The 72,089-nt window shown below is 30.8% G+C and overlaps 6 protein-coding genes across 9 annotated transcripts; 4 read left to right on the forward strand and 2 right to left on the reverse strand.

Moving 5' to 3' along the window:
* The first annotated feature begins 6,873 nt into the window (after nucleotides 1-6,873).
* On the forward strand, nucleotides 6,874-8,502 carry LOC129313913 (proline-rich receptor-like protein kinase PERK3). Its single transcript, XM_054957305.1, has 4 exons — nucleotides 6,874-7,306; nucleotides 7,425-7,573; nucleotides 8,231-8,446; nucleotides 8,488-8,502. The coding sequence occupies exons 1-4, from the start codon at nucleotides 6,874-6,876 to the stop codon at nucleotides 8,500-8,502; spliced, it is 813 nt and encodes a 270-aa protein (XP_054813280.1).
* A 13,629-nt stretch (nucleotides 8,503-22,131) lies between these two features.
* Nucleotides 22,132-27,883, reverse strand: LOC129313755 (uncharacterized). Its single transcript, XM_054957121.1, is given in 6 exon segments — nucleotides 22,132-22,436; nucleotides 22,535-23,086; nucleotides 23,301-23,467; nucleotides 23,470-23,908; nucleotides 23,911-24,380; nucleotides 27,708-27,883. Coding segments are annotated over 5 exon segments (1,620 nt in total). The 5' UTR covers nucleotides 24,271-24,380; nucleotides 27,708-27,883; the 3' UTR covers nucleotides 22,132-22,334.
* Nucleotides 27,884-42,881: 14,998 nt separating this feature from the next.
* Nucleotides 42,882-47,338, forward strand: LOC129312977 (uncharacterized). 2 transcript variants are annotated; one of them, XM_054955783.1, is made up of 7 exons: nucleotides 42,882-43,098; nucleotides 43,184-43,399; nucleotides 43,530-43,577; nucleotides 44,115-44,281; nucleotides 46,076-46,157; nucleotides 46,272-46,340; nucleotides 46,957-47,338. In XM_054955783.1, the coding sequence occupies exons 1-7, from the start codon at nucleotides 42,958-42,960 to the stop codon at nucleotides 47,125-47,127; spliced, it is 894 nt and encodes a 297-aa protein (XP_054811758.1). In that variant the 5' UTR covers nucleotides 42,882-42,957; the 3' UTR covers nucleotides 47,128-47,338. The 2 variants fall into 2 exon arrangements, with proteins under 2 accessions (XP_054811758.1, XP_054811759.1); XM_054955784.1 differs by lacking the exon at nucleotides 43,530-43,577 and having other exon boundaries at nucleotides 42,885-43,098.
* Nucleotides 47,339-50,431: 3,093 nt separating this feature from the next.
* Nucleotides 50,432-59,768, forward strand: LOC129314330 (protein VASCULATURE COMPLEXITY AND CONNECTIVITY). 2 transcript variants are annotated; one of them, XM_054957743.1, is made up of 3 exons: nucleotides 50,432-50,734; nucleotides 51,882-52,084; nucleotides 59,150-59,768. In XM_054957743.1, the coding sequence occupies exons 1-3, from the start codon at nucleotides 50,639-50,641 to the stop codon at nucleotides 59,478-59,480; spliced, it is 630 nt and encodes a 209-aa protein (XP_054813718.1). In that variant the 5' UTR covers nucleotides 50,432-50,638; the 3' UTR covers nucleotides 59,481-59,768. The 2 variants fall into 2 exon arrangements, with proteins under 2 accessions (XP_054813718.1, XP_054813719.1); XM_054957744.1 differs by lacking the exon at nucleotides 50,432-50,734 and adding an exon at nucleotides 50,854-51,135.
* A 4,752-nt stretch (nucleotides 59,769-64,520) lies between these two features.
* Nucleotides 64,521-68,051, forward strand: LOC129313725 (uncharacterized). Of its 2 annotated transcripts, none has more exons than XM_054957068.1 (6): nucleotides 64,521-64,729; nucleotides 65,198-65,714; nucleotides 65,818-66,117; nucleotides 66,213-66,398; nucleotides 66,527-67,632; nucleotides 67,785-68,051. In XM_054957068.1, exons 1-6 carry the CDS (start codon nucleotides 64,616-64,618, stop codon nucleotides 67,866-67,868), a joined length of 2,307 nt encoding a protein of 768 aa, XP_054813043.1. In that variant the 5' UTR covers nucleotides 64,521-64,615; the 3' UTR covers nucleotides 67,869-68,051. The 2 variants fall into 2 exon arrangements, with proteins under 2 accessions (XP_054813043.1, XP_054813044.1); XM_054957069.1 differs by having other exon boundaries at nucleotides 66,225-66,398.
* A 1,369-nt stretch (nucleotides 68,052-69,420) lies between these two features.
* Nucleotides 69,421-70,614, reverse strand: LOC129313914 (F-box protein At5g65850-like). The gene has a single exon (XM_054957307.1). The coding sequence runs from the start codon at nucleotides 70,612-70,614 to the stop codon at nucleotides 69,421-69,423; it is 1,194 nt and encodes a 397-aa protein (XP_054813282.1).
* Nucleotides 70,615-72,089: the final 1,475 nt, after the last annotated feature.

The following is a 72,089-nucleotide window of genomic DNA, read 5'->3' on the forward strand; positions in this document are numbered from 1 at the left end:
TTTTCCAATTTTCCATTATTTTAGTACTTTGTTGCATTATCTTATTTTATTTTTTACTATATTTTTATTGGAATCAGTATTCACACACATTATTCATGGCTCATGAACAATACAATTGTTATAAAATTTAGATAAAACACAATTATTGGTCCCTTAGTTTCATCTAGTTTTGCTTTTAATCTTTGTAGTTTTTTTAGTGTTTTCAGTTCCTAACACTATGTTTGAAAGATTTTTTTAGGAGGAATGGAATGGAGTGGAGTAGGATGAGTAAAAAACATAAGTTATTGTTTATGAGTTTTTTTTTTAAAAGAAGGGCCTTTAAAGCCTTCCTTTGCCTAGCTCAATTTTTTTGTCCCCAAATTGGGGGTCAAGGATAAAATGACATAATATAATTATCTTATTTAGAAAATTATTCCAACCTCTTGTTCTATAAAAAAATTTCATCTATTATTTTCATTCTTCAGTTATTTCTCTCGTCTCCAACTATAGTCGCACATGTGCAAGGTTGGATTGGGTATCACCCCTACTCGGTGCCCATCCTGACATGTAGTAGGTATCAGATTGGCTTGATTGACCGAAAATATTTTTATCAGTATTTTGAAAGTATGTAAAAAAAAGTTTTCCTTGAAAAAAATGTTATTATTATTTAAAATATATTCTTCATAAAAAATAATATTAGAATTAAAATTTAATTTTTTAAAACTTCAAATGAACAACATTTGCCAATTATTTTTATATAATAATAAGTTAAAAATAAATTTTAAATTTTAAAAGAGATTTAAAAAATTGTAATGATGAAAAATGTGTAAAAAATCATAAAAATAATATAATTCATGATGACTTTTAATAAAAAATAGTTTTATAAGATAAATATTATTCACCAAAAATAAAAAAACTTGCACATGTCTGGATAGGGTAGGGTTTGACCCTTGCTGATGCCCAACCTGATGTGCCTGAATGCTTCGAGTAGGGCTAGATGATGAGCATTTGAGCATAGAATATAGCCTTATCTTTCGCCATATCTCTCTCTCCTGCTATCTCTCTATCTCTCCCCCTCTTTTCAACACTACAACTTGCTATGTTTAATTTTCTCTTGTGCAATAGACATGTTTGCTCGAGCAGCTTTGTTACTTGTTTTTTCTTTTATTCTTAATTCTCAGGTATCTTGTTTAATCATTAATCTTAATTACTATTTTTTTTGTTGGACAGATATCATAATTATTTAATAGGTGTTATTTTTTTAAAATTTAGCCATATGAGTAATATTAGAAGAAAAAGTTTTAATCCATTTAATTCCATCCATTTTATGATGACTTTCAAACAATGAAAAATTTTGTTCTATTCCGCTTCGCTCCGTTCCATTCCATTAATGACCATTCCTTTTCATTCAATCTTAAACTCCCAAATGCATTTAAAGTTTCAGCAAAATTGGATGATGTTTGTCCTTCAAGTCCCTAATGATGTTAAAATACAAGGATTATAAAGACTGAAAACAAATTATAGCAATTAAAACAAAAAATCCATAAAACAATAGGAATCAAGGATTGTGTTTTTTACTAAAATATTATATATATATATATATATATATATTATATTATATTAATTGATCACTTGGATCCGATCGACTAGGATTCAAACACAGATCCTTCTGACTTGGAGCCAACTCTAGTGTGTCCAAGCCAAAGCTCATTGGTTTGTTTGATCACGCTCATTTTAATCAGATTCAAAGATCAGACAATCAAAGATGTGAATAACAAGCGTTACAAATCAGATAAACGTGAATTTTGAATATCAATCACTATGTGACATTGCTAGTTAATTTTCTATGTTCTGAATCTCTTCCTGGTTTGCCTTTTGCTCTTCAGTGGGATACAAGATCAGGATACATGACAGTCTATTTATTGCAGCAAACCTAAATATTGTTCAAGAGGAATTATCCAAAATAAGGGAAGACTATAATAATAGTTCAGAAATCGAGAAACTCTCTGACTATTGTAAAACAACAAAGGTCAGTATTAACATGCATGCATGATATGCTTTTACTTCAGAAATAACGTAATTAGAGTACTATATAGATTATTGAAGCACACTAACAACATCATTAATAATATGATATAATCTATTGATTGATTTGTTGTATCACTTTAGTGCTAGTTCACTTTGTTCATATTTCACCCTTCCCCAGGCATTGAAAAGTTTTTGACACGGCCTTTCAAGGATAAAAATTCTATGCTGTATACATAGTGAAGTGATTATAATACTGTTTTCCAAGCACCTGAAGAGGGTCTTTAATTAATTACCATTAAAGGTCCGTCTGTTACTCTAAAAAAGAAAGTGTAATGGATTAAATAAGAAATTAGGATTAAAGGGAATTTTTGTTTCTTAACTATTTGTTTGGTATTCAAAATTTTTATGTGATGTAATTTTTCCTTTCAATATTTGAACATGGTACATTAAATACTATATTGTTAAAAAAGTTGACTTTAATTATTAATTAACTTAAAAATGGTAGAAAAGCCCCCCAAAGTTATAGAAAGAACTCATAAATTGCACAAGTATCCTATAAAAAAATAATATTAATAGGTTTCCTAATTACATATAAATAACAGAATATAAAATATTATTTCTTACCTACATAAAACACTAAAATATGGTTTTGACCAACCATTATTTTAGGAACTTAATTGGTATTAAATTTCTTATGAGATACTTATTGATATTTTATGTGTTTTTTTTTATAATTCTTTTGCCAACTAACAGTCAAAGTTAATTTTTGAATAATTGATGCTCAATGCACCATTTTCAAATACAAAGTTTATGTGATGTAATTTTTCCTTCAATATTTGAACATGGTGTTTTGAATATTATATTGTTAAAAAGTTTAACTTTAATTATTAATTAACTTAAAAATTGTACAAAAGACCCCCAAAGTTATGGAAAGAACTCATAAATTGCACAAGTATCCTATAAAAAAATTGATATTAATAGGTTTCTAAATACATATAAATACAGAATATAAATATTATTTCTTACCTACATAAAATACCAAAATATGGTTTTGACCAACCATTATTTTAGGAACTTAATGGTATTAAATTCTTATGAGGTACCTATTTGCAATTTTAGTGTTTTTTTTTGTAATTTTTCTATCAACTAACAGTCAAAGTTAGTTTTTTAAATAATATGGTGCTCAATGCGTCATTTTCAAATGTTAAAAGATAAAATGTATTATATAAAGTTTAGGATACCACAATGACTCTAGTTAATGGATTTCAATTGGGAAACTGATAAAAATTTGTTGGAATTAATCAAGCCCATATACTAGCTAATAGTATACAAGAAGTTTAAGCTTGCAAGTGTAAATGTAAAACTTTCTTCAATTTATTTTCCTTAAATAAAATTACTCATGGAAATTCTTCTTGGCAATGATAATTCTCAGCTGAATTCCACATTCATGTGGTTGCAAGCCCATTCATAAAGGTTGCTTCTGATGCTGCCATAAGTTTAGGGGCAACGTGGTTTGATCGTTGATAGGTTTGTTTATAACTCCCTAATTTACTGCCTCAATCTACAGATTGTTAATTTAATTTATAGAACCTAAGATAAGCCTTGTCTTCTCTAGATAAATCTTTGCATGTTATGAAAAGTATACAAAATAGACAACACAAAAATAACACTTCCTCTTCTTGTCCTTTTTTTTTTCTATAAAAAAGAAATACAAAACAAAACAAAAAAACTAAAACAGAACCAACAACACAGAGAGCATACTTTACGAGTTTTCTCTTAACCCCATTAGTACGTGTTTAAATATTCTCAAATCTTAATAAGCCTATAAAGTCATCTTGAATAATAAAAATAAATAAATTAGGATGTTACAAGTAGTTTATCTTTATAATTTCTATCTTTTCATTTATTTTTTTCATCCTGTTTAACCAAAGAAGCAGACCGAGATAGCATGATTAAACAATATTATTATTGCAATAACAATGTATTTAAAGTCCTCATCATGACAAAAAAAAAATTGTCAGATAGAAAAAACTACTATGTCCATATGATACCATAGGCAAACCTAATTTAAGACTATATCTTTTATGGAGACTTGGTACAAATTCTATAATCGTTATGATGCAGAAATTTGAAGAAAGATCATAGAAAGAAATTGGATCAGTTACCTTGTGGCATGCTTAGAATAAGAAGCAAACTGTTGAGAAGTTGTGGGATCCAGAAGAAGTAACAGAGAATTCCACAATACTTTATTCCTCAGATCAGCTATAAAATCATTCCTGGAAACCCAGATGAAGAAATTTCACCAAAGAGTAAGCACTGTATTATACGTGGTGTAAAATTTACTATAACACATGAAAAAACTGGCACATGGGAAATGCTTGGTTTTGAAATAATTTCTCTTTGAATTACAACTTAAGTTGCCGTGGCTTTATATATACGACAACTTTTTTGAGAACACCTAATACAAATGGGTTAAAGAGTATTTTATCCCTTAACTATGCTATTCGTTCAAGAATATCTAATATCTTAAACTTACATGTGGTGCAATTTTTTCTTCAACATCTGAAAATGGTGCACTTGGCACGTTATCATTAAAAAAGTTAACTTTAATTATTAGTTGACCGAAAATTACAAAAAAAACAAAAATAAAATAAAAATAAAAATATACAAAAAATGACCCATAAAATTGCAAATAAGACACTATAAAAAATTAATATTGATTAAATCTATAAAATAATAGTTAGTCAAAATCATACTTCGACTTTTTATGTGAGTAAGAAATAATATTTATATCCTATTATTTTATATAACTTAGATGACTTAATTTATATTAATTTTTTATAATTTTTGAGGTCCTTTTTTGTATGTTATCTTAATTTATATTAATTTTCTTATAATGTATTATGTGTAATTTTATGGGTCAATTTCTAGAATTTTGAGGTCCTTTTTGTATTTTATCTGTCAACTAATAGTCAAAGTTAAGTTCTTTAACGAGAGTGTCTAGTTCATCATTTTCAAATGTTGAAGAGAAAAATTATGCCGTATGTAAATTCAAGATACCAAACGTTTGTGAGCGAATAGTAATTAAAGGGTAAAAATGCCCTTTATACTTATACAAATTAAACCTAACAATATGCTTTATCTAAAAACTTACAAGTCATGTTGTTACTTGATATCAATAGCTTTTCTTAACTAGTGTATAGAGTTCTAGTTCAAATCACACGATTCTTTATTATTGAGATCATAAGCAGTGCAACCAAAATATTTTGAGTTTTAACGAACATGTTTTTAAGCACCTCCAGGACATCTTTACTTTAGAGAGAAATGCATTTAAGTGATGACTTTCTTACTCTTCCATAGTATTCCTTCCATTTTAAAGTATAAGATAATTTGAAATAAGATTATACATATCAATAAACAATGACACTTTACTAACTTACTTTTTCAAAATACAACAACAACAACAACAAGCCTTTATCCCACTAGGTGGGGTCGGCTACATGGATTGCAAGACTTACTTTTTCAAAATAAAAATATAAATTTTCAAAGATATTGACACAATTAATTATTACGCTACAATATTATTTCATTTATTTCTTTTTGAAATTGAAAAAAATATCATTAATAAAACCTTAATTTTTCAAAATGTGTTATATTTTGGGACAAAAAAAATTCCTCCAACATTATCTTACAATTTGGGACCAAGAAAGCATCAGTATAAATTGTTTAGCTTCATTTCTTTTAAAAAAATAAATTATATTTCTTGCAGAAACTGAAACGTATTAGTTCGTCTCAAAATTCACCAAACATCACTAGCCACAAAATGTAAGATACAACTATAAATCCAAAACTTTGATAAGATCAGATATCTGTCTATACATATACATATAAGTTTATGTTCTGCATCAAGTATAGTACCTAGCAGATCGAAATACTCAATAACTGCCGTCTCAAGCTACTCCCTTCTTTGTTCTTTTTCTTGTTTCTTTCTCAAAAATGTTTCTCCATTTATATTTTCTTTCTTCCTTTCTTTCATTTTCAAACTTCTCTCTTCACAAGCTTGTTTCATTTTCAATGTCTCTTCTAGTCTTCCATTACACCACAATCACTAAAGAGTAGGGATTCAAGATTCACCTTATAGATTATTAATTTTTACTTTTTGAATTGACTCTCTTTAATCAATTATAATAACAATATATTACTTCTAAATTAAAATATCATAATATATTCTCTTAAATTATTAATTTATTTTTAATTAGCGTTGATTTGCTTCCCCGATCCCTTATATATTAATTTATGTTTATTTCTTTAGATTTAGATTCTCTTTTCATCTCTTAGTTCATCAAGATCAACCCAAAAAATTGATTAAATGGTAGTCAATTATAGAAATCAACATGAAGATCAGCAATATATATATATATATATATAATTTAAAAAAGTTAACATACATTCATAATTAAATAAATTCTCTAAAGTCAAAACAAAAGATTAAAAGCCTAGTTCCCCAATTGAGCTATATCCGCACCCCATCTAAGTAATTTAGAAACACAAAATCAAATTAACAACATAGTTTTAAAATCCTCAATCATAATAAAAGATCATAAGAAATTAAAAGTAGAGAAAAAAATTAAATATCAAATTTAAAACTCACTATTAATTAATCTTTCTCTCTACCTTCCCGATATGTTCTTCCACGAAATTTAAATATGTCATAGAAAATTCTTGAAGATAACTATTATTGCATCAAAAGCAGGGCGCAGATCATCCCTAAGTGAACGAACGTCAAGTGGAACATCAAGTTCAAGCATTCTTCAGTTAATTACAGATAAAGAACAAGTTCAAAACATAGAACAAAAATTAGCGCAGATGTTTTACGTCTCCGACCACTTTGAACGGCAAAGAGGTGAAAATGAAATATCTGAGAAGGAGATAGAACTTAGAAATCCACTTTGTTCAGTATGTAAAAACAAACGACCAGTTGAAGTTGGATTATGGAAGAAAGACTTCAGTTACAAAGAACTGTGCAAAGCTACTCAGGGATTCTCCCAAAAGAACTTTATATCAGAGGGTGGATTTGGAGCTGTGTACAAAGCAGACCTAAGTGGAATGAGAATTGCTGTTAAGAAACTCAATAATGAAAGTGCCCAAGGAGAGAAAGAATTCAAATCTGAAGTCAATTTACTCTGCAAAGCAACACATGACAATGTGGTTCTCCTACTAGGCTCCTGCTCTGAAGGAAAGCATAGGCTTCTTGTTTATGAATATGTTTGTGATGGCTCACTTGACCAACATATATCACGTAAGTAGTGTAATGCATCATTATGGAGATGATCAATAAATATATATATGTACATTCTCATGCTATATGCATATTGTTAATTAATAACAGCAAATTCTCTTATAATAATTTGTTGTAGGACACTCTCGATCTCCGCTTAATTGGGAAGAAAGGATCAAAGTTGCTATTGGAGTTGCGAAGGGATTACTATATTTGCATAAGAATAACATTATACACAGAGATGTGAGAGCAAACAATATCCTTATCACACATGATCGTCAAGCTCTGGTAAGAAAATGTGTGTGCAATTTTTGAGTTTATTAAAAGATAAATGAGCAAATTGCATTAGCCCCTAACCTATTAGTAGTCTAGGAGCGTTTGGGATCTCTAAACTTAATTTTTGTGCATTTTTTCCTTGAACTTTTGAAAACAGGGCATTTTGACTCCTGTCATTAATAAAAGTTAATTTTGATAAATAGTTAATTAAAAAATAACTTTAAAAATTATAAAAAAACCAAAAAATTAAAAATTAAAGATAATGACCAAGGAAATTTATTGGTCATTCTCCATAATTTGTTAAGTCATTTTCTATCATTAACTGATCAAATAACTGTCAAAATTAACTTTTATTAATGGTAGGAATTGGATTATACTATTTTAAAAAAAAACGTTGCACAATAATAAATCTAGAGCCCTAATTGCACAATAAATAAATTTAGATCCCTAAATACTCTTAAACCTAATAGTTTAGAGACCAATTTTCTCAATTACCTTTTATTAAGCATAATCTAGGTATGCTTTTTTGTTTTTAATCATCACATGATGCTAATTATATTGAAAAACATAGCAAGGTATCTATCTAATCTGTAATGACTGAATCGCATCATGGTATTGGATGAGAAAACTAAATTACCTACATTTTAAATTTTCTAATGGAATTTTTAGTTGGGAGACTTTGGATTGGCAAGAAATCAACATGAAGACTCAATACATTCGACAGAGGTTATTGCAAGTTTCGGGTATTTGGCACCTGAATATGCAGAATATGGGAAAGTTTCAGCTAAGATTGATGTATATTCTTTTGGGGTGGTTCTGCTAGAGCTCATAACTGGAATGAGAGTTACAGACAAAAGACTTAGAGGGAAAAGTCTTGTCGGATGGGTAACAATTCTAATTGCCTTGTTCTTTATTTTCTGTTTTAGGATTATGCTAGCTAGTTCTTCCAAATTAGTATAATATTACAGGATATATAATTGCTTATTGGTATTTAAACTTAGGTAAAATGACAATTTGACTTTTAAACTATAGGTCTAGGACCCCTAAATATTTAAAATTGTAGCAATCTCTCTCCTATCGTTAATTTTAACTGTTAGTTAACCTTATTAGCAAGAAAAAGACCCAAAAATAACAGAAAATAAATATTATATATTATTAAAATAAATATAATAGTTTCTTGGTATTTATTGTAATTTGGGAAACTTAATCGATATTAATTTTTTTATATAGTACTTATTTATAATTTTTGGATCATTTTCTATCATTTTGGGTTCTTTTTTATAATTTTTGAGTGAGGTCTTTTTGTAATTTTTTTAGTCAACGAATGATCAAAGTTAATGACAAGATGGGAGGTTGCCATGATTTTAAATGTTTATAGGTGAAAATGCGCCAAATTAAAAATGACTTTCGGATCCCAAATACTCCTAAACCTATAGTTTTAAGGCCAAATTATCATCTTACATAACTATGTAATGATATCTTCCAATGAGAGGAAAGACTAGTTAGGATTCATCTTATTACATATCCTTACATATGTACTACTCTAGTCCTATTTATAACATATTTTCAACATGTTTTACCATAATTAAGGAAAACTTTAAAACTTATTAACTCTATTTAAAAATTTAATAATTTCTCACCTTTGTCTCTATTAAATATACATACTTTAACAATGTATTTTTTCTCTCCAATATTTAATGGAGGTCAAATAAGAAAATTTGTAATGAAAATTTAATAAGGTAACTTATAAATAAAACAAAAAAAAATTCTCTCTTACCCTACAAATAGGACTAGAGAGAGTACATATTATATATGTTTCTTAGATTTATTTAACTTCTAATTATAACAACTTATTTAAGTTTTCTTACAGGCAAGACCGCTACTAAGAAATAGGGCATATCACGAGCTAATTGATAAAAGGATCATCGACTGTTGTGATTGTCACCAACTAGTTTGGATGGTTCAGACTGCAGAAAAATGTCTAACTAGGGATCCTCGGAAAAGATTAACTATGACTGCAGTAAGTTGGCATCCCTTGGCCTTAAGTCCTTTTACTCAATATTATATATACTCCTACACAAACAAAAGATTAGAATTTATCATCGTGATAATAGAAAATTTAATTAAGCTTAATTTACTTCAAGAAATTGTTAGAAGCTGAGTTATCCTAAAATATTTGGATTAAGGGCATGTGTCTTTCTCTAATGTCTTACACAATGCCTTTCTAACTTCATTTTTTTTTAGATCATTGACTTTTACATAAAATAAGAGACATTTTGATATTGTAAAATCCTAAAACAGTAGGATTTTATTTTTTTATGATTTTTTGAAGGAAAAAAATCAAAATTTCACTCTTTTTATTCTTCAAAAATACAAAACCTTGTTGTTTTGTGAGTTCAAGATATCAAAATGTCTCTACTTTTGTAAAAAAAAAATATGATCAAAAAAGAAAAACAAAGTTTGGAATAGTCAGGGCATTACAAAAAACATTAGATAAAGGCACATTAGAACCTACAATAATTCCAAAACAGATGCATGAACCGTTAATTACCTTGAAATATCAGCCTTGTATCCATAAAAGACGATATTAGATCCATTAAACTAAGGCACTATAGCGTTAATTCATCAAAATATACCATGTTCTATCTGTTAGTCTTACACTCTTACTGCTTAGTTATTACAATGATGAATTTGGAAAGCTTCTTAGGTTTATTATATAGGGAAAATTGTATTCAAGGACCTATGAAAAATGTTATTCATAAATAAAGATTGATAAAAAATTAGCATTCAAGAAAAAACAAGTCCATGTTCTCATGTTAACAACAATTCATTCCTTATTGATCTTTTTTTGTGAATACCATTCTTCATAGGTCTGTGGATGCGATTTGCCATATTATACAAGGAAAGAGATATGCAAGGTTTAAGGTTTATTGTGTTGCTTAGTGTGTTGTGTGTGTGTCACCAAAGATCATTGATAAATAAATATATATATATATATATATATATCTCACCAAAGATCAACATATAAGACCCTTCATTGGATCCAACTATTTTTCCCCCCGAAACTTCTCATGTTATATATATTTCTGTAACTGGATATATACAAGCAACTTCCCTTATTGGCTCATTTAACTCATCGACTTTTTGAAAATTGCATACTTTGATATCAGGACATATATATTGCTACTGGCTAGATCAGACAAAAGTAGTTTACAGAATTGTAAGGCAAGCAAAATATATAGAATATCAAGCATGATTTGGTTTTCCTTATTTCTTGATATATATTAACATCAAACTATATATAAATAGCAAGACCAAGTATTGATGCTCATGATGCTATAATAGGTGCTAAATGCTTTAAGTTTTATTGTGGAATGCAACACATGTATGTCATCAAGCTCTGATGAATCAGAAGGCGACGACGAGGAAGGTTGCCTTTGAATTAGGTAACAAGTTAGAAAGTCTGAGCACAAACATAATTTTATATTATCATGATTCACTTCAAAGGCTTCTTTAATTTATTATGATTGCATGCGGGGAAACAAAAGTATCATCTATATATAAGTTTCAAACCTCTAAAACATTATTGCATGCCTGTTTAAATTATACTGTAGTTACTAGAAACTTTCGGTTTCATCATGTGGATTTAAAATTTTCAGGTGAAGTCTCGGGTGGGGAAATAGGGAAGCAAGCTGATGAGGTTTGAGGAAGTCTGATTGTAATGCCTCAAATCATCTCTTTATTTTGAATGTGTTGTGTATTATTGATAGTCTAAGAACCCCACTTCATTTCATACTTTAATTTACTGGTTTATAAATGTTATGTATTTATTTTGACTGGGAGTGCTCGTAGAAAAAGCCATGGACCTTAGGTTGTTGCATGACTGGTATTGGTTGATGAGATGAAATGGAATTATTTATGTATGAGTTGGGTTAATTGGATATCCAATGTTTATATATGATTTAGAAACTAATTTCTGAAAATCAGGTTTAAATCTTTTCTACCATGTTAAAAGTTTTTACCAGTTTCACTTTTTATTACCATCATAGTTTTGGTTTAAAACGATTTTAAAAGTTGGCTTACACCTTAGAGTTCTGTTTATCATAAGTGAGTACGATGTTTTGGGTGTTGGATTCTTCCTCCCCCTCATCCTTAGGTTGTGATGGTGTCAATTCGTGCATTGACACCATAATCTAGACCTTGAGGTCTGGTGTCATTCTTCTTATTATCTTTCGATCTTATTCATGCTGGCTAGATCTTTTATTCTTCCGGTGCCCATACTGACTCTTGAGAAGCTTATATCACTGACCTTACAAGCTTTTGGCATCTTGCTAGCTCCACGTATGCATTGATTTGTGGGTGGATCTCTAAGTATTTTGGTTCTTAGATCATTGGCTCTTGGGAAGCTCAGATCACTAGCTCTACGAGTATGCTAATATATGGGTGAATCTCTTACGCTACTAGAACCTATGTAGTTCTCTCATAATACCCAACAATTAAAATGTTCATCTTCAATATGTCAAATTTGTGGTAGTGCTATTGCTACAAATGCACATGTCGTACCGAGCTTGTCATTTTTTGTTGGCATTATTTTTTGTTAGAGGAATTTTTCCTCGAACAGCAATGAGTTCTTAGGATCCTTTTTCACAATTTTGACAAATGTAAATTCTCGAAAATAAAGAAAATGAAGAAATAGAGATGGCGCATAATACAAGAACAGCAGAACAGAAGTATGTAGACATAGTACGGTTGGTGTTCTAAAATAAATAACAAAAATTGTAAGATAGGAAAACAAAAGATAAACACTGAGGCTGTGAGATAGTTTTACCAAATGTTATTGCTACATTGGATGCTAGAAGCTGATGCTCTCTGTGAATGGTTGTTGCTCGATCAAGAGGAACTTGACAGGACTTTTAGAAGGAGGTATTTATATATTGTTTGATGTTGAAGGTGTTGAAGAAGCTCTCAAGGGGGGTCATGCTTCCATTTTTATTGGCATATAGTGACAGTTTTCTCTTGACTCAATATTTAATTTTAAGCAATTTTATCCAAATTTTTATCATTTTTTACCATTTGCCTGAAGTGGCGCATGAGTGGCTTTTCTCTTGTTAACCTCATTCCTTCTGGAAGTATAAGGTTGGGCCTAAATAAAATTAGATATTAATCCAAATAATAATTATAATTTGCTATACTGATTTTTTTTTTACCTGAAAATTCTTTATACAGGTGATTCTTATATCTCTTTCATGATTGGAATTCATGTACATTTTATGCATGAATTCCTTTTTTTTTTTTTTGGTTCTCTATGTATGAATTCTATTTACGTTAAAGAAAATATTTTGTTTAATGCCGCTATTAATGGTTTTCATACCTTTCACACATGCTCTTTCTTCTAATAAATTTGACATTTTCATTGATTCTCTTGTCTGAGAAAAATGAACTAGAATTCATTGTCCCCTTGATTCTGCATTAACAAGGTGAAGATCATTTCTGATTGTGCATATATGCTTTCTTTATTAATTATATATTACGTAACTTTGATGCATTTTGATAGCATTAATTTTTTTACTTCCAAGGGATTCATATAATTTCCTTAATAGAAATCACTAGTTGATTTTTATCCAAAAAAAAAAAGAAAAAAGAAATCACTAGTTGATCATTCGCACACCGATCATCATGTGGAATGAATAATTTATGTCAATGAAACACGTACGTGCGTATTTATCTAACAAAATCTGCAGATATCCAATCATTAAAATCATTGTTAATGCAGAAGATATGTTTCCGAAATTAGTTCATATTGATTAATTGGAGATTTTCAATGAAACACGTAAGTAGTTATCCAAACCTACACAACGTTGAATTAGGATCATGTCCTCGTTATTTTTCTCCTTCTATGTTCCTCTTACCATCCCCACCCTTGAGTTAAAAATTCAACGGTTAAGATTTAATATGTTCTAAAATTATTATAATAAAATATAAATAAATAAATTTAAAACTGGTAAAATTATTTGACTTGAGCAGTTTACAACTCTAGGTACTAACAATAGACTATAATTATATTAAAATAAATAAATAAATTTGATTAAATCTCAACCATTGAATTTTTAATCCATGTGGACAAGAAGAGGGAAAAAAAGAATGAGGAGACAGTTCGGATCGCATAACATATATCCTTGTTAGGTCATTTCTATATAAAATCCATGGAACTTCAAACTTCTAACGAAAAACGCTTTTCATCTTCCACCTAACCCTAATAACCAACATTCTCAGTATTCTCTCGTGATAATGGGTATGCCCTCAAAGAATATCACAACAAACATCCTCATTCTTCTTCTGTTATTTCGTGTCTCGTCGTCGTCGTCGTCGTCGTCGTCGTCATCTCTAGAAGCCATCAATGGCGGCTTTAGCGTTGAACTGGTTCAGTGGCGAGGTCCCATAATGAAGATGAAGTCACCATCTTCATCATTATCAAAAATTGCTCAAGCACCTGTAAATGGGTATCTGGGTCAGCATCTCATAAAGATATCATTAGGGACACCACCAAAGGACATATATGGCATAGCAGACACAGGAAGTGACCTTATATGGACTCAATGTGTTCCCTGCAATGGCTGCTACAAACAAATCAACCCCATGTTCGATCCTCAAACCTCGTCAACTTACAAAACTGTCTCCTGCTCATCGTCTCAGTGTCTCATGCTTGACCCAGTTTCACGTGGTTGTGATCAAAAAGTGTGCAATTACACTTACGCTTATGCAGATTCATCAGAAACTCAGGGCTTTTTATCACAGGAAACACTCACCTTGCAGTCAACCAAAGGACAAGATCATCCGGTAGTGTCCTTTAACAACGTTGTTTTTGGTTGTGGACATAATGACATAGGAACTTTCAATGATCATGAGATGGGTATTGTAGGGCTAGGTGGAGGATCATTGTCTCTTATTTCTCAAATGGGTTCTTCATTTGGAATGAAGAAGATCTTTTCACAGTGTTTGGTTCCCTTTCACACTGACACAAGAATCTCAAGCAAAATGAGTTTTGGCGATGGAAGTCAAGTTTCAGGAAATAATGTTGTTTTAATGCTTTAGTGTCTAAACAAGACATTAAAACACCATACTTTGTTACACTAAATGGAATTAGTGTGGAGGGAACATTCCTTCCCTTTAATGGTAACAATTCTCAAGCCTCAAAAGGTAACATGCTTCTTGATTCAGGCACACCTCCAACTATCTTGCCTCAAGATTTTTATGACAGATTGGTTTTTGAGGTTAGGAAGCAAGTAGTTTCATTGAAACCTATTGAGGACGATCCAGAATTAGGAAACCAACTTTGTTATAGAACAAAGACTAATCTTAATGGGCCAAAATTGACGGCTCATTTTGAAGGTGGAGATATTGTGTTAAGCCCAATACATACCTTTATCCCGCCAAAAGATGGGGTTTTTGCTTCGCACTGACAAATACTAGTAGTGATGTTGGAATTTATGGTAATTTTGTGCAAGCAAATTACTTAATTGGGTTTGATCTCGAAGCTCAAGTTCTCTCTTTCAAGCCGACTGACTGTACTAAACAATAGGCTCTTGCCTTTCCTGAAAGCTCATGGATGAAAGTATTATATAGAAATTGCTTTCATTTAAGTGTTGTGTCAACATTGTGATACCTACTTTCACTTCAGGCTAAAGAGAGGAGGAGAAATTGTTGGATGGACTGCGTAAATCATGTTATCCATTGTTTGTCCAATATGATTACACCAATTCAATCAAATAATTACACGACATTATTTTTAATGACTTCATGTTTATAATAGAATGTTTATTTAATTTCTTACATTTTTTTTCCGTTATCAATAATATCAAAATCAATTTATATTTAAAATCATTTGAATGTTATGCTTTTATTAAATGGATCGTGGTGCGCATAAGAGGAAACATGTTGTCAAATTTTATGTGATATAAATAATACTATCTATATCTTGCTTGGGTATGAGTAATTGCAAGGAAATATACTTCTTTAATTTGTGAAGGATTTTGATCTATTTTATTCAAAAAGATATTTATGATTTCATTTAGGAGGGTGCGAAAACAGTTCACATTGATATTTGTCAAATATAGTCTTAGTTTTACCTCCGAAAAGTTGACAATGTATGTATGAAACAATTAAGGTTTATAAAGGGGGAAATAATTTTTTTATTCCAAAAGACGATTAAGTCAAAGCATGTACGTTTGGCCATTAATTAAATTCAATGTAAATGGTAATAAAAAGTATTATATATTCAACTTTTTCATCATAAATGTTAATTGTATTTGTTTGGCCTTTTAAGCATAAAATAATTTTTTTAACCAAAATAGTGTTTGGCGCCAATCAACCACATTCTTTGAAAAATGAGTTTACAAACAAACGAAATCTTGTTGACCAACAAAAAAAAATGAAATTTAAATAATGTAGAGAGTTGTCAAATAAGCAGTGACAAGCTTATTTATAAGAATCCGATTGCATGAAAATAAAAAAAAATAAAATTTTAAAAATCCACTTGAGAGGCTAATTTATGTGGTTAGGGGTGTGACCGTGTGATCTTAAAGGTTTAGTTTCCCCGGGAAAGACATCAATGTTGATAACTATCTAGTAACTAAAAAAAAATAGATAAATAAAATTTTAAAAAAAGCATGAAATGTATAATCTAAATTTTCTTATGTTTAAAACAAGTCTTCAATTTCCCATCATCTCAGATTATGTGTAGTGAATCGTACGGAATATTCCAACTTCTTTTTGCTCTCTGAAAGAGGTCCAATCCCTTATTTAGGGTCAATTAAAAAAAAATAAAGCATTTATTTACGAGAAAATGAAGTATCTGAATAAGAGTAATTTAAAAAAAAATTGTAGTACCAGTTAGATTAATCTTCATTGACTAATAATACTGTTGTTAATTTCTCAGAACAATGTATAGATATGAGTTATCCCACGTATATCCAACCTTTCCCATGGTTTTGACCTATGACCAGGTCATATCTTGGCTAATGATTTCTTCCTGGGGTCCCTTTATATATATATACACACACACATTCCTCAGCTTATGGTTGGCACGTGGATTATATATATATATTACCTTTTGCATTGTGGAAATATTGGTTTGGAAATTAAAATAATAATTTGATTTATGGTATGAGTTTTTTGGGTTGATGATTCATGGTTTGATGTTGGGGCATGTGGAACCTTGGGAGTTATATCTTTGGACTCGTGAAGTAATTTTCAGTGTGAGGGAAAGCATTTTGGCGTTATTTAAGGTTATTAAATTTCATTTTGTTGGGTTGGTTCAAGTGGATATTAGGTTTGTGTGAGGGCCATTTGGACTTTTCACTGTTGTCTTGGGCATAAAAAGTGCATTTTGGTTTAATATGTTCTTGATGCTTAACAAAATTGAATTAGTATGAATTATCTGTAGATTTCCTCAGTTGAATTTTATCTTTTTTCTTTAATATATATATATATATATCGAAAAATTCAGTTGAATTTTATCTAGGACTTTATTTGGAATTTTAAGAAAATTAAAAAGAGAAAAATTAGATAAAGAAACTAAATAAAAAAGACATTTTATGCCCTTGTTTGCTCTAATTTTCCCTAGAAAGAGAGGAAAGTAATAGAAAATCTTTATACTAGAGGAAAAAAAAACAGTCTTTTTCCTTTATTTTTTAAACTTTTTTTATTTTCTTTTATTTCAAACGAAGGTTTTTTCTTTTTTGTTTCTTAGGCAGTACAGTAGGTTAGTTTTTCTTTTGTTTTTTCTGATTAGGTCGTACCTAGATTTATGTGCTCTCCTTATTGCTTTTGATATTTGTGAGTGTAATTTTTTTTAATATTAATAAAATTGCCTTTTCCTGTTGGAAAACAAAGAGGTTAAATTTTGTGTAAAAACTTCAACACAGGCTTGAAACTCAAAATATGGACATTGTACTGGTATTCTTAACTTTAGATATGACTAATCCTTAATCTTTCTGCACGATTCTGTCGTAGCTTTATATTAAAAAAAAATATGGACTTTGACGTCATTTCTGGGGCAACAAGTGCTTTTTTTTATTTTATTTTGAGGTCCTCGGGCCCTTTTGCTTGGTATATCAATGTGTTTTTTTTTTTTTTTTTTGTGCTACATTTATACATCATCAATGTGGGGAAGGAAATTGAGTGTCCTTTCGAGTTGTTTCTTTAATTTTCATTTCATTATTGTTATTTTCAGGCAGCTTAAATTTATTTCAAAGATAAGGTTTTAGGATACAGTACTTGATAATTATGCACATGAAAGGTCTTCCATTTTTTGGTACTAAATAATTCATTTTAAAATACTCATCTATATTGCACAAATACCTAACAATCCCTTTCCTATCTCAAAATGGAAAAAAAAAAAAATTATGTGCTTAACATTAGTGAAAATATTTTGAATCTAATATCTTTTGGACTACGAACTAAATGTAAATCAATAAAATTTAACACACAAAATCATTAGTAATGCTTAAAACAATTACTAGTTGTATGTTAGAGACTTTATTAATCAATTTACATCGCTATAATTCAACACAATCTGCAATACATGACGCTACGAAGCTCATTTAAAAGTTTACTCAGAAATTGATAAGCCCTGCTTTTAAGTCATGAAAAAAAAAATGTTCCAAAAACATTCAATTTTATCGAGCACCAAATCTGCAAGATTACCATCAAACCTTTTTTCGTGCCCAGATAAAGAGCTCAAACAAAAAACAAAAAACAAAAAAGCCTGAGTTTGAAAGATACTTACCTAGCTGATAAGCTAAGCAAGAGAGTGCATCAAGGCCAAGAAACCTTTCGGAGAAGCCAAAGCACAAGTTGGATGCTACTGCTTCAGCTTCACTACAAAAAGGAGGGGAACAAAACAAAAAAGACATGAATGCTATTATCTCCACGAATGAATGTCTTTAAAAAGATATGAACATCACTAAAAATATAGTTTGTAGAATAAACTTTATTAATAAGAAGAAAAGATTTTACCAGCAAAAACAAAGGAAGAGAGAATTGCCACTCAAAGTAAAAAAACCTCGTAAATCAAATATGCAGAAGAGCATCCTAATCTTTGCTTTTTAGAAAGAAAAACTCCCTTAAGAAAAGCCAGGAGCAAAACACCATAGAGAAGCAAAAACAAAAAAAAAAAAAAAAACAAACAACATTATCCCACAGCATCTAAAGCGAGAGAGATCTACAGACACCCATAGAAATGTGTGCACAAATGCACCATATCATAAGAGGCAATTAATCAAGGGGTGGGCCTGCTCAATATCATCACCACATTGTCCATGAAGCATAATTTATGGATTCCATTCATTTAGTGTTTAATTTTTCAATCCCTAGTATTATATACAAAAGGAGTTTGGTTGAGTGGCTAGAAGTTATTTCAAGTGGGGAATGACACTTAATCCCAAAAGATCAAATTAATAATAGTTAGGTAGCGGAATTTTTTTCTGAAAAATGATTGCAAATTTATTCAGACAATTGCAAATATGAGAAACTTAGTTGCAAATCATTGAGAGTGACTTATAAAACTTAAATGCTTGATTTTGCAACTGTCTAAATCTATATCAGTAACTCACTTGTCACAAAATTCTTTTGGGATCTAACTGAAAATGATCTTTTGGAACCCAAGTGTGATTCTCCCTATTTCAATTCCTTATGCTTGGGACATACTACTAACTGTTAGAGCTTGTGAAATTGCAAGACTCTTTCCTTCTAATAGATTTTGTTTTCAATATAATATTCCCTTTCAGTTTCTACATCTATCGCCATAACACCCGGGAAAAAAACAGCTTACTGACCCAGTTTTGGCATTCTTGTTCCTACTAAAACAATGTAAACCTTGCCAAAACATGTTGCTTCAATGCTCCAATGTCCTAAGACATACCTAATATTCAACCAAAGACTCTCCAAACGGCTTATTCCATGAAAAGAGAGCCTGACCATGTAAGAAAAGGTAGGAAACTGAATCTGAATTATTCAAATGATATTGACAACTAAATACCAGGCTTCAAAAGAATAGATTTGATGCTAAAAAGGTCTCCCATTTCCCAACAAGCTTTTCAAGGAAAAACCCCCCATAAAAAATGAATAGAAAATGGAAGAAAGACTTGCATGAATAAACATATGAAGAATCATGGGTTCAAATTCTCCTTTCTAGAATAGTCACAACTAAAAAATAATTAGAAGTTCTTTGACCTCATGTCTCTGCCTATTCAAACGCACGACTCTGTATTTTAGTGCATAGCACACAAACCAACAAGCCACAAGTCTTCAAGCCAGTAATTACAAGTTCCATCAACCCCCAACACAAACTAATTAAAGGGAGAAAAAGTGTGAATCAACATAATTAATTACATTGCTCACAAACACATAGATTGTTAAATACAACAAAGAATACATAATTATCATGAATCTTGTATATATCATAAAAGTCGCATAACTTTATGCACCTGTTCTGAAGTTGGCAGCACAAATTGTCAAACAACTGTTACTGAGGTAGATCTTATTTCTTGAAACAAGTTATACAGCAGAAACGGACAACCTCTTAAATCTAATTGGTATATCTCAGTTATAAATCGCCAACACAATATCTTCTTCAAATTTGGAAACCGTTCACATCCATATAATATATCTAAGACGAAACTAAGATCATATTAACAGGGATCTGCTGAAGGATCCATACCTTTAATGCGGTAATGCATATGAGCTTCAAGCATTTGGTCAGAAGCTCAGAGAGATAAACCTGCAGTTCAACTGCTTACATATATATTCTGGAACTTACATAAAGCTTGAAACTTGGTTGGGGAAAACTGCAAGTCAACTGCATGTAACAATCCCCACACAAAGAAAACTGAGGCATCAATTAAATTTCACCTTGCTCTGGCTGAAATGATAGGGACAAACCTAAGACGTTACTGAAAAAGGGGGGAATAGCAAAAGGAAGAAAGGTCCAAACATGTGTCTACATTTATTTTATTACTTTGGAGATTTACCTTGTTAATAATAAACTTAAGGTGAGTCTGCCAAGCGGAGAATACCTATCAGCAATGATGTTTTAGGAATGAGCCTCTGTTTTTGTTTTTCAGTAGAATCTGTTTTCATGGGCTTACACAGAGAAAATGTGACAGGAAAAGTTCGAGGCAATGCAATTGAGGTTCTCTCACTAGAGTTCCCAAAAGCACTTCTATAACAAGGTAGAAAATTCATAGAACCAGCTATTGTTGACTTGAGGGGGAAAAAAAAGCCCTTGATAATAAAGTTGACAGTAAATCAAGGTAGTCTGAGCAATACAAAGAACTACAATTGCACCAATATGATGAATCATAGATAAACAAATATAGAATAATTTAAAAACAGCAATTTAAGAAATGCCTGCTTTCCAGATTGAAAAGTGATCTATTCTGTACAGTTAATCAGCTTCTATATCATTACCCCTCTTTCAGATGAAATTTTTCAACCATATTAAATAAATACTCAGGAAAAAGGTGTCCTAATTGTACCTGCATTAGATATATATATATATATCTTTTCTAAAAATCAATCCAGTCTCTAAATTCATCAGTAAAAACCAGTTAGTTGTCCTTCACTATCGTATAACAATGCCCTTTTCCTTCAGCAACCAAAAAGGGGGGGAAAGAAGGTGGGGTTTAACCTAAAAGTGAGATAACATCAGTTAATAGCCATGAAATTGATACTTGGAAATAAACAGTTTGTTCCACTAGTAAAATTACTAAATTGTCGGCTCATGTCTCACAGGAATATTTGTTTCCTTCCATGCATTTGATTTATCAAACTGTTATCTACTTATTAATAGTTGCCATGATCCTTGACCCTAGCAAGAAAGCAGTAGCTTAGAAGCCAAAGAAAATTATCACCTAGCTAAGTACTAGTCTATAACAAATAGCTCTTACATGATTGTCAGGTTATCTCATGAGAATAGTACTGTGCTTTCAGGCTTTTGATTTATCGAACTGACAGATAATACCATTTTGGCATGAATGAAACAGGTGCCCCAACACTTGACCTCATCACGGATAACAGTATCTCAGAAATAATAGAGAGGAAGGGTGCAGAAAGAGGAGAGGAAGGGAGAAATAGAAGAAGGGGGGAAGATGCAGAGATGAAGGAAGGAGGGAGAGGATGAGATGGTTAGCACTTAGCAAGCTAAGAGAACTTGTATCCAATGATCAATCTTAAAGCTATCCTAACCTAATTATTGATGGCTTTCCGTAAAGCCCAGGAGAAAAATCCCAATAAGATAAAACCAAACAGAGATAAATCCTAACCAGGTAAAAGCATTAAAATTACAATAAATCAAAAGCTAGTAAAATAAAATATTCTAATGTTTATCCTTAATCCCTATATTGCTCATATTACCATTTGTAATATTTTTCCCATTCTTCAATTTCTATAGCAAGCTATACAAAACATGTACTTGACTTCTCCATACATATCTCAATGCTATAGTCCCAGTCTATAATCAAATAGCTGCTCATTAGGAAAGAAAACGAGAAGGGGGGAGGGCAGAAAAGATGTAATACTTGAGTTCAGGGTTTGAAGACTCAATAATTGGCGTTAGGAATCTCTTTTCAATAGTCAGTTACATTTGTCAGATATTCATACAGAATAGAAGTCCGCAGAAGCTCAACCAAAGGTTAAAATCAAACAGATGCCGCATGGAATTAGCTCTTCACTAGCTCCAATCCATTTACAAGCATAGGATAGTTAACCTAAAATATCAGTAAACAGAACTGAAAGCTCCCTTCCCACATTGTCCAACAATTAGTTGAAGAATTTCTTTCCCCACATGGCTTGGTCTACAACAGAGACGACGTGGAACCTAGGACAAACAAACAGTAGAATTCGAAGATGTTACTAACATTGATGACTCAGCTTGTAATACCATCAGGCCACATGATAAAGAGCTATGAAACATACCAGATGCCAAGCCTTGCTCAATGGCTGCACCAGTACCTTGATTTCTTGCACTTTACGAAGAGGGGCTGGATGAGGAAAGCAGAAAATTTTCTTTTTGAGATTGTTTCTTTCTCTAGTCCTTAGATATGAACCCCAAGAAGCATTGCCTTCATTTCCAACAGCTTTTAGAAAGAAGAGAATAGGCTTTCTACAAATCGATCTAGATGGATCCCTGGCATCAAAGTCAAATTCATTCCTCTGACTTATACCATTCCAAGCTGAGTAGGTCCGTTCTGAGCGCTCCAACTCACGGGGTGAAACAACATTTGGCAGGACTTGAACAACATAACCGAGTGAGACTGAAAATGTTAGATGCCGTGCATGGTCATAACAAATAGAACGCTGCAAAAAGCTTCTGGGATCAGCTCTCATGGCCTTTGTAAAGAGTTTCAGGCTCTCCAGAGAGTTTAAGCCAGGATAGAAGGGATCAACAGCTTCAACATGATGAATTGACACAAATGGTGCAATTGGGTGAGAAGACAGAAGCCCATGGGCATCACCCCTTATATCCCACTGAAAGAAAAGAGAAAATAAAATAATAACTGTAGATTGATTATCAATATTCAATAATGAAAAAGACACAGGATAAAAAAGATTTAGTCATTAATGATAAAATAATTCCTATCAAACTTTTCATCTTTCTGAGACAGAAATTAAGAATGAAATAATAAAAATATTACAAAAGGAAAATATTTAGAAGGCAGATGGAGATTGATTTAAGAAATACCTGGTGAAAGCCATGCTCCCAGGTCAATGGAACACCAAGTTCAGTGATGCAGGCATGCAATCGATCATCACTACCATAGAGTTTGGGGTATCTTTCAATACATTCATCAAGAATCTCAGAGAGTGCCTTGGCAAGGGGGTGACTTATGGCAATCCCACCACCACCAAGGCCATGGAATGACTGAAATATGTATTTGCCGAATGGCTCTCTGAGGGGCTGCCTATGTAAATCATTTCAGAGGAATCATACTTGTTGAGAACATGAACAAGGTTATCGACATTAAAGATGGTATCATCATCACAAAGGACGAACCAGCGCACATTTGAGAGGCCAAGGCGAAAACTCTCCATAACAATGCGAGAAATTCGCAAGCCAGAAGGGTGACCCATAGGATTAGTATAGTGAAAACGTGAGATGTCCTCAGAAACCATTATTGGGGGTAGTAGATGATCTCCAGATTCTTGAGGTACTTGTTCCTCCAACCATACATGACCACACATATCATTGGGACGCCACCACAGCCTAACATATTCTTTCCGCCGTCTCCACAGTTGAGATGATCCAGCTATGCCAAATATAATATGTTTAAGTGACAAGTCTTCTTGTTCAAAGGTACTGTGATATCATGGCGAATATGGTCTCCCTTATAGCCAAATGAGAGAGGAGGAGGCAGCAAAGTATTAGAATGTTGATCAGGAACACAGATTTTCCAAGGAAGAAAATGGGGGCCACCCTCCCAATCTCTTAGGTGATGTAAGCATCGAGTGGTGGTGCTGGAGAAAATAAGGGAAAGCCAAGCAATGGTGGAGATGAATAGTGCTGCTAATGCAACTGCCCAGGTACCTGTACGGTTTTGACGTGACTGACGGCTTCTAGATTGGCTAGGAGGGAGAGAAGGCAACCGAGAATTCTTGTCTTGGTCATGATACGATGACATAATCATCTTTAGTGTTTCGGTCATCATCACCATCACTCAAATGTTCATTTTGAACTCCTAAAGGGAGGCGAAAGGGCTGAGGCTAAAAATTTATGAGAAGTTTCAAAACAGCAACAGTATTACACCACCAGACTTGTTGCACCCTGCAAATAGAAACAAAAAGGATGAGCTTATAGCAATAAATAGACAACTTTACATGGCAGGAAACAAAGAATATGTGCAGATGTATGAAAACCAAAAGCAAAGACCAGGAAAGCAACAATTTTCTTGTCAAAAGATTCACAATATACATAAATAGTTGCCTGACTAAATAAAGAATTTTGTTCATATAAGCTTGAAAACATGTTTTATTTTGGTGTGTTTGACTAGCATCACATAAAACTATCATAGGAATTTGTAATGTCTATCCCAAATTCCTAATACACTTTAAGATTCTTCATGATAGTAAAAAAGTAGTGATTGTCAAATAAAGGCACTCAAATTTTCCTCATAATCATGAACTTGCATCACTGTCAACACTCACTAAGAAATATATAAATTGGTTATGTTGAGATGAGTTAGTAGCAGTGCCTTCACTCCTCTTATAACATAAAGAAAAATGTTGACCATGATCATCTTAGTCTTGAAAGCATGACAAAAAAAGTCATTATTTGTCTCCAAAGTTTGAAGACGAAAACTGGAGGAGGGCAGGGAAGATAGAGATGCTGTGCTTATGGTAAAATGACTTCCTAGTACAAATAGTGAAACATCTTACTCCACCCACTTAGAACGCTAAACTTGCAGTGAAGTTAAAACAGTGAAAATTCCATGAGAGGCTTGTTGGCTATATAAAAAATTACAATTCAAATGCATCAGAGAAAGAAAGGGGTGCAGAGGGGCTGGGGGGGGGATGAAAACATGTAGAAGGAGAAAAACCAACATTTTTTATGTCTTCCAAGAAACTTGTGTGAATTGTAAAATTATCTCCCAATTTGTGATCCATCCAAAGGAGTGAAACTCCAACACTCAATTTTAAAATGATCCTCTTTGACATCCCCAATCCTCAGTCTCCAGCCAAAAGGAACACCTTTTACTTCAATTTGAACCAAGATAACAATAGATGAGGAACAAGTATCCCGGATACAAGTCCCCATACCCTAACCTACTGTGCCAAGCTAAAGAAACTATAAAATAATCACATGAAGCAGATTTTGGGAGCTGATGGAGAAACATACTTTGGTTTACATCTTTAGCTTATTTATAATATATTTAAAGTTGTTGATCTTAATGTAAAATACAACTATGGGGACTTCTGTAGCTTACTAAACAAAGTAGAAACACAACTAATATCATCCTAACACTTTCATACATCACCAAAACACTATTTTGCTAAGCATATAAATCCACACAGGTTTCCCCAAATTTTAAGATTTAACAGCAAATGCCTATAAACCAGAAAGAAAGTTAGTACTCATCTGGTCCTATTCATAGAGTACAGTAAAAAGAAAGTAGTTGTTTGGTTTATATATATAGGGCACCTCAATGATTATTGTGTCTATATTACCCCCCCCCCTTTACCCTTTTAACATTGTTGGGAAGGTAAAATGCTAGAGTATTTTTGTTTTATAGCACATGTATATTTAATAGGAGTAAAGTTAAAAACGTGTTGAATTTTTAGACAGAATTAATAAAGATTAAAGATTTTCCTTAGTTTCCAATGAAAATGTTAGAAGTGACTTATTAATAAGAATTGAATTGGGGAGTATTGTACACTTAAGAGATACACGGACAGTAATTGGTCAGGTACCTGAAATATGTATCTTGATCCAACCTGAAAACTGAATTGGTTTTTGGGAACCAATATTATTACTTGAAAAGATAGCCCAAAAAGTTTTATAGATAAATTTCAGGCATTATGGACAAATACTTCATAATTCTGGGCCGGACACATCAGGGAAGTGCAAAAAGTCACTGTGCTTATTGAGCTCCTTCAGTCAATCTGATGGTTGCTCAAAAAAGGTTACCAGAGGCATGTACGGCATCAATGGGGGCAACCCTGGTAAAAACACACACAGAAACCTAGAAGCATGAAAAGACAATACCTAAACTGGAACATCACAACAGGAGGTCGAATACATCCCACACAGTATATAGAATGCATAGTGACTAAGTGAAATATGAATCATCAGAAATTACCAAACAACGCCAGTGGAATTACCACAAATAATGGGACGATCAGACATGAACAGTGGCCAGAGATCTTTGCAGAAAGATACAAAATCGATTGTGACATTGTCAAAGTTACGTGGCATGGGGACTAACTCGGTCAAAGTGATTTCCATGATAAGAAGCAAAATGGGATGAGATAAATAAATATATTTTCTGGTGGAATTAGACGATGACATCCAAATTAGCCTGTCATCAGTAGGATGCACAAGCACAACCAACCAGTAGAGGAAGATAGAAAGAAATTTGGTGACTGTAAGACCTTTTCACATTTCACAACCATGGGCAGAAAACAGACGCAAAAGTCATACCTAGATCAAACTGAATGTAAGCTAAGACTATAGCGGATGACAAAGCAATTACCATGTTAGAAAATGTATGGTTCAGGAAAAGAAAAAGGTGAGTAGGAAATCATGTTCATACATGATAGCAGACTTCTAAATAAGAAATTCATTCTTGTGTTCCCACTTAATGTGTGAGGCATCTGCAATGCGTTGCAGGCTTCTCATCAATTACTTTAACCGAAAAGAAAAAGCATACAAAAACTTGGGATAGAGGATATAACCCAAATGCTAAAACCACAATTCATGGCATTTATTTTATGATCTATGTTTAATATCCAAAACCAAGACTACGAAATTTTTTTGGCAAAGAACAGTATCAGTCAGTTAAGAGTAGACAAGGCATCAAATCATTCCAATTAAATAGCATAAGATCATTTTTCACACTCATGATCAATCCAAACAAAATTTGTTTATATCCAAAAAAGAAACCAAAAAAGACTAATATAAGTTACAAAAATAAAATAATAATTAAATCACGATCTCAGAATTTAATAAAGATTAAACAGCAAGTGTACATTCTGACGAACAGGAGTATCCAGTGGACTGAGAAACCCACAAGCTTTTTTTTCTCAAGTGCAGGAAGCTGCTCATTAAGCAAGAAGCAAAAACACGAGCGGCAGTAAGCCAAAAAGAAATGCAGAAAACAAATGCCAAACTAAATCCACACACAACGATGACAAGATGTAAAAAAGGAAAGCAACCGCATCAAATAATTTCTACATTCGGAATCAAAATTTCTAAAATCATCATCACGGTTCTACAAATGCATAAATTCGAGTTCAATCCTTCAAATCTTCCTCAATTCATTCGACAAAAGTAAACAGAAATTGGGAAAAGAAAATTGAAGCAATGCCAATTAGATTCAGGAGAAGACGGTTGAATTGGAGTAAACAGAAATAGCGAAGACACGCAGAGACTAACCTTCCGGAGAATAACGGACAGTTGAACAAAACAAGAAATGATGCGACTAGAAGCGGTATGAAGGTAATGTACAGAGGAGATCGGGTGAGAGAATGGTAGTAGTGGGTAAAGTTCGTAATGTGATTGTGGAGTTAAAACGACGCGGTTTCGAAAACACATTTGAAAAGGCCAAACCAAAACTGAAATTGGAGAGGAAAGGGATGGACACTGGACACCGTATCTTAATGTGCAAGAGGGAGAAAAACGAATCCCAATACTGTTTCTCAACTGGTATCAATTTTTATCATGTAATATATCAACTAGAGGATGCCCCTGTAGGCCCAGTGGTGATGTACAGGAACAACTCAGCCTTATTGAATTTTTAAAAAAAAATGTTACTGTTGTTTTTACTGTAGAACAGACAGTAACAAAAGATTATATTTTACAAAAGAAAAGATTATTTAACATCATCATATTAATTAGTTTTATCTAAACAGTATAAAAAAAAATTTTCAAAACGGACCATGAATTAAAGTTAGGGAACTTTTAATCGTAGGATATAAGAAGTTTGGAATTTACTGTGTTTTTACTGTAGAACAGACAGTAACAAAAGATTATATTTTACAAAAGAAAAGATTATATTAACATCAATCATATTAATTAGTTTTATCTAACAAGTATAAAAAAAAATTTCAAACGGGACCATGAATTAAAGTTAGGGAACTTTTAAGCGGTAGGATATAAGAAGTTGGAATAGAAACTTGAATAAAAAAAAAACTCAAAATACGGAACTAGACTTGCCACGGGGCCTTGACATTCAAGAGAATACACGTGCTCAAGAGAAGTTTAAGAGCAGGAGAAATTTTACATGTGTTATTTACATCAGCTCATTCATTCTCTATTCAATAAAGATATAATATTTAAATAACATTAAATATAATTTAATTTCATCATTAATAATAGTAAAGATAAAAAATTAAATAAGTATTCTATTATAAAAAATAAAGTTATTAGAACTAATGACACATAAAATTGTATTTAATTGAATTGATATAATTTTATTAGATGGAGCACAGATATCATAATACATCAGGTCATGCAAGAATTTCTCTAAGAATATGTGATGGAATTTAATAAAAGGGCTGATTAACGGATAGAATAAGGTAGGGTGGATGGAATTTTATTGTTTCAGAGTCTAATTGGAAGAATGAATTATCTACTTACTAATCATTATATAAAAATTATTGTGAAATTAATAAATTTGGATTAGTTATAATATGCTTTTTCTAATTTTAGAGTAAGAAAAAAAGTGAAAGAGCAAGACAGGAAGAGGAGGATAAGTGTAATATTATAATAACATTATTATTATCAAACTCTCAGATTGAACATTACGAATTTATTATGCTTACATTTATAGTTCATAAAAATCCGTTAACTTGTTTATAAACTTGAACTAGATAAGCTTAGTTAAACTGTACGTGATTCTTTCAGTTTATCATTTTACATTTATAGCTTATAAATTGTGTCAATCTATTCATAACTCATTTAGCAAGATAAATATATACTATTTAGAAGTTGATCATAGAAACAGTATGATCCGATTCAATGAAAAATAAAATTTAAAAAACACAAAAACTAATATTAATAAAAAAAACAAAAAAATTAAAAAAAAATGAATTGCCCTATTTTGAAATTTTTGTTGAGTATAACAATCAATGAATGTAAAAGATGTAATCTGAGAAAAGATTTATATTTAAATTAAATTATTGCCATATTTTATATTTTAATTATTTAAGCATATATTTTTAAAGACTATTTATTAATAGGGTTTAAGCTCTTATGAGTCTGCATTTTTACCTCCCTATCATAAATTACTTAAACTCATTGATTAACAATTTTAAATAATATCATTATATCATATCATTTTATATGGCTTTCCAAATTGAGATGTTGAGAAAAATGGATTACTCAAGCCATCATACTCTCTCTTAATTAAAACAACTCTCAACTACTAATAAGCGTCTCACTTAATGTCTCTTGAATATAAAATCTCAAGTTGGATCTATGGCACTCGTAATATTTGAGTTTCTTTCTTTCGATGAAAAGACGAGGATGGAAAAAGGGAAAAACTTATCCAAATGTATTGCACAAGATATGTATGTTATATATTATATATACCCTTTCGTTTTAAAAATGTAAAATATTTTTTGTGAAGTTAGATGTTTTAAAAATGTAAAGCATTTTAGTCTTTCAAAGTGTAATCATTGTCTTTTTTTTTAAGTGTCCCTATTAATAATAACTTTATATTTATTGTAGGGTATTAATAGAGATAATAAAAAAATATATGGTTAGTTTGAAAGTAGGTAATCACTTATAAAAAATGAGATTTAATTACAAATACCTTATATTTTTTAACGGAGTGAGTATGTATTTGCCAGATTGCACAAGAAATATTTTAGCACTTAGATTAGATTAGAAGAAGACAGATAGTAATTATTCCTTTTAATATTTCTTAATAAAATGTCCAGACGGTTATCTTATTCCTATTTATAAAAACTAACAATCTTATATGGGCATCATTATCATTTTATATATATAAAAGTAGGATTAAGTGCTATGAAAGGATGCCACGTGTTCATTTTAGTTTCTACTACAAATCTGTATTTAGAATGTCTTTCATACAATTTTGTACTTTGGAGTTGTAGGTTTGGGGTGGGTTCGTGCTAATTATTATTTTTTAATGTATATAAAATATGTTATTTAGGGTCATGTTTGGTACATTAGAATTGGGTCTAAGAGAAATGGAATTGGAATTGGAATCATGTTTTCACTTGTTTGGTATGCATGAATCCAATTCCTTATGGATTCCAATTCAACCAAAATACCTAGAATTCAATTCCATCTTCATCATGATGGAATTGCCACAATTCCATGGAATTGTCATAAGTGCCCCACATACACACTCCATCATGATGGTTGAGTTTTTTATTTTTTTTTATAAGGCATTTGGTCTTTATCTATTTAAATACATATATTTATTAATATTATATTCAGATTCCATCTTCATACCCAAACATACATTTATAACTCAATCTATTCTGATTCCAATTCCGATTCCAATTCCAATTCCGATTCCGATTCCATCAAAAACTCTTCCATCATACCAAACGAGGCCTAGGTTTAGAGTTAGATATGAGATGACTTATTAATTTTTAGATGTATATAAAAATTATTTTTTCCTATTTAAAAGTCAATTCATCATATTTGAATTCAAATTAATATCTATTATTTAAAATTTTCATCCACTCTAAAGATATGTCAAAAATCTAAATTCACATGATCAAGTATATGTATGCAAATAACTAAAATTCAAATTTAAACTAATATTTTTCTATCTAAATATTTAAAAAAAGGAACATGGTTTGAATATTTACACATATCCTCATAATTTTAGAGAATTATAAATATGATAAAGTATAATTATAATTTATTTAATAATTTGGATCTCGTGAGGTCAAATTTCACATATTATAAAATTTATAATATAGATATTAATTTATTTAACAATAAAGTATTTAAAACTATCGTTTGTTATTATATAAAAAATATTGAGATGTTAAATTGTACATAATACTAATAGTTGAAAAGGCCCTCATAAAGTGTGTGTTAAAATTCAAATGCATTAAATATCTATACTCATAAAAATAAATATTTAAAAAATAATCTCTTAATTTTCCTCCCAATTCAACCTTATTCAATTAAATTACTAAATTAAGTCAATAGTACATTTCAATTTTTACATCTGTCTCACTTCTCTAATTGTGTTTGGTTTATTTTCCTCTTTACTGTTATTCATATTATCAATGGCTTCTACATTTAAAATGCATGCAATTCATATCATTAATACAATAAAAAAGAATTGGCACATTGTGTGTTAGGGTGATTCATGTTTGGAGACTGCTTGGTAGAAATATATTCGAAGAATTCAATATGTTAAATTGATCTTTCAGAATGTTTGAGTAAGTGTATATTTTTTGCATTTGTTTTTTATAATTTGGATCCCATTAATTGTATCCAATATATAATGCTTATCCTATCTATAAGACAATATTACTATAAAGTGGTCGGATCTCTGCAGTTATTTGGAAGCTTTTTATGAGATATTTTGGAGATATGTTACATGTCTCTCAATCTCTGTATTATATGGACAATGGATCATCCTTACAAGTTTTGCTTCATGTTCTTTACGTGAAGTGTTGCATTTTAAGATGGATCCATCCATCCATTATTTAGGTTTAATTTTGTTAACATTCAGAACTTACAAATAGAGAGGTAATGAATAATAATTATTTAGTTGGTGTGTATTTAAATTTTTTAAATTTGATCTTTGAAAACTCTATTTAAACATTTAAGATAATATACTATCTTAATTTTTTTATTATCATCAAAAACTTTAATTATGGACTGTCTAATATTATTAATATATAAAGATTGTGTACATATATTAAAAAATTTTATTTTATTATAACAAATTTCCATTATATTATATAATATATGGAATTAATTTAAAATAATTAGAAAGTAAAGTAACGGCAATTTTATCTAATATGTCAAGTTTTTAAAAATAATAAATTATTTATTTAATATGTGTGACTCACTTATCAAATAAAATTAACAATTCTAAAAAAATTATGTATCCTTTTTAATTAATTTATTTGATAGATTTAGGGTGTAAAGTTAGGTTTGAGATGACATATCATTTTATATATATTATTTATTTTACCTATATTTATCTATTTGAATTTCAAATCCAACAATTTAAAATGAAGTAATTAAATTTTTTTATCGTACAATAATAAAATTGATTTTAGTTATATTTTTACTGATGTGGTTTAAAAAAATAAGATAATAAAATGTATACTTTTATTTATTTTAATCAATTTAAATGGGTACAGAAATTATATAAATTTAGATTTTTACAAAAATATATTATATAATTCTAATCAATTTAAATATAAATACTAATTCTAATCAATTAAAATTTTTTAAATTTTAAATTTTTTATTTATATTATTTGTTTTAGACATTACAGTATTTTTAAATTTAATTTTTTTAATCATGCTTTTCAAAAGTATTTTCAATTTAATTTGTTTTATTTTATTTTTAAACATGATTTTAAAAAAATTTGAAAAAAATTATTTTATTAAGATATATTTTTACTAATTTAATTTATTTATTTTTATTATATATACAAATAAGTTTTTTGTTTATATATTTTTATTTTATGTATGCAATATTATATGGTTTTTTTAAAAGTCACCAATAACAGTTTTTGGATGTGATTCTATGATTCATATGAACATAAAAAATATTTCAATTAAATTTTGAATACATGTTAAATTACAACTAATTAATTTCAAATCATATTAACAGTTTTAGTTATAAATACATTTCTATCAAAGTATTTTAATATTATATTTATATTTTGGATGATGGAAAGTTAAAATTTATATAGCTTATATTATATTTCAAGATTTGTATTATTTTGATTACACTTTAAAGTTTATTATTGTCGTTTAAATTTTTAATTAAGGTATTTTGTAATATATATATATATATATATATATTAGTATAACTAAAATTTTTAAATTTTTTTAAAAAATAAAAACTATACTCCCTCCGTTTTAAAAATGTAAGTTATTTTTAATTGAATCTTATCCCCTTAATAAAGTAGTTACCTACTTTTCAACTAACCCTATCTTTTCATATTTATCCTTATTAAATACCCTATAATAAATATAAAGTTATTATCAATGGGGATGCTTTTGAAAAAGACAATGATTACATCTCGAAAGACTAAAAATATCTTACATTTTAAAACATTCAATTTCTTAAAAAATACTTTACATCTTTAAAAGGAGGGAATATAAACTTTTAAGTTTAGCCCTAAATCCTATCAATCAAGGTCAAACTTAAAAGAAACACTTATTTTAAGAAAAGCTAATTTATAAACTTAAATCCTTAAAAGCCAAGCTTATAAAAATTACATCAACTCATATTAATGCTTTATGTGCATCTCTTACATGATTTATGCTTAGGAAGCTAGACTTTGTTGTTAGTTTGTAAATAGGTTTGGACTAAATTTCTAATATTCATAATTTATAAATAAACTAGAAGGGTGGTCACAATATATATATATATATATCACATATATATTTATATATCTAAATTTACTTTAAAATATGATTTTAAATATTTACATTGATGGATTAACATCTTATTTCATGTAATCAAATTTTATTTTATTTAATTTGAAGATGTATTGACTTGAATTTTAAAGATGAATTCAATTTCAAATTTTGAAATTTAAAGTTACTCATAATAATTATTTATACTAAAATAATTCAAATTTTAAAAGTTATTTCAATTAGTTAAATTGATCTCATGTATAAAATGTTTTAGCAAGAGGTTATGAGAAAGTTATTAAGTTGACTAAACAATAATTATTTTAATATGCAGTCATTTGAATGCCACATGTCATTTTGTGTACATTTCAAATTATGACATATGTCACTTCTTGAGTACTCTAAATTAATGTATTCTTTTTTTGGATCTATATAAGCTCAAAAAAATATATGGTTGAAACATTTAACATAATTTCATAGATTTCAAAAAATTCTACTTGAATTTAAAATTTCAACTAATATAATTATGAAGATCTATAATTTAGATAAAAATTATTAAGTTCAAATTAAATTTTTTTTTCCATTTAGATATTATACCAATTATAAGTAAGTAGTGTTGTCCAAGGGCAACGTCACTCTAAATGTTAATAAAAATTAACTTTGAATGTTTGTTGAACAAGAAATTATTAAAAAAATTCAAAAATATACACAAGGACCAAAAAATACACAAAAGAACCAAGAAAATTTTCTTGGTCTCTTTTCTATAATTTTTCAGGTACTTTTTAGTAATTTTTTAGTCAATTAATAATTAAAGTTATCATTAATCAACTATCAATGCAATATTACATTATTTTTTAAGATTGAAGGAAGACATTACATTAAAAATAAATTTAAAATATCAGATGCTTTTAGACCTTTAGTTTAAGAGCAAATTTATCATTTAACCCTTTAATTAATTTTGTAAAATCCTCAAATCTTTTTTGCATGACTGATTTATGTGAATGTAAGATTTTATTTTAATATTCTTCCATTGATTTTGTACTTTAAAAATTAAATTTGATTATTCAATTGTGAATATGTTTGAACTTAATTTTCAAGTATTTATTTATACAAAACAAAAAGACGATGGTTATAGTATATCTTCTAAAAATATAATTTTTTATCTATCTTCATCTATATTTAAATATTCATAACTTAAATTATTGTGAAATATTGAAATTTGTTGAAATTTCATAAAATTTAATATTCTCATAAGGTTAAGATATTAATTGTTTCTGGTGTAAATTTTGAAATCTAAAAATATTCATATTTTCCCATTAAATAATTTTATTTATTTGCTTATTAAAAATAGTATTAATTAATTTAAATGATATTTTACTTAAATAATTATTTTATTTAATTAGTAAATACTGAGATTTGAAATTCAAATATGTTATGAAAATGAGTTAAAAGTGCAAAATATATCAACTAATTGAATGTATCAAAAATTATTTCTAAAACATATCTTAGTAAAATAATTCTCTCAAATTAATCATAACTTTGAAGAGTATTTCAAATTTTGGCAATGCTACAATTTGAGTAGAATAGGTTAATAATACTGGTCAATATATTCAATTATTTTGGATTGCCAATAATAAAGTTAATAATAAAAAGAATTTAAGTTCTTAATAAAAAAAGTCTTTAAGTTTAAATTTTGAATTTTAAGCTAGATAAATTAAAATTTCAATATATAATGATTAGAAAAGATTTTCAATTTTAATTTGAATTTTCATCCATGTATATATTATAATAATTAAAAAGGTAGAATACATTGACTTCTCTTCTAATGTACTTAAATTAAATATACATTATTTTTATTTTTTTCAAACATACACGAACCTTGCTTGGAATTAATAGTTTTAAAACAAAAACTTTCTTTCTATTTTAATTTTTTTTCCATTCATCCAATTATTAATTGACTATTAAGTTATATATTGAATTAAAATGGTCTATTTAAATGTAGATGTTATTTAACAATCATTCAATATATCTAAAAAAGTTTAATGCACATATTTTTTTTAAATATTTTAATCATATTTTAAACTTTTGGTTTGAAAACTTATTTAATTAAATATTTTTAAAATATAAATACACAAGTTGTCTTAAATTATATTTTAAACATGTATATACAAAAAGCTTAATGAAATAGGGAAGTAATGCATAATGAGAATAAATTAGTCGATATAATTTATGCTTATTTTTTTAAAATTTTATTAGTTTGGTCACAAATTTCTAAATTAATTATTTTAAAATTTTCACATTTAATTATTTAAATTTCCTTAACTTGAGGAGGGGAGAAATATATAAATATATTGCAAGGAAAAATTAATACTTTTATGTTTTTAACATAATTCATTAAAAATTAAAGTATTTTAAAATTTTAATTGAATATTCCTAAACTAAAAATTAGACTAAGGTGTAGGTTTTGAAATCAAAAGGAAGGTTTGTGTAATTTTAGCAAAATAGAGGGAGAAGATTGTATTTTACTTTAATTAAAATAAATTGTATTGGTTACCATTTCATTCTAGCTATATATTAAACTAATTAAATAAGGAAGATTACTTTAATTAAGTTTTGGAACAAAAATGATCAAGATTGGAAGAGGAAGGATTGAATAATTAAACAATGAAAAAATTTTAAAATAAAAAATTATAAGTGAGTTAGCTTATAGGTTAGCGGGCTCAAGTTAAATAGTGCAAGCCAAAACTAGCCAACATCTAATCGAGCTTCAGCTTATGCAACTCAACCTACCACTTTTTGGCAAAGTTTGACTTATGGGTTGACTCATATTACTAGCTCTAATTGAAATTAAGAAAATACTATAATTTAATGAGAAAAGTTTCAGAGATTACAAGCTTATACTTTTACTTGACATGTCAAGTTTAGATGCAAGTGAAAACAAATTAATAAGAAATGAATTAAATTATGATATGCTTACATTATATGATGAATTGATAAGATTACTTTAGAGCCTAACTTTCAAAAAAAAAAAGAAAATTTATCATGATACCATTGAATTTGATGAAGGAGATTTTTTTTTTCATGTATGTATATGGTGGTGTTGGGAAGATGTATGTTGGGAAGACACTTTCTACTTTATTAATATTTAGAGATAAAATAATTCTCAATATAGCATCAAGCGAGATAGCCTACCAGGAAGACATACAACTCACTCAAATTTTGTATTCTTCTTTTTATGATTGAAAACACTATACATAGAAGGAAACATGGGAGCAACTTGGCTAAATTATTAGTTCACATATCATTGATCATATGAGATGAGGTTTTAATAACACACAAGTTTTGTCTTGAAGCTCTTGATAAATGCTTAAAGGATATTCTAAAATTAAGTAGCTTATTAGCTAGTGATCTTCCTTTTGAAGAAAAAGCTATTATGTTTGGTGGAGACTTCAAGTAAATTTGGCCTTCCTATTATTTTAGGTGGGTTAAGAGAAGACATTATTTTTGTAACTATTTACTTTTTGTTTTGGGACAATTGTTAACTTTTAATACTAACAATAGACATGAGACTTCTAGAAACAAGTAATGAAATATCTATTAGTGCTCTTTAGAATTTTATTAATTGGATTATCTTAATTATTGATGAAACTGCTACTAGAGCTAATGAAAGATTTATGGATATTAAGATCCTACCTAATTTGTTACAACATGGTTAAGACAATGTAAAGTCTATTGTTAATTCAACTTTCTCAAATTTCCTTGCCAATATATATAATTCTTCATATTTCAGAGATAGAGTTATATTAGTTCTTATGTAAGTTGTAATTGAAGAAGTAAAAAAGTTCATATTATCCTTACTTTCTAAAAGAAAGTTGTATACATGAGCTTTGATAGTATTATCAAGCATGTTGGAGATACGATTTTACTTAATGACTTACACTTTACATATTTTCTAAATTAAATTACAGTCAAGCTTCCTGAATTATGAAATAAGGCTTAAAGTGGGTGCCCCAACTTTAATGAGAATCAAAACATTGATAAGTTCATGGATTGTATAATGGTACATGTCTTGTAGTAGTTACATGAGTTATAAAACATGTTATTAAAGCCCAATGAATGTTTGGATCAATTATAAAGATGAAAGTATTTATACCAGATATTGCTATGTATCTATTTGATTTAAGGTTATCATTTATTATGAGAAAGAAACAGTTTTTCATTATGTTAGCCTTTGTAGTGTCGATTAATAAGAGCTAAGATTTGATCTTGTGTCATATTAGTCTGTACATAACTCATCTTGTTTTTCACCAATGACCAATTATATGTTGTTGCGTCTCATGTTTAAAGCATGGAGAGTCTAAAATATTAGTTCTTAATGAAGATAATCACTATAAAGATATAACTTTTAATATTACTTATAAGGATGTCTTCAATAATTTAATTTAAATAATTATAAAATTTTATTAATTTACATCTCATCGTATTCATTTACACAATATGCATTTAGTTTTTACCATTTAATTTACTTTAATATATATATAATATTAATTATTATAGTTATATAGCTCCATTGTGTATATGATGATATATATATATATATATATATATGTGGATAAAATATCCTCTATAAATTATTATTTTAGATCTATTATAAAAATTGTAGTATAAAACCCGTGCGATGCATGGGTACTTTACTAGTTTATATATTAAAATTCCTTTTATACTTTTAAAAAGTATTGTTAATTGAAAAATTAATTCACATATTTCTACTTCTTTTCTCAATTTTGAATTCAGTTTTTATAGATTATTTTGTTTGAATTAAGGCCTTATAATTTCATTCTTCAAATCTATTAATTCCTAAAAATTATAAATAGTTATTTAAGAATTAATTTTCTGAAAAAATATACTTTTAAGGTTCGTAGAAAATTTGATCCGGTGCTTTTTGGGAAAAAAAATTCAATACAATGTTTATATTTTTTTTATTCAATCTTTTATGAAACTATATATGAATAGAGATTATTTAGAAGACATAATCCAAAAATCCTGTCTTACTTTAACCCCAATATGATTAGAAAATATGATATTATTTTTTTAGTTTTGCATCTTAATATTTTTTATGCAATTTTTTGAAAGGACATTATTGTAGAGTTAAAAATAAACGCTATTTTCAAATACATTTGTTTACGTGTAGATTAATTTTGAGTTATAATATCATGTAATTAATTCTCAAATTATATAATTATTTAATAAAAATATAAAATTAAGATAGTATTAATTTGTAACTTATGCAGTACTCTACGTTAATTTGAAGATATTATTGACAAGTTTTATACTAAAGTTATAAGTTATAATTATAGTAGTAATTTATACTTATCTTAATCCTTTAATCTAATTTTACTTTTTTATCTTTTATGATAAATTTTAATAATATTAAATCCCTTTCTCTATTTTTTTAACTTTTTTGTGGGCCTCAATCTATTTTTTAAATTTATCTCTAGCAAGAGAATAAAAAAAAACATTTTTTTTGCCAAGAGAACTAAAAAAAAAACATTGGATCAAGAAGAATTTGTATAAAAAATATTGAAGAAATGGCATTAAGGGCCTTAAAAACAATTTTATTACAAGTTGGGCCTAATGAATCTAATATTGCTTTGCAAGCCTTAAGGCCCTTATTGCCAATTTTTTAAGACTAAAAATACAATTTTGCCCTTTGTTTGATTTGAATTCAGAACCTGCGTGAACTCTCAAAACAATAAAATAGACCATGCATGATATAACATCCACTATGTACAAGACAATGTCACACATCCTAATAGAAAGTCCATACATTTTAAGTATTTTGCTAGCCTTGGCTTTAGCAAAAATGATTAAGCAGATACACGACACAATATTCACTATGTATAATACGATATCCACGTGTGTTGAACAAAAAAAAAATCATACATTTTCAATATTTTACTAGCTTAGGCTATAACAAAATGACGTTAGGCAAACCATACATGACACAATATTCACTATGTACAAAACGATATCCATGCATGCTCAACAGAAAGTCTATGTATTTTCAATATTACAAAGGACAATTACATCATATATAAATAATTTCATGTTGGTATTAGCCTAAGTACTAAAATAAGTATTCACATAAAATTTGACAAAAATATTTCAAGTCTGATATACACAAAAAGTTAGCCACTATATCCAAAATATCTAATAGTTGCTTCTACATATGCAAATAAAAAATATTTGTGATTCCCACTTACCTAAAAAATATTATTTGAAAATGCTTTCATATACATAATTATAGTTACTTGTGTACACCAAAGAAGTACAATGTAATTACTTCTCATGTTGCGTTAAGATTTTTACATGTCTTGCGATTGTATTCGGCTCTCCCACATCTTAAACAATGATAAATCTTCTTATCTTGGAAGACTCTATCTTTCTTATTTGTGGCCTCCTGAGAGGACGGCTAGTTAAAGACAATTGTAAGAAAAAAAGTTTGTGATATATTTTCACCTGAAAGTCCATGTGATTTCAATTTATCATTATGCTAGGCTTAACAAAATACTGAAGTTAGGCAAATAATGGATGATACAATATTCACTATGCACAATATAAGGTTCATTTATTCTTAACTAAAAGTCCATAAGATTCTACTTTATCAGTAGGCTAGACTTGACAAAATGCAGAAGTAAGCAAACAATGCACAATACAATATTCACTATGCACAACATAAGGTTCATATATTCTCAACTAAAAATTCATACGATTCTACTTTATCAGTAGGTTAGGCTTAATAAAATGTACAAATAGGTAAACAATGTATAATACAATATCTACTATGTACAATATAAGGTTCATTTATTTTAATTAAAAGTCTATAAGATTCTACTTTATCAGTAGGCTAGGCTTGATAAAATGCACAAGTAAGCAAACAATGCATAACACAATATCCACTATGCACAATATAAGGTTCATATATTCTCAACTAAAAGTCCATACGATTCTATTTTATCAGCAGGCTAGGCTTAACAAAATGTACAAATAGGCAAACAATGCATAACACAATATTCACTATGCACAATATAAGGTTCATTTATTCTCAACTAAAAGTTCATAAGATTTTACTTTATCAGTAAGCTAAGCTTGACAAAATGCAGAATTAAGCAAACAATGCACAACACAATATCCTCTATGCACAGCTTAAGGTTCATATATTCTCAACTAAAAGTCCATATGATTCTACTTTATTAGTAAGTTAGGCTTAACAAAATGCACAAATAGACAAACAATGCACAACATAATATCCACTATGCACAACTTAATGTTCATATATTCTCAACTAAAAGTTCATAAGATTCTACTTTATCAGTAGGCTAGGCTTGACAAAATGCAGAAGTAAGCAAACAATGCGCAACACAATATCCACTATGCACAACTTAAGGTTCATATATTCTCAACTAAAAGTTCATAAGATTTTATTTTATCAGTAGGTTAGGCTTAACAAAATGCAGAAGTAAGCAAACAATGCACAACACAATATCCACTATGCATAACTTAAGGTTCATATATTCTCAACTAAAAGTCCATAAGATTCTACTTTATTAGTAGGCTAGGCTTGAAAAATGCACAAATTGACAAACAATGTACAATACAATATCTTTTATACACAAGTTAAGGTTCATATATTCTCAACTAAAAGTCCATAAGATTTTATTTTATCAATAGGCTAGACTTGACAAAATGCGCAAGTAAGCAAATAATACACAACACAATATCCACCATGCACAACACAATCTTCATATATTCTAAACTAAAAGTTCAATTGTGTCTAGTTTATCAGTTGGCTAGGCTTAACAAAAAGTTTCTCAAGTTTATGAATAATAAAAAGTCTATATATAATATGACAAGATTCATTTATTAACAACACTATCCATATATTTCACATGATTTGTGTGATTAAACTGAACATTTAAAAAGTTTCTTAAGTTAATGAAGAATAAAAGGTCCATATATAACGTGAAAGTATCCATTTGCTAACAACATAATATCCATATATTTACAATACAAGATTTGTTGATATGATAAACATAAATATCCGCATAAGTTAATTGCAAAGTTTGCACAACGTAAACTCCATAAAAAAACAATATAAATTTCATAAACAACATCTACACCAGAACATTTATATCAGTTGCAAAAAAAATGCATCAGAAACAATAAAAAGTCCATAAATAACAACTTGTTTTCATTAAATGAACGTGAACGCGTACATTATGATTAGATAAAACTGATATGGCTTAAACTCTCTCTATATCCTTTTTTAACAAAATAAAACTGATAATGGCAGATCCAGCACTTGATCCATTCTTTCCACACTATGGCAAATCGTTTTAAGAAGTTGGTTGGCATGAGAGGAATGTAATCGGATGAACACCTGATCATCTTCTCCATACCCATCTGGATAAAAGTGAATCGCCCACTCATACCTGTTGAATGAAAAAGCTTCAAATGAGAAAAAGAAGGAAGAAGGAGGAAGAAGAAGAGAGAGAATAAAGAAGCATGATGGGGAGGAAAAATGAATTTGGTTATTGTATCAATGTTGAAAGAGAAAGAGAGAGAAGTACAAGGAAGGAAGAAGAAGCAATTTTTATTTAACAGTTGGTTATAGGAGGATCAAATTAGTCATTTCACCAAAAAATATAATTGTAAATGAAACTTTTATTCAGAATTTATTAAGCCTTATTTATAAAATTTTTACTTTTTAGGGTCCTTAATGCCATTCTTTCCAAAATATTTGAACTCGAGTGTGGGTCCTACCTTGTGAGTTTTCCCATTAAAATAATTGAACCGGCGGCATTTGGAATGACTTCGTTCGTGGCTTTAAGCTGAGGGCGTGTGGCACGCACGGAGACAGAGGTCTGACCTTCCCCCACCAATCAAAGATTATCTTCCATCGTGAAAAATGAACCACCATCTTCTATTTTCCTTCACTCAAGCGTTCTTTTGCAAATTGCTACAACACTTCATTCTCATCCACACAACTCTCTCATCATCGTCATCACACACAAGACCAGCTAGCCATGTCAGGTGTTGTGGCAGCAGCTTCCTCATCCTCATGCTCTGCCACTTTCTCTTCCTCCTCCAGTCGCTCCATCAAAAATTCTCAGCTCCCTCAGTGCTCTAAGCTCAAGTATCTTCTTAATCCTTCTTCTCAATCCCAGGTATTGTTCATCCCCCCCCCCGGGGGGCATTTTCTGGGTACTGTTTTCTTGTCACCCAATATGAATTTATGTTCGTTTTCTCCAGAAAACGTCTTTCCAGGGCCTCTCGCTTCGTGAAGCGAAAAGGTTTGCTTCGGATTCCTTCTTCGTGGTCGAGAACAGCAAGGGTTGCGCCATTGCTAGAAGAGGACTTGAGATTGCAGCTAGAACTGCTGGTGCTGCAAAGACGATTGAGGTCGAGGTCGATAAACCACTTGGTCTCACCTTAGGACAGAAATCCGGTGGCGGTGTCGTCATCACTGTGAGTAGCTTGCTTTCTACTTTTGATGGAAAATTTAGCCAGTTCGGTGATTACTGTTGCATGTCTTCATCAGATTGTTCCAACCCAATTATTTTCTCAAAGGGATTCTTCCCCAATTTATTGTGTGCAGAAACCAGCATTTTCGGAAGCTTGGTGCAGTTGTTTTTTACAGGGCCAAGTGATTTCTGTTGGAACTCTATTACATGTGAAAGGAAAGCTATTTTGTTTAGGGATTTTAATTTGATTAAAAGATTATACATTCATCAATGTCTTCAAGTGGATACATTTATTTTGTGGAGAATGGGAGAAAAGTGAACATAAATTTAGTTTAGATATTTTTTGATTTAGTTTTAAATGTAACTGCTTTTCCTTTAGAATATGCTTGGGGAGGGAAAATACGGATGAGATGAGGACGGCAAAAAGAATTTGTAAGATTCAAAATTTCCTCTCATTTGGCCCCCTTTCATTCTCCTTAGTTTAGGCATGCTCACATTTGACAGGCAAAATGTTAGGGGTGAAAATGAAAAGAGGATTGGAATATAAGTAAAAATGATACATGTGTCCTTAGATTAAAATATAAATAAAAATAAGCAATGATAGATAAAAAATGATAACATATGGTCATGAAAAACGAATGCTTCTTCCTTGTGATACCAATCAGGCCAATATATATTAGTTTTTTCGCTTGTTAATGGAAACTTATGGTCTGTTTTAGGGTGTGGAAGGTGGCGGGAATGCAGCTAGAGCAGGGCTGAAAGCGGGGGACCAAGTCCTGTATACTAGCAGTTTCTTTGGGGATGAACTGTGGCCAGCTGATAAGCTTGGATTTACAAAAACTGCCATTCAAGCAAAGCCTGATTCTGTCTACTTTGTTGTCAGCAGGTTTTATACATTCTACACTTCTTGAGTTTTCAAGCCTTTGTCAATTGCTCAAGTGCATCAATTCTTGAAAGACTGAGTTGCTATTGATTAACATTTTCATAAATGCACATGCAAACAGCTCAAGTTGCCATTAACTCGAGCTGATAAAGATCTTTATTCTAGCTTCTACTTCTCTTGTAAATTGCTGTCTCCTTTAGTTCCCAGTTGGCCAGATGAATCCTGGTTTGCTTTGTGAGAAGTTCTTAAAGTCTGAGTTGCTATTGGTTAACACGTACACAAACAGACATGCGCATGGCTCTAGTTGTCATTAACTCGAGCGGATAAAGATCTTTATTCTAGCTTCTAATTCTATTGTAAATTGACGCCTCCTTTAGTTCCTAGTTGGCCCGATGAATCCTGGTATGCTAAAAAACTGGTCTGCTTCATGAGAAATTCTTAAAAGACTGAGTTGCTATTGATTAACACGTACTCAAATGCACATGCACACAGCTCAAGTTGTCATTAACTCAACTTGTCAGAGGCAGACGTAGGTTGCTTTCAGTGTGGACAAATGCCTCCCCTGAAATTAAAAAAATTACGCGAATATATATTTAGGACTTTGTATCATGCCCCCACTCATCTTCATTTTTTGAACCCAGTGGAATGTGGCCCAAATCCACTAATGCACCCTCTCAATCTTGTATTACTCATCTCTATAATGAAGAGACCATGAAAAAGAAATTTTCTTTTATATTATTTTTTATATTTTTTTTCCAGAATCATTTATATAGTTTTTCATTTTTACTTATTTTTTATATTTGTGAACTCTTTGGCATTTTTATCAATTAGATGTACACTTTGCTTGAAGCATGATTTACCATATTTGGATTCTAAACAATATCATTGGTATGTTTATAAAAGTTATAGAAAATTGTATTATTCATGAGCCATAAATAGTGATAAGGTAAGTAGTTTGTTTAAATACTTATATAATTTTAAATAATTCTGAGCTTTATATTTTTTTGCCAACAGAATTTTGACCTCTATATGTTCAACTCATTGTTTATTAGAAAATCAAGTTGGTATACATGGTAAAGGTCTCATTATTTAAACAAGTGGTTGGAATTTGAATTTCAACTCTTGCATATATAGGAAATCTAGTTCATACAATTCTATTCACTTCTTTCAGTACCTGGAGGCAAATTAAACTTTGCTATCGATGAAGTATATCATTTATGCCTCGCAAAATCTATATATATATATATATATATATCTCTGCCCCCCCAGCCTCGGGTCCTAGGTCAGCCATTGTTCTTGTGAATTGGTATCTCCTTTAATCTTTAATTCCTAGTTGGCCTGATGAATCCTGGTATGCTAAAAAATTGGCTTGCTTCATGAGAATATTTTGTGATGCGTGTAGTGAGTGATCATGCTGATGAAGCATGATTGGGACAAACAGTGAAATCAGTGTTATAGATAGCTTGACAAACGCTGGACTAGTTTAATTAACCAATGGGACAAATAATATACAAAAATCAAAAGCAAAAATAACTAAGCTGTCTGAACAGCATTAAATTTTGGTATGCATTCAGTGACACTTCCTTCGCAAAATTTTTTTGTACAACACTAATCATGTACATCAGTTTCTTATAACAGCATCAAACGCATAGTCTATACATGAGTGCAGGAGAGGTTTCAGATATTCCAGCCTTGATGGCTGTGTGATTTTCATGCGATCTTGATTATTATTTTGTCATTCTTATTGGTGGTCGTGGTGAGTTCTCAAGCTATAATATGTTCATTTTCTTAATGAAGAGGTGCTGATGTAGATGTTAAAAGACTTCAGAAACGCCCTGCTCCTCCTCGCTTTGGAAGAAAATTGACTGATGCTCAAAAGGCAAGTATCGCTATGGTGTTACTTGCTTTCTATTGCTGCTTCATGTTTGTTTATCTTCTTGTTGCCGTATCTTGTACATACAATGGCTAATAAGGTGCCCCACCATGCATGCAGGCTAGAGCTACTCACATTTGCCTTGATTGTGGATACATATACACCCTACAGAAACCTTTCGATGAGCAGGTAAAAGCAGATATGCATATAAGCAGTAGAATACTGTCCAAAAATAATATTTTTAAGAGAAAAAACCTAGCACAAGGAGATGGTTGACTTAATGACTTTTACTTCTCATCATGGTATTCATGTCATCAGTTTGCCCATTAAGTGGCTGCATTTTCATTGTTTGTTAATTGTCGTGTGCTGACAATATTGATCTGCCTGATAGAAACTCCCATCAAGTTGTGTTTAATAGCTCTTATTTCCTTAATGATGCATAACCTTTCTAAATCCCTTAAGTTCATGCGTATGTATATTTGAAGAGAGAGTGATGTAAAAGAATGCAACTGTGTGAAAGTTACTGGAATGAAGAACCCTATCTTAAAAGCTAGCACTTAATACTACTCAATATGCAACTTGATATCCATACTACCAAGTCTCCCTTAGAAACTCACATCCCTTCTTCATAGTCATAATCTCTTTTCTTTGTCTCCTTTCGAATGTATCGCATATTCACATGCATTCACTTTTGTTCGCGTGAGATCTGCATGGATTTATAGCTATTCACAAGATATGAGTTTTAAATGTCCAAATTTTCCTTTTCAACAACATCCATAATATCTAATCTCTTTGTCTTTTGCAGCCTGATACATACGGATGCCCCCAGTGCCAGGCACCGAAGAAGAGGTTTGCTCGGTACGACGTGAACACGGGGAAAGCGATTGGTGGAGTTTTGCCGCCAATTGGAGTCATTATTGGTCTGATTGCTGGTGTAGGTGCAGTAGGAGCTTTGCTTGTTTATGGTCTTCAGTGAAGTTCTCTTCTGTCAATAGCTGCTTTTATTGGCAATCCTCCCAAATCTACTTGTCTCCATCTTTGAGCTTTCATCTCAAAAGCAACTTCCATTTCTGGATGAAGCATGATTCATTATGGTAAATATGTTCTGCAAATTGAGTCACTGAAGTTGTTGGACTGTGCCCAAATGGAAATTCATACAAAAATAGACAACACTAGCTTCTACTTAAGTCTTAGCTTGTGAAAAAAAAAATGTTTTATCAAACGTTATTTTATGTATGGTTTCACAATAGAAACTACCAAAACCACAGTTTTGGTGGGAGTTTTCAACATGAAACCAAATATGCTCTTAGTGGTTAAGAGTTGACATTAGATGGTTACAAATTCCGTGCACTTAATTGGATTCTTTGCTCCAGTAGAATTTTGTAAGTAACCCTTTCTCTACAAAATCAAGACCTCTATTTAAAAAAAGGATTTAGAAAAATCAGGTTCAGAAATTTAAGATAATGTTTAATATGTGGAAAAAAATATTGCCTTTACAACATAAAAAAAAAAATATCGCATAAACATATTAAACTTTTACTAAGATACCTGATCTCAATACATGCTCATCTTCATTTGTTTGGGGGCATAAAGTGAGTAAGTGGAATGATCGTGAAAAGGTCTTCTTTGAGGGGGTTTTTTTTTTTTTTTAAATCTAAACAAAGGATATATGACGTCCTTCTCGAAAGATGTTTCATTCTGTCCTCTTTGATATAAACAAACCTGAATTCATTCATTTATTTCATCTTAATACAGTTTAAGAAAATATATTTAGAGTAAAATATATTGACTTTACTCTATTTTTACTTTAAATACAAATACATCCCTTTTAGTTTTAAAACACATTCTAACCTTTCTTAAAATTAATAGTTACTAAACATAAACTTTCTTTGTACTTTTAACATTTCATTTCCATTAATTTAATTGTCAGTTGATTATCAAGTCACATATATTAAACTGAAATACATTTCTTCAAGTATAAATGTTATCTAAAAATTATTTAAGGTACCATAAAAAATAATGAATATATTTTTCTTAAATTTTTATTCAAATTTTAAATGTTTTTAGTTTTGAAAATTTATTTACTTAGCATTTTTTTAAAAAAAATTAATAAATAAGTTGGTTAAAATAATATTTCAAACATGTGTGTATGAAAAAACTTGAGGAGAATGACAAAAAAGTTTATGATAGGGAATTTATAATAGTTAGGTTTTCAACAAAATTTTCTAAAAAAGAAGTTACGAATATTGATTCAAATAATTACCAAAAAAAAAATCCAAACTAAAAATTGAGAGTTTTATTTAAAATTTAAATGTCTTATAATTAAAAATTCTGAATTTATAATTATAAAAATGAAGATTTACAACCAATTTTCAGAAATTATTTTGAGGATTTAACAATTATAAATTCATTATTTTGGAACTTTAATGTCATTTTTCCAAAAAAAATAATGAAATTGGGTTTTAATATAAGAAGAAATAAATTAGTAAATATAATTTATATTTATTACTATAAATTTTATAATTTTAATACAATACATTAAAAATTTATTTAAATATTGTCATACTTAATTATTTAAAGTTCCTTAAATTGAGGAGGAAAGAGTTGCCAATTAGATTATAAACACAAATTAATAATTTTAATTTTTTTAACACAATTACAAATTAAAAAATAAATATTTTAGAATTATTAAGGGAATATTATTAACTTGTTAAAAATTGAACTAAGGTATATATTTTAAAAATAAGCAAAAGTCTTTGTAATTTTTACAAAATATATGAAAGATTAGTGTATTTTACTCATGTTTAAACTCGAGAATATACTTCCTCTCATTGTAAACTCGCGACGGGGATTTTTCTGCCATCTTCCTTCTCATTTTTAACTCCCTCTTTCTAGCTATTAGATTAATATTTAGGATTCGTTTGTTTTAGTTTATTTTATAAAGAAATTCCTTATTTTTTGAATTTTTTTGTAAGTTTTTATGATATTTGTTTAAATTTTTTAAAAATAATTAAAATATGAAAAGAAGTAGATTCCTGATCATTTTAAAAAGTTATTTAGAGTAGCTTTTGAAAATAATCCAATGTGATAGATCAGTGAGAGTGTTTCAAAGATACAGCATACATGAAGATATCATAAAATTTTGAAATGATATAGTAATAAATCAATTTTATAAAACAAAAATCAAGAAAATTATAACAAAATTTAAAAAGAGCTAACTAATAACTATTTTTTTATTATTGTAACTAAATAGCCTATTTTTTATAAAATCTTTACAAAATAATTTTTTTAATAAAATCTTCAAATTATCTAAAAAAATACTCATTTCCCTTAGGCAATTTTAGATTTTAGATTGTTCTTAGATCAAATTTTAGAAATTTGAATTTAATCATTTATATTTTTTAATTTAACACTTTGACAATAATTCTATAAAAAATTAAATCTAAACTATCTAAATATTGATATCACCGCTGAAAAAAGAGAGAAGGGGAAGATTATGGTAAGGCAATTGGGGAAGATCTTAGTAAATCCGAAATTACTCTGTTTTTACAGCAGACAACAATGATGCTTATATTTATTATCGGACTATTTTTTTTTTTTTGTCTTCTTGATTTTTTTTAAAAGGAAACATGATTCCTATCGTAATAAAGTTTATTGCCCGCTTGGTTGAATCGTCGTCCTCTGTTCATTCTTATAGATAAGACAAAATCAAAGAAAAATTATTTATTCATTTATTTATGTTATTTGTAATTAAAATATAAATATTGTTTATTGGTTAAAAGAGTAAACTAATCTTTAAATTATAGGTTTAAATGTACTTAAAACCTTAGCTTATTTTTATGCAATATTTTTTTAACTTTTTAAAACTGTACAATCTTGCTCTTATTATTAATAAAAATTAACTTTAAATTAAAATTGCAAACAAAGATAAAAAACACTATATAAAAAGGCAAAAAAATTTATTGATCAATTTTTTATAATTTTTAAAATATTTTTTAATTTTTTTCTGATCAACTACTATCAAATTTAACTTTTATATTAAAATTTAATATTAATATTATTTTTATACTAAATTTATTTATTTTAATTTTATAGGATAAAAATATATTTTTTTTATACATGATAAAAATATGTTAAGTATATAAAATTTAGACTTCTAATCAAATCTCATTCATGAACGCCGAAAACGACATGCAGTATTTCGTAACGTTACCTTCGGAATCTGTGATGTGAGCCGCTGAGACCATGGGCTGAATAAATAATACGGGCTTTGACGGCTTGACCGCTTCGTTTATGCAAACTCCAGCGGCAACTCGGTTATCCTTTTTCGAGAAGACAACACAGGACTCCGTTCACACTTCACATTTCGCAGCTTGTACGCCTCCATCGACTTTACCCTTCCATCCTCTTCTTCATCATCATCATCACCAGTTCACCCACGCAACTTTGGAAGACACTTTGACTGACACACAGAGAGTGAGAGAGATATGGAGAGGAAGGTGCTGGTGGTTTGTGGGGTTGTGGGTTTCTTGGGGATATTATCGGCTGCGACAGGGTTTGCTGCAGAGGGAACTCGGATTAAGGTGACTTTTGTGTTGTGATTTAAGGGTTTGATTCGAACTGTTGGTTGTTCTTTTTCCTTTTCTTGTTTTGTGGTTGTGTTTTATTCATCAGTTCGATGGCTGCTGGAACGGTTGAAGAAAACATAAAGTACAAATTTCGGACTATTGAGGAGTTAATTTGATCACCTCTTTGTAGTGTTGGATCCGGTGTTCATGGGATGGAAAGCGGGGATGGGGATCGTACTGACCTCTGGACTGTGGAGAAAACTATTTTTTCTAATTCAAAAGCGATAATTGTAATCAGAACGTTAAAGAACTGCCTAAGTTAGGTCTAACAGTACATGGGGGATGAGTACGGCATTGAAACCCTTGTCGCCTTCCGTATATTTTGCTATTAGTGGGGATGGCAATGTTGTAGCAAGGTAGATTTTAGTTTGAAAGCCAACTATTTAATTTTAGAATGAATCTTACCACTGAAATTTTGTAAATTTATATTGCATGTGGATATGAGACAGGAACCCTAATCTCACCTCGAAATTGAACTATAGAAGTTAGGTTTTCTTTTATCTCCAAACACGCAGGAAACTTCATCAAATATTGATTTATCTGATACAAACAGGGAGGGACGAGTCGGAACTTTGCAAGTTTTTCCTAAATTGCTATCCTTAAATATAAATTTAATGCTTGTCTGTTCCCCTTTATTGTGTTATCTTCCTGTTTTAGTACGCTCTCCTTTTCTGTCCTGAAATGTGAAAATAAGCCTAGGTAATTTTTTTTAATACATAAAATTTTAGGTGAGTTAGGTCTGGAGGGTTTACCAGGACTAAGGCATGCCTCTAGACCCAAAAAGTGTTTATAAAGGTACTTAAATCACTTATCAACAAGGTTTTCACATCGGCAACAGGATTTGAGCCTACAACCTTGTGGGTCATGGACCAACTCTTTATCAATTGAACCAACCTTTGTTGGTAATAAGTCTAGGTAATTGATGTGAACTTTGATGGTAGGATTTTTGCCGAATGTGATCCTGGTCGGACTAGTAATATGATTTACTTTGTATCAGGAAGGCTATTGATGTTGCACTTGCTAACCCTGGCATTGTTTGTATGCTTTGCTATTTCTACATCATCCACAAAAACCACTGAAATACTGTGCTGTATCTTGACAGAGTTCTCAAGTTACAACTGATCCTCCTGATCAATGTGTGTATCCTCGAAGTCCGGCACTACCTCTTGGTTTAACTGCAGCTCTGGCTCTAATGATTGCTCAAATCGTCATAAATGTTTCAACTGGGTGTATTTGTTGTAGAAGAAGCCCTCGAATCCCTGATTCCAGTTGGAGGCTGGCACTGGTTTGCTTTGTATTATCTTGGTAATTTTCACTTAGTAGTTCCCTTCCTCTTATTCCTCGTGAACTCTGTTAATGTTGCCAATTACTTAGTTATGAAGTAGAATTATGAATTTCATTCATCTAAAGAGAATTTGGCTTTGAAGTTTGAACAGGCCTACATTGGTGGGCAGCATATATGAATGAGAATAATTCATTCATTTGGATACAATATGAAATTGAATGTGTCCAAAGTGAAGAATTTGGCTGAGTTCAATGTTTCTCTCCATCCGATATATTGTTTTATCGAGTGATGCAATAAATAGAGACTCGAAGGCAACAAGCTTGCCTCGTTAACTTTAGAATCTAGGGTAAATCTCTCTGATTCATTGAATCAAAAAACTAATCAAAATATTTAATAGAATTATTATTAATTAAAAAATATAACTAACCTAGAAATAAATACTAAAGTCACAGGACCCTATATGCTGTGCTGCAAGGAATAATGATAATAAAAAAAAGAATTAAAAAATACACTAAATAGAGAGTGTCGATCATTGCTCTTCAACACTCCCCCTCAAGCTGGGCTGTAGATATCTATCATGCCAAGCTTGCCACATAATGATACAAACTGTTCTGTTGCTATTGACTTGGTTAGGATATTAGCTATCTGAGACTTTGAGGAAGCATACTGCACTTCCACAACTCCCATTTCAATATTTCCTTCAATGAAATGCTTGTCTATCCTCACATGCATGGTCCTATAATGGTTAATAGGATTCTTGACTATTTTAATTGTGAATGAGATTGACTCTGTATCTCTTTCAGACGGGGAAGAAGTATGTAGTTAACCGATTAGCTTTAGGATTAGGGTAAATGGGATTCTTGACTATTTAAATTGTTGATACGATGTTGCAAAATAATTTCATAGGACCATGAATGCTGGTCCTGAGTTCCTCCAACAATCTAAGTATCCACATGCCTTCATAAATTCCTAAGGCAAGTGCTTGAAGTTATGAATCTGCACTGCTGCTGTGTGATACCGCTGATTGTTTTTGGCTCCTCCATGTTATGAGGTTACCCCACATGAAAGTAACGTAACCTATTGTTGATATGTTGTCCTCAGTTGTTCCGGCCAAATGAGCATCTGTAGGCACTTCAACTCCCTTATGGGGTGCCCTCTTTAAAGTAGAGCTCCTTTCCAGGAGCCAAGTTTAAATATATGAGAACTTCATAAGCAGCCTCTAAGTGATCTTCCTTTGGTTTATGCATGTAATGTCAAGCCTAGTGCGAGTGAGGTGCATCAATTTCCCAATTAAACTCTGGTACCTTTCTATATTAACTAGAGGACTCTTCTTTAATTTTGGAGCAAATCCAGGGTATACTTTGTGAGATACTTATTCCTCTCTTTGTTCTTGCTACTTCCATTCTTAGAAAGTACCTTAGACTTCCTAGATCCTTGACTTCGAATTCTGAGGCTAACAGTTTCTCCAGTGTGTGGATTTCATCTTTGTTATCTCCTGTTATCACTTTGTCATCTACATACACGCTTAACATTTGTTTATAGAATGTTTCATGAATAGTGTTTCATTTGCTTGACATTGAACAAAGCCATGTTTTCATATCACATTAGTGAATTTTTCAAATCAAGTGTGTGGGGACTGCTTCAAACCATACAATGTTTCTTTAGCTAGCATGCCTTATTGAGATTTCTATCAGATTCAAAACCTGGAGGTATATCCATGTAAACTTCCTCCTCCAAGATGCCATTCAAGAAGCCATTTTTTCCATCCATTTGGAATAAAGGCCCCACCTAAATTGGAGGCAAGTGAGAGAATTAGCATGATGTTTTTGAATTTTGCAACTGGAGCAAATGTTTCTTGGTAATCAATACGTGGAGTCAAATTGTATCCTTTGGCTACAAGCCTTGCTTTATAGCGATTAATGCTCATCTGGGTTGTATTTCTTTGTAAGTGCCCACCTGCTTCCCACAGTGGACTTACCCTTGGGAAATTCTGTGAGTTCCCAGGTTCCATTCTTTGTCAATACCTTCATCTCTTCGTTAATTGCAGCTTTCCCAAGTTCGGTCTTTTAGTGCCTCATAGACATCCTTTGGAATCTTTTATGCTGAAGCGCTATGTACAAATGATTTCAGCAGTAGATAATTTTTCGTAGCCAACAAAATTCCCAATTGAGTGTCTGGTACATGATCTTATCCTCTTTCTGAGTGCTATAGGCCATGTCAGATCATCTCTTGTAGGATTTGAAGCTGAGGTTGATAATTGACACTGTTCTGGAGGTCATGCTGGATGGGTTTCAGTGCTGAGATTTTGCTGTTTAGATTGTTGCATTGCTGTTTGAGCTCCTTGCTGGACTGTAGCAGGGTTAATCTCATTTAGTATTGGGCTGTGGGCTAAGTATTTCAGGATGTGGACTAGGTGTTTCTGCAGAATTATCGTCTGGATCAGAATGTTTAGGGATGAATTCAGAATCTTGTGGTGCTTGTTCAAGATTTTGTGCCTTTTTGAATATAAGGAAAATTATATTAAAAAGAAAATGAAAACACAGTTAGTAAATTTAAAATTAAAAACCTGGTGTGGGGACAGGGTATTGGAAGAAGGGGAGAGGGAATTAGAAGCTAAACAAGAAATAGAAGGGATTTTGTGCTTGTGCTGCATTGGTTGGACGCCAAAACAGGGAGTGTCTTGGTGCTCCCTCTGAATGGGTGTTTTGGGGAAATGTGTAGTTTCACAGAAGGTTACATCAACGGCAGTGTAGAATTTCTTTGAGGTTGGATGATAGCATTGATATCCCTTTTGAGTGTGACTGACCTATAAATATATTTGAGAGCCCTGGGATTGAGTTTTCCCTTTCTCTGAATTTAGAGCATGGAAGTCGTGATATTGGACCGTGGCTCTAATACCATGAAGAATTTGGCCGAGTTCAATGTTTCTCTCAGTCTGATAGATGGTTTTATTGAGTGACGCAATAAAGAGACTTGGAGACAACAAGCCTGCCTCGCTAACTCTGGAATCTAGGGTAAATTTCACTTATTTACTGAATTGAAAAAATAATAAATCGGAATATTTAATAGAAAATATGACTAATTGAAAAATATGACTAACCCTAGAAATAAATACTAAAGTCTCAGGACCCTATATGCTGTGCTGCAAGGAAGAATAATTATAATAAAAAAAATTTAAAAATACACTCAAACAGAGAGTGTGTCAATCATCACTCCTTTACATGAAAAGCAGAGAAATATAAGTTTTGTCAGTGAATGACGATGATTAACTTGTATACAAAGACTAGAAACTACATTAAATAGGGGTGAAGGAGTGCTGGTCAGAAGATCCAGAAAAGGGGAAAACAGGAACACAAATACATTCAGGGCCTACATATCTGGAGCATTAAATACCCAACAGCTAGGAATTAAATGAGATGACTACTGCTAAAATATAGGAACTTAATGGTAGCCAAGTCTTGTTTATTCTTTATCGAGAAGGGGATCACATGACATTTCCAGCTCTGGTGTGATGCCCTTCATCTGGGAATATTTCCAGATCTGGTCGAGTTTTAATCCTTTATTTTCAACACAATATATTCAAAGTAGATGCTGGACCATATGACATAGGCTTCTTGCAAGGAATATGCCAATTTCTTGTCATTATAGTTTAATTGTCTTCAGGATTAGATAATTGTTTGAGTAACAAAAGTAATCTGCCAAGAAATAGAAACACGAGCAGCTGGAGATGGCATCCTTCAATGCCAAGGTTGGGTTTTAGAGGAATCTGAGCTTGAGATATTTTCTTTGAAGATGTAAAATGAAGGATGCAACCTCTAGGAAATGGTAGAAAGATAGTCATTTTCATTTTCTAAGTGAAATGAGCAAAGGAAAAGACAATATTAGTCATATCTCCTCATATAATTCAATTTTAGAAATTCTCAACATTCAGCAAAGATAGTTATAGTTTAGTATCTTCAGAATAGACTCATGTTGAAACTTTGCAAATTTGATCAATGTCTCAAAACTCTGATCACTGTATCAATAAAGGGGTTGATTTATGATTATTTGTTTGAGTAAATCAATTCTCCTTCCCTCAAGAGACACCTAAATTTTATCTTTCTTCCCTATATTTTGAGAAATCACACGTCTCTTTACCAAAACCAAAAGATATGCTCCACTTAACTCCATTGTCCATGCAACGTGAAAAAACTAAAATAGTACCTTTTTTGACCAAAATATCCTTATATTCCTAATGATATTATACATCAAGTATGAAATGTTCAACTTTTTGTCCATTTGTGTGGGTTTTACATTTACACTATGTTTGGTTGGAGGAGAGGAGGACAGAGAGGGGAAATTTTTTCCCCTCCACTATAGTATTGTCAAACAAGGGCCCTCCCCTCCCCTCGTCCCATCCAAACAACAACAGATGGTTAGGGCAAGAATGCATTGGGTCAAATTATTATTAAATATTTTAAAGCTGCATATGGATTCCCTTCATGGGGATTTTTTGTGTGTGGCTAAAATACAGTTTTAAATTATTTACATAAAAGTTCAGAATTTTATGTCATTTAGCTATAGATCAGATTTTGAGTATTGGGATTGCATTTTGATAGAGCTCATGATTTTACTAAGACCTATAAGAGGAAATCAAGGAAGGCAAGAGGTTAAAAGATAACATTATTGTTGGTTCAGATGTTTGCCCTTCGGATCCTGGTTATGAGGGGAAAAAAGAAAGTAATTGATGGCCTAGTGATGTGCTAGAGTCCTAGTGATGGTTAAGGGTCTTCTAGGGGTAAAGGCTGTGCTAGAGTCACTTTTTAGGTCTTTAAATCTTCCTCCTTGCCTAGAGAGAGGGGGGATTATTTTGAATATTGAGAGTGGTAAGGAGAGCTCTGGCCTCTCGAATGCCAGGTTGGGGGTGGAGGAAATCATCTTTCTTCATCATTTTATCTCCTGCTTAGTGTATGTTTGTAAGTGAGTGACTTATATTTTGTGATTGTTGTTTGGTGGAGTGTATTCTGTGCTGTTTCTGTTTCAGTACGTTGTAATTTTCAGTTCCTTATTTCGCTGTAATCCAACTTTGCTATTCGGTAATAGTAATTTTCAGTCCCCATTTGTGGTGTAGTTTCTGGTTTATGCTTGTTTAAAGCTTATTAGAATAGAGGGTTCCATCACATTTTCAGATTCACCAGTGAGAAAAATTACTAGATTTTAGCTTTTTGTAGTGTAATACAATAGAAAAATTGCCATGGAAAGAGAGAAGATCTGAAGTTTTCTGACATGAGAACCAAGTGGTTTGAGGAAGTCTGGGCAGCTTTGGTGCATAGAAATTGGTTTTTTGGGTTCTCATTTGGTCAAACCTTGAGTGCTAATCTACTTGATTTTGAAGACTTAGTTTTCTTGCATGTTAGAGAATGAAACCAATGAAGGTGGAAGTGGTCATATCTTTCTTTCAGTGGGACTATGTTAGCAACCTGCTACCCTAACCTGATAAAATGCTCTCGATACTTATCCAGAAAACAGCAATCTACTGCACAACCATATGGCAGGCAGTAACAAGGCAAAGAGAAATTGAAAAAGTATTATGGACTAGAATATAGGAAACCTGAATAGAGCTTTGAGGGGGACTAGATGCTCCCAGACAACCCATATTCTTTGTTTTCCTTACCCCATCCACATTCCTTTATTCTTCCTTACATCTTGCTATCCAACTCCATCTAGAGGCTCTCGATCTCAACCCCATGTTCTATTATTTCCATGCCAGAAAGAATGCGGTTAGTGCCAACCTTGCCCTTCCTCTTGTAAACCAGAACAATTGATCTTCTATCTGACTACAATCATGTTTGGGAAAAAGACTTATAAAAGTGACCTTAAAATTGCGTTGATGTGCTCCAGGAAGATTCAGATGAACAATCTTTAAACACATAATAATTAAATATAATGAACTTGTAGTTGAATGATAAATTTGCATGTTACAAACAGGATACTAGGTTGATTTGCCTTGCTCTAAAAGAGGAAACAGAGAGGGATGACAAGTGAAGGGGTTTCCACCAATTTTCAGAAACTAAAATAAGAAATTCTGGAGGATATGGATTTAGCCCCCCATTTTTTAAAATTTTTACCAAGTTTCCAAATCACACATCCAAACCTCAGAGGCTGATGAAACTCAATCCATACAAGCAGCAGAAAAATACAGCAGGGGACAAAAGGTAGTGACGAAGCGAGGAGGTGATACTGACTAGGTCTGTTCTGGCTGTAGTGTTTGCGTGCTTTAGCGGTTCCTATTAGAGCTGTATTTGGAATCTTGAACTGCCAGCTAAGTAAAGAGAAACAGCAAACTTTAACAAATAATTAGTGATTTCATCAGAAAAACATGATATGCACTTAATTCAACCACAATATGACCCATTCCAGCCTGCCAGTTCACAGATCAAAACATCTTCTAAACTTTGAGGGGTTTGGATGTCATATAAAGGACCTTTCCAGCGCAAAAGTGTAATCTATTCAGAGGAGGCTGTGAGTAGTTTTCTTATAACGTGTTACAATAACCACCAAACTAATCAATGCATTTGTTTTATCGTCTATCTTCTCAACACTTGTATGCACATCGAATTCTGTAAACCTGAAAAAAATCATTTCTGTATGAGGCTAAGGCTTTGTGAATGGAATCTTCTTGCTTGGTTTCTTGAACTGTGGTTACATGAAATTCATGTATGCCAATGAGAATAGTTGTGCATGTTTTGTTTATATCTTGGAAATTTACCATGTTCTACTTTTAAGGCTTTGTTTGGAATGAGGGAAAGAGAAAAGATGGGGGGAGAGAAAAACTTGTCTTCTATATTCTTGTTATCACTATTTTACATTATTTATCGTTTTATTGTAAGATAGAGAGGAATATGACTGTCATTTCACATCCCATCTATTACTTTTTTCCCCTCACCTTTCTATTTTATCTCATTCCTATCAACCATATCAAGGGTGGTCTAAGGATTGTTTTTTACGTGGCATGAATCATTAGCCTTGTTTATGAGACTAGGTTCTCAACTTATTCGCTTAGCTTATTGGTCAGCTTGTCACCGTTGTGGTTTTATGTGAAACAGGTTCACGTTTGTCATTGGGTTTCTCCTGCTACTAACCGGTGCTGCTCTTAATGATCAACATGGTGATGAGAGCATGTACTTTGGCAATTACTACTGCTATGTGGTGAAACCTGGAGTCTTTGCAGGAGGGGCACTTCTATCCCTTGCAAGTGCAGCATTTGGAATTGTCTACTACATTACCCTCAGCACAGAAAAGAACGCCGGCAATGGAACGTCGATAGCGAATCAAGGAGGAATAGCCATGGGACAACCACAGTTCCCACCAACCCAAAATAGTCAAGAACCAGTGTTTGTACATGAAGACACATACATTAGAAGACAGTTCACTTGATCAGAAAATATCTCTGGACCAAGGGCAATGTGTATGAGTTGATGACATTTTGCAGAGCAGTTTCCATGGATAAACTTGTGAAAAGTGAAGGTGGTTGCAAGCTGCTTTGGTTTGGTCAGTGTTTGGTTTAGTTGCAGGTAGGATTTGTATATGGATGCATACATGAAAACAGACAGCATAGTTAGGGGATTATATGTTTTTGTTTTTGCAATTTGATGGTCCAGAGAAGATGAAAGATGATCTTCATGCATTAATGCCAGGAAATATCAGTAGAATTTATTCAAATTATCAGGTTGTTCGGTTTCAATACTTGGTTCATTCGTTTTCATCAACTCATTGTTATTGGGATGGAAGCGAGATTTTTTTATTTTTTTATTTTAATGAGAAGTGCTTGTGCAATTAGAAATAAAAATTTATACTGTTGTAAGTTCAAAAATTTTAATTACTAATCAAATTGTTGTGTTTTAAATGTAATTCTTAAACTGCAATTGAAATTTTCGTTTTAAATTGATGATATTTTCAAATTTTTTTAAAAAATGTCAAAAAGATTTATTTAATACTTAATTGTCATTTTCACAATTTTATAAAAAATAAATAAATTAAGGGAGAATGACATAAAGATTTATTTAAATTAGATAAATGATATATTGTTATCATAAAATGGTATAATTTTTTTGAAATTCTTTGAAATCCTTCTGTCATTAAGGAATTAAAGGATTAAAGGATATGACATTTTTATTCAGACATGCATCAAAATTGAAAATTCACAAGTTTTTGTTCACAATTTTAGTTTCAATATTAAAAAGTTTTGTTTCTAAATTCACAACAATTTATTAGTCATTCGCAAGTCTTGGTGTGTAAGTTCAAACAAGCATTAGAGTTAAAAATTTATTCACAACTTTAATTCTCAAGTTAACAACTTTTGTCTTTAAATACGCAATAATTTATTAACCATTTACAAGTCTTGTTGTACATCTAGACAAGCATCAAACTTAAAAATTTACAAGTCTCCATTTATAACTTTGGTTCTTAAGTTAACAAGTTTTGTCCTTAAATTCATAATAATTTATTAATCATTCGCAAGTCCTGATTTATAAGTTTTGGTGTGTAAGTCCAGATATGTATCAGAGTTGAAAATTCATAAGTCTCCACTCACAACTTTGATTCTAATATTAACAAGTTTTATCCTAAAATTCGTAATTATGTAACAAGAAATTGTAATTTATCAATACCTTTTGAGTAAGTATTAGTACCCACATTTTTCAGCTTTAAGCATGGAGAGAAAATGAAAACCTTAATTATTTACACACAATAACCCGCATCAACTTCAACTATCACATATGAAAAGAGAAAATTTCAAGGAGGAGAGGAAATTTACCCATGTACAACAAACGTAACTGAGGAAAAATGTTTGTCTATATATACCCACGCACAGTAGCCAAACAAAATAAATAACTCATGTACAGAAACTTGAAAAAAAAAAAGGAACACAAGAATGAGAAGAAGACAGACCAGAAGCATACCATGAATCAAGTTGTGAATGGAGAACCTGAGAACCCGAGATGAATTAGAAAAATTCACAAGTTTTTTCAGTGAGGATTGAGATTTTTATTTATTTGGTCATTTCATTTGATTCCCTAATGATAAAAAGATCCCAAGGAAATTTAGGAAAATTGTACTATTTCATGGGACTAATCTGTTATTTACCTAATTTAAATAGATTTTTCTATCATTTTTCCATAAATCAATTGCCTTGACATTAAATTATAACCCTTTTGTAAAATAAATTATACTCATCTAGTCCTATTTACATGTCATTTTCAAAATGTTTCACTGAAATCAAAGAAAGCTTTTTTTTTTTTTGGTTTACAATTGAGATCAAGAGCTAAAAAAAACTTACAAGAAAGGAACTCAAGAATGAGCCTCCTTATCATCAGCCACCACCTTCAAACAAAAAGGTGGAGGTTGATCAAAATATTGAAACATACCTACTCTATCAAAAGCAAACTTAACCAAAAAATGAGTACAATAATTGGCTTCTCTAAATATGAAGTTTACTGAAATATTCCATTCTTTATAAAGAAGGGATTGGGCTTGATTGGTAATATCCATAAACAGGTGACAATCTTGGTTGAATCTGAGGAGAAGGTTCATTGCATCTACACAATCAGCAAACACTTTGACCTTCTACAGCCCCATGTCCTAACATAATTGAAGACTATATATAATTCTCAATAACTCAGTCACAACAATAGGGTAGTAACCAACATAGACATTAAAACCACCCACCTAATTAGCATTCCAATCTCGGATTATATCACCACATTTGCCTAAACCATCTTTCACAAAACCATCTATATCTAGTCTCACATAGCCCAACTCAAGCCCCATCCATTGATCATTTGTGAAACTTGCCTGCTTTTTAAATGTAAATGTTTGCTTAACAAGTTGCAAGTCATGCTTCACTTTATGAAGCATTGCGGTCCCATTCCTTAAACTTTCCACATCCTCACTAAAAAAAGCTTTTTTACATTCATCACACCATATGTCTCAAATACATATTCAAAAAGAATATCTCAGGGTACCTATTTTGTGCAACAAAATCAAAGAAAACTTTAAACATCATTAATTATATCTTAAAATTTAATAAGTTTTCAATACTACCCCTAAAAAGGACAAAAAATAATTATCTTTAATAATTTTTTTTAGCATTTAATATGAGCAAAAAATATAAAGATAAACCTAGAAAATTATGAAATGCCCTATAAATGGGATTACAATTAATTTTTTTGTCCGCTAAATAGAACCAAAGGAATTACATGGCTGGGATTTGTATCATTTTTACACCCTTTCTTTATACATCTCTTGATATTCAATCACATCTATCCATTTAATTATTTTTTATTTAATGGTGATATTACTAATTATGACATTAAAATAAGTAGATTATTTAATATTATCATTTAAATACTTTTGAAAATATGTTTGCAATGCTTATTTATGATAATCATTAAATCAATAGTATATTTATTTTAATATCGTAATTGAAAATCTAAAACCATTAAACCAAATGAATAATTAAATGAATAGATGGGATCAGGCATGAAAGGACGTATTGAGACACCATGGTAAAAAATATATGTCATCAATTTATAGATAAATTAACTAACTTATTAGGGTGAAATTTAAGTAAAAATATCTTATATTTTTTAATTGCAAGAGTGTACATACATACATACATATATATATATATATATATGTATATATATATATGTATATTATTTTTATTGTAGGTTATTATTATTTTGTTAAATTATTTATATTTCATTTAATTTGCATTATTATCTATAATTTTTTTACCATCATCTATAATTTATTTTTATCTTTGTTTTTTTATGTCAAATAATTAACATACATTTTTAAATATACTAATTTAATTCTAACTAATTCAATCTTGGTTCAATCACAGTCCAACCATTGATCTATGAACCAAAGCTTCAATCGGTTTGATGGCTTAAAACCTTGATTAAAATTATTACATATATTTTTTTATCAAAAATAGTTATTGAATGTAGTATCATAAATAAAAAGATAAGATATGAATGAAGAAACTTTTATACATTTGTTTTTTTTGTCAAAATAAATATTGTTATTACTTATTACAATTGAAAATAATAAGAAATATCAACATAATATATAAAACTAAAGTAAAAGATGCACTATTTTTCATTATTTATTTTAAATTATGTTCTTTTTTTTTAAAATAAAACCATGCATTAATTCATTTCATATTTGTTATTATTACTAACTACTCCACAATTCATATTCGAATCAGTCAAATCAAGCCATTGCATCTAATCCTGGGTTCGAATATATATCCTCCTTGTTGTAGGAGGAGCCTTGGTATCATTGTAACACATAGGTCACTAACAATATTGATCATTGTGTGAATTATATCTATGTGTATTATTATTATTATTATTATTATGTTTTCAAAATATACAGTCGTGTTAATTTTTTTATTATTTTTAGCTAAATATTTATGGATGGTTTGTAGGAAGACAAGTCAATTAATAGTCTGATTTCCTCTCCAATTTATAATTACAGGTTTTAAGCAATTGAATATTGTGATTTTTATCTTGGTTTTCATTATTTTTTAAATTTTGCTCAATATTAATTAATGCATCCGTGTGGTTTGGAAAAAAAAAAGAAGAAGAAGCATATATGTGTCTCTTCACATGCTTCTGTGCATTGCAAAAGTCTAGTTCATAATGAGTTAAGATTTCTTTGAAGGCAAGTAAATTATTTTCTGTAATATCATAAAAAATAAAAAGAAAAAATGTGAATGAAAAAAAATTATTTCTTTAACAGAAGAAGATGATTTGATTTAATATAATATATTGATATATTGATTTTTCCTGAATATTAATATATCAAAATATTATTTTTAAAATTGTTGCCTAAAATTTTCATAAAAAATAATTGCTGCATGTTTTTCAAAATAAATGTTGTTATTAGTTATTACAGTTATACATAATAATAAATATCAAAATAATACATAAATTTTAACTAATATATAAAATTTCAATAAGAAAATTTATTTTTAATTTTCCACTCATTGTTGGCAAAAATCTTATTTTTTATTTATTTTGAAATATGTGACATTTTTTAAAATTAATTCCATGCATTTATGAATAGGAGAATTTTCTGGATAATAATACATTCATAATACAAATAAAAAAATATTTAAAAATTGGGAAAATCACTAGAGATAACATTCTGGTTTAATTTTCTATTTTTCCCTTTTTTAACCAAATATTGATATTGATGTTTTTTTTTTTTGGGACAAAATATTGATGTTGATGTTAAAACTTAAAAGAACGAACTCTATAACTTGACCAGAAATTGAGACCCAGAATAACCCAGAAATTCAAATTTCAAATCACGCTCCAACGGTCATAATTTCTAGGGTTCTCAAACGTCTATCTCCCTCCCAACTGTACTATATAATCGCCCTACTTCTTCATTTCGCTCGCCGATCTGCATTCGGATTCAGACACTTCTACGCATTTCTCAATTCTCAGTTCTCAAGTACAAAACATCTTGTTTTGATTCATTTGCATATCTTAATCATCATGGACTTCCACACCCTATCAAGGAAGCAGCTGCAAGCCCTGTGCAAGAAGAACAAAATCCCCGCTAACATGACCAATGTCGCTATGGCGAATTCTCTTGCAGCTCTGGAGCAAGTAATGTGTTTTATTTTTTCCTCTTTCTCCTGCAATATCCAATCTGACTTTCGTTGTTGTATGTAATGCGATTTACTGGGTAATCTGCGACATAGAAAAGTTTTCAAATATCAATCAATGATATAGTGTGCTTCGTTGTTGAAACTGATCTTCTCATAATGCGGAACCTGATATTGTGCTTCTTGGAGTCCTTTGTATTTTGCAATGAATATCCTTTGATAATTTTCCATTTATTTTGAAACATCGTATCAGGTTCGGTTAACTGCTTGATTCGAAATGAACCGATTGCTTTTCTAACCCGTCAAGGAAAATTCTTTGAGCATCTTCATTGTCTAATTGGATAACAGAAAATAGAAAGTCTTTAAAATTTCATTGTCTTTAATTTTATTGAAGAACTATCTCTATCTCTAATCAAGGTTTGTTCTGATTTTAATAATGGATTTTGAAATCTTCCCTTGAGTGTATCAGGTTGAAGGGATAGAAGAAGTTTTGAACCCATTAGACAGCGATGCCCAGAAAATTTCAGATGAAAAGGACACGGGAACCCCAGCTTGCCGAACCTCAACTCGAAGAAAGCCAGTTGTGGAAGAGCCCGAAAGCTCCAAGATCTCTACTCGGCTTCGTCGTGGGACAAGAGCAAAAAATGATGAAGAAACTGATCAAGAGAACAAAGATCTTAATGTTCCTGTAACTCCTGCTGTGCCAACAACTAGGAGAAGAGCGCCAGCGGCGTCCACTCGCAGAAAGAAGGAAGATGAAAGGCCAAATGATCAAGTGCCAAAAACTCCCGCAGCTTCAAACAGTAGGGTAAAATCTACTTCGGCCTACAATACCAGGAAGTCAGTGAGGTTGCTGGAGAAGAACTTGTCCAAGATGAGCTTAGTGGACAAGGAAGAAACAGGATCTGTTAAAGTTGATGATGAGACTTCTGAAGAATTGACTAGTTTTTCTAAGCAAATAGAAGACTCTGTTGATAGTGAAAACGGTAGGTCCGATGTATTTGTTTCCTAAGCGTCAAATCTTTTATTGTTCTCGAGCTATTTCTTGTTTTTTTCTGTTCGGGTCCTAAATTAACATAGGGCATGCAGGGGCTAGCTCACTGGAAATATCAACTGAAGTTACTGAGAAAACTGATGAATCGGAGCTTACCTCTTCAGAAAAGAACTTGTCTAAGACAAGCTTCATGGACGCTGATGAAACAGAGTCAGTGAAGGTTGATGAGATATCTGAAGAAATGACAGGTCGTCTTCAGAAGATTGAGGAATCAGAAGATGCTAAGATAATTTTCATGGATGGTGATGAAACAGAATCAGTGAAGGTTGATGAGATATCTGAAGAAATGACAGGTCTTCCTCAGAAGATTGAAGAATCAGAAGATACTGTGAAGGGTAAGTCCCAACAGCACGTCTTTTGTTGTTATTGTTATTATTGTTTGGAGATCTTTGTTCCAATGGTATGTTTCAATCAAATGATTCCAATTCAGAAATGCCATTAGTTTCCGGGGAGGCAAGTGATAAAGGAGCAAGTCTGGAGGCTGAACCAGAAGAAAGTCTCGTGAAAATCAATGAATCGGGATCTCCATTGAAGGATATGAACAATAGTTCTGAGTCGGACGTTGAATTAAGTAAGTCAATCGCCAAGGAAGTGGATGCTGCTAATAACGAATCAGGTGTGTTTTCCTTCCCATTGGTTGAATGATTCTTTTTGTATTAAATTCTTTTGTACAACGATCTTGTTATGCCAATGGTATGTGCTTCAATAGACGTTGAATTTGATGGGTGTTATTACTCTCTGCAGGAACTGAGAATATATGTCAAATTGAGAATTCTTGTGATTCTTTAGAGCCAGAAAATAATATTTTCCCGTGTACCGAGAATGATGCATTCTCTGATGACAAGCAAGAGAGCAACGAACATTCAAATATGGGAAATGACATTCAGAACTCAGTACTAATGCTTTCTTCTCATGCTGAGGACGAAGTAGTTATTAAAATGGAAGATGACTCTGCCGAAATACATGTTTCTAAAGTTGATGATGAGGTTGATGCTTCTATGATTGTTGACAAGAATGAGGCAAGTGAACATTATAATGTGGGCAATGATACTCAGTATTCTGGAGGAAAGTTTTGTTCTGAGAACAACGAAGCGGTTGAAATTGCCAGTGACATTCAGGAAGAAATGATCTCTGCTGAGAACAAAGCAATTGAAACTACTGCCTATGACAATCAGAAGTCTGAAGAAATGTTTTCTGCTGAGATCAAAGCAGTTGAAACTGCTAGTGACATTCAGAATTCCGGAGAGATGTTCTATGCTGAGAACAAAGTAGTCCAAGTCGAAGAGCACACGTCTCCTCTTGTTCATGGAGAACTGGAATTTAGAACTTCATCAGATATTGAAGAATCCAAGGAATATGTAGAGAAGGATGCTGTTATGGAGGCCTCCAATGAACCATCGTCAGAAGGAAATATGAATGTACAACGTGCAGCAGATTCTCAATCTTCAGAAGGAAATATGAATGCCCAAGGTGAAGCAGATTCTCAATCTTCCTTGGTTATTATTGAAGCTGAAGCAGGATCTGAAACTACAGATGTTCAAATTGGCAATGAAGAATGTAAGGAAGACTCTGATGAGATGCATTCAACTTTGACTTCTGCTCCAATCAGCTCGGAGCTGAAGACCAGTGATTTTCCAATTCAGTTTACATGTGAAGATCAGTCAGCACTGAAAGATAATGCAGCAGTGGAAGTTAAATCAGTTAGAAAGATGTATGATGAAGAGGGAGATAAGCAGAAGGAAAACCAGATCAATGATGATCTGGCCAGTAAAAGCATGCGGCAGCTCAAGAAGATGCTGAAGAACTTATCATTAGATAATAAAACCAATAACGAGAAGAGTAGTGTTAAGGTAAGGCTGAATTTCTTTCACTTGCAATTTATAAGGCTGAATTTCTTTCACTTGCAATTTATATTGAGAATAAAATTTAAGTGACTATTCGTAGTAACAATCTTAATTCACTATGTTATTCTTTTTCACTGGCAATCTAATTTAATGTGCAGGAAGTGGAAAGGAAGAGAACTGCCTTGCAGGAACTGCCAGAGAACCGAATGACAGAGAGCAAGGGTCAGCAATTATTACCATGAAAAGGAATGGCAAAGAAATCTTTGGTTTCTTCCTTTATTTTCTTTTCTTCCTTTTCCCCCCCTTTTTTCCGGGGAGGTCAAACCATCCTAGTTTTGGCTGCATATTTCATCTTCATTATGTCATATACTTATGGTTAAGGAGTTATTGAAGCATTCCTAGTAATGCAAAGAACTCTTGGAATTCTTTTCTTGCATAGATTGAGTCTTTGAAATGAATAATCAAAAAGCCAAATTAATTTAAATGAGCGGAGCAAAAAGCTTGGATTAATTTAATATTACGATTCAAAATATTTAAAATAACAAAATTTGCAAGTAAAATTTGTTTGATAAAAAAATAGAAGAAATTAACTTGTCAAAAATATCACTAATGGTATAAATAACTTGTGATTATTATTCATTTGCAAGTGAAATATTTATGAAGAAAAATGAATACTCTTCATGATTTGCAGCCTTTAAAATTGAGATTCACATTTATGAAGAAAAACAAACAAAAAATTAAGTTATCAAAAGATATTGATGACTTTTTGTGATTACTCTTATTCTCTTTCTCTCTCTCTGTTTTTGTTTTTTGGGCCTCACTAATTCTCTTGCTTATAATTTATAATTTTGTAACTATTAGATTCTTCTCTTTATAAAGTTGGGAGTATGAATTAACTCATACCATATGAGTTGGGTTGGATTCAATTTATTTTTATATAGGTTAAAAAAATTTCATTCTAACTTAACCTTTAAGATTTGATGGATTAAATGGGTTAACCCACATACTCGTTTATTTTATTTTCATTTTATTTTTTCATAAATTTAAAAAAATATATTTAATTGATGAGTTCTAATTTAATATTATTTCATGATTCATTTTAAATATATCAAAATAACTCATAATGTTTGTATAAAATATTAAAATATATAAATTAAACTAGCCAAATAAGTCATGCTCCATAAAATTTCCCCCTTTTTACAAATTTTTTTAAAAATAATATGAATTAAATGGGCCAATCCTAACCTATTAATGTTAACTCAAATAATTCACAAGTTAGATGACTCAGATAAGAAAAAACTCGTTTTTATTTGAGTCACTTTTCCCCCAACTTGATCCGACCTTTATAATAAGTTATTCAAGCCAACTTATATAACCCGACTAAGCTAGAAAAGAATTATAGCCAAGAAACAAGATGTTGAAAAATGAAGAAATAAATATAAGAAAATTTTGAATACAAGGAGAAAACATTAGAAAAATTGTAAGAAATTGATGGCTAGTTGAAACGTGAAACAAAAATACTTTGAATAAAAGAAGAAAATTTAAAAAAAAAACCATAATAAAACAACAAAAGTAACAAGCTTTGTGTCATTTGATGGAGCCAGCTATATGAAATGCACCACATGCTCTATCAACAACTAAGCCTTTAAATATATTAAATTATTATAATAATATAACAGCACATAAAAGAAACCAACATTAAAATATAAGAGTTGGATATTATTCAGTAAAGTTCTTCCAACAAGTTTATGACGTGAGTTTAAGCTACACTCATATAAACAAAACAATGTGAAACTAAACCAAAGAAGATGAATATTGTTGTTGAAGCAACGGTAATTTTGCAGCACCATCTCCACAAGGACGAAGTGTATCTGAGTAGGCAGTGAAACGTGTTGCATCCCGTCCAAAACCATGTTCACAAATTTCTTCAAGCTTCATATAAATTTCCTGCCTCAATCCATATCCATAAATCTTCTTCTCTGTAGTAAAAATCAATCGATCTCCATTCATGACAGTGAATCCCGTTATAATAATAGGATCTTCTTCTTTCGTACCCATTGCCTTCACCCTTATTTTCAAAATCTTTCTCCATTTGTTAACCTCATAATCAGTTAAAACCCAGACAGTAAAAACTTTCTTCCTCAATCTCACCAAACAAATTGACTGATCTGAACTCGGTGATTTCCCCCATTTATAAATGCCCATCTGACAGGTCAAGTCATGGGAGCCAGCTCTGGCCTCTTTAGGGATTCTAAGCATTCTTGAGCTTCCATCTTCAATGTTGTAAGCCATTATATATGGTCTGAAATGAGGGCACTTGTTGCAGAGAAAAGGAAAGCAATCTGATATGAAGTGGAAGGCTTTTCTATGATAAACATGCATGTCGAATCTCAACGGCCTGCAACCAGTGAAGAAGCTTGCTTCAATTGCCTTCCATGCACCTTCCTTTATAGAGTAAAATTTCAAATCATGACATTGAGAAGCCCACTCATCTTGAGCTTCAAATAGAAGTAGCATGAAATCATTTGAGTCTTCAGTGTTGCACTCTAAAACGAGTTTAAGATCAGCATCTGGGTATTCTTTGAGAAAGTCTGGCGTTGGAACAGGAAGCCATGATTGTGTTATTGGGTTGCAAATGAATAGCTCTTTATCACTGCGAGCAAGAATCAAGCCCTTGCTTGAAGCAACAATCCTACAAGATGGATAGTATTCCAAAAATTGTAAGAATTCATGAGAAACACCAGAGATTGGGTTCTTTGAATGTAGTTGATGGAACTCGATTTCTGCACCATATCTTTGAACTGAGTTTGGTTGCAGAAAGAAACAAGAGTCATCCCTTAGCAAGGCATTTTGGGATTGCTTCTGGATGAAATATGTGTCCTCTGAAGAAACAGTGTTGTAGAATTTGTTGACGCATTTGAATTTGCAGACAGATTTTGCAGGTAACCATGAGAAGATCTCAAGTATCATATCATCAGGCATATCCATGACTGCTGAATCAAGCACATGAATAAAAGTTAACAAGTTTTGAAAAAGGAAGGGAAGATGATAATCAAAAACTCAGATGAATGAGAGAAATTTTTGGCCTCTAAAATTTGATTTGGTACTGTGATTTGTATCTCGGTTCTCGCGTGTGTGCATGTAAGTGATTCCTATAACTGTTCCTAACAAAAGCGTGAAGCTAGTTTTGAGATAACGAAAAGGAAATTAAAATAATTCGTATTAATTAGTCACTTGTGTTCAAGAATCAAGATAGATTAGAGATAGGAATCATTTGATCGATGGAAACGAATTGATTGAGGACTTGTTTGATTTTGTTTTTAAAAACTATTTTACAAATCAATTTTTAAAAATTATTTTTAAAAATAAAAAAAGAAAATCTGTTTGATTATATAATTTAAAAAAAATGTAAAGTTATAAAATTATCTGATAGTAGTGAGTCGTCGCCAATGATTTAAGAAAAATATATGATAGTAGTTGACCATAATTAAAGGTAATCTACATAATCAAATATAGCGAGCTTTAAGAAAAATATATTAAAAAAACAGATAAAGTTTTTATTTAAAAAACAAAAAATTGAAAAATTTCAAAAATATTTAAATCCGAGACACTTATCTAAACGATTTTTTTTATTTAATTTTTTTTAAAAATAGAAATAATAAAACATTTAAAAACTTATTCAATAAAATTAATAAATCACTTTGTTTGCAGATACTGGTTAAAACATTTTTTTCTTTACCAACTAACTTAAAACTAAAATTTAGAAGTCTTTCATGCACCCATTGCAAATTTTTCCTCTTTCGGAATCGAACGCACGTCTTTCTCAATATGAGATGAGTGGACACGTCACCGGGCCACTGGTGTGAATGGAAGACGACTTTAACAGGTAAACTATAATCTTTTCTATAAAAATACAATATTTACAACCTATGAATGAGTAATATAACTTACCTTAGGGTGATGAGTCAGAAAATATGTGTTATATGAACAAGATAGTAGTCTGCAAATAATTTTCCCCCAACAAAGTAAGAAGCCTTTTGTGATCGCAAGCCTCAAATTTGTTTCAAATATGAGTCTGTGCGATGAGAATTCATGATATATTTATAGCCATGAATTGCTTAACTTGATAATCTTCTTATTAAAAAAATACTACTTAATAACGATTTTTTTGGGTCCTAAAAATATCTGATAAGGATTCTTTTCTTAGACGATTATGGTTATTTTATTTCAAAATGGAATAAATTTAAATTTAACATGAGTAGTCAATAGATAAGAAATATATTTATCATTATCTTACCAAATTTAAGATATTTCAAAAATAAAAGAAATGTAATTTTATTGCATTATCATATTATAACCTAAAAAAAATACTTGTTTGACTACTGATCAGGTCTTTTTTTAAATTTAAAATAATAGATAAGAAATATATTTATCACTATTTTCATTAAATTTAAAATATCTTG

Source organism: Prosopis cineraria, unplaced genomic scaffold (genome assembly GCF_029017545.1).
Source record: "Prosopis cineraria cultivar Desert tree isolate PC_DT_omini unplaced genomic scaffold, ASM2901754v1 PC6, whole genome shotgun sequence".
In the NCBI taxonomy this organism is placed as follows: Eukaryota; Viridiplantae; Streptophyta; class Magnoliopsida; order Fabales; family Fabaceae; genus Prosopis; species Prosopis cineraria.

Coding starts and splice junctions, on each gene's coding strand:
- LOC129313913 (XM_054957305.1), top strand. CDS start 6,874: ATGTTTTACGTCTCCGACCACTTTGAACGGCAAAGAGGTGAAAATGAA. Junction 7,307..7,424: donor ACTTGACCAACATATATCAC/GTAAGTAGTGTA, acceptor AATTTGTTGTAG/GACACTCTCGATCTCCGCTT. Junction 7,574..8,230: donor CACATGATCGTCAAGCTCTG/GTAAGAAAATGT, acceptor TGGAATTTTTAG/TTGGGAGACTTTGGATTGGC.
- LOC129312977 (XM_054955783.1), top strand. CDS start 42,958: ATGTCAGGTGTTGTGGCAGCAGCTTCCTCATCCTCATGCTCTGCCACT. Junction 43,400..43,529: donor GTGGCGGTGTCGTCATCACT/GTGAGTAGCTTG, acceptor TATTGTGTGCAG/AAACCAGCATTTTCGGAAGC. Junction 46,158..46,271: donor AATTGACTGATGCTCAAAAG/GCAAGTATCGCT, acceptor CCATGCATGCAG/GCTAGAGCTACTCACATTTG.
- LOC129314330 (XM_054957743.1), top strand. CDS start 50,639: ATGGAGAGGAAGGTGCTGGTGGTTTGTGGGGTTGTGGGTTTCTTGGGG. Junction 50,735..51,881: donor CAGAGGGAACTCGGATTAAG/GTGACTTTTGTG, acceptor GTATCTTGACAG/AGTTCTCAAGTTACAACTGA. Junction 52,085..59,149: donor GTTTGCTTTGTATTATCTTG/GTAATTTTCACT, acceptor TATGTGAAACAG/GTTCACGTTTGTCATTGGGT.
- LOC129313725 (XM_054957068.1), top strand. CDS start 64,616: ATGGACTTCCACACCCTATCAAGGAAGCAGCTGCAAGCCCTGTGCAAG. Junction 64,730..65,197: donor CTCTTGCAGCTCTGGAGCAA/GTAATGTGTTTT, acceptor TGAGTGTATCAG/GTTGAAGGGATAGAAGAAGT. Junction 66,118..66,212: donor ATCAGAAGATACTGTGAAGG/GTAAGTCCCAAC, acceptor ATTCCAATTCAG/AAATGCCATTAGTTTCCGGG.
- LOC129313914 (XM_054957307.1), bottom strand. CDS start 70,614: ATGGATATGCCTGATGATATGATACTTGAGATCTTCTCATGGTTACCT.